Source organism: Eubalaena glacialis, chromosome 10, assembly GCF_028564815.1.
Source record: "Eubalaena glacialis isolate mEubGla1 chromosome 10, mEubGla1.1.hap2.+ XY, whole genome shotgun sequence".
Taxonomy (NCBI): Eukaryota; Metazoa; Chordata; class Mammalia; order Artiodactyla; family Balaenidae; genus Eubalaena; species Eubalaena glacialis.
Genome location: NC_083725.1, coordinates 22707651 through 22776713, shown reverse-complemented (window position 1 = coordinate 22776713; position 69063 = coordinate 22707651). Strand labels below are relative to the sequence as shown.

General features: G+C 42.4%; 2 protein-coding genes across 2 annotated transcripts; both read right to left on the bottom strand.

Moving 5' to 3' along the window:
• Positions 1-12310: 12310 nt before the first annotated feature.
• POU2AF3 (POU class 2 homeobox associating factor 3) lies at positions 12311-21765 on the bottom strand. The gene is made up of 5 exons (XM_061202548.1): positions 21688-21765; positions 19720-19814; positions 15718-15772; positions 14074-14303; positions 12311-12682 (listed from the first exon to the last, which is right to left on the bottom strand). The coding sequence occupies exons 1-5, from the start codon at positions 21692-21694 to the stop codon at positions 12311-12313; spliced, it is 759 nt and encodes a 252-aa protein (XP_061058531.1). The 5' UTR covers positions 21695-21765.
• Positions 21766-30872: 9107 nt separating this feature from the next.
• Positions 30873-66145, bottom strand: POU2AF2 (POU class 2 homeobox associating factor 2). The gene is made up of 5 exons (XM_061203873.1): positions 66136-66145; positions 58287-58396; positions 35260-35302; positions 32449-32747; positions 30873-31274 (listed from the first exon to the last, which is right to left on the bottom strand). The coding sequence occupies exons 1-5, from the start codon at positions 66143-66145 to the stop codon at positions 30873-30875; spliced, it is 864 nt and encodes a 287-aa protein (XP_061059856.1).
• Positions 66146-69063: the final 2918 nt, after the last annotated feature.

Genomic DNA, 69063 nt, shown 5'->3' with positions numbered 1-69063 from the left:
GGGTTTAAACTTCAGGTGATCCGGGGCAAGTTCTTCCACTTCTCTCAGCCCCCTCTCACGTCAGGAGGGCTGCATTCCTCTACACTTTCTTTCACTTGGCATTTACAAGAGCCTGTGAGGTTGGCGTTATGATGATTATTATTGAGCAAACAAGCTCGGATCACTTAAGTGACTTGCCCGAGGTCACTTGTGTAAGAAACCCAGAGTGAGAACAAGGTGTCACACCAGGCTTGAGCCTCATGTGTTGAAAACTTCATCTAGATTCCCCGGGACCCTCTCGAAAAAGTTCTAGGCCAGTGGTCCAGTTTGAGACCTTGAGTTCTTCCTTTGGCTTCTTAATCACTGTGCTTTTCCAAACAAAATTCCTATCCTCTGGTGATACCGACTGCATGTTTGCATAGTGTATCTCTGAGAACAATCTCAGGCTCCAAATCTGCCATTTTATGAGAAGTTGGCTAATTATATGAGGCACCATCAGTCTGCAACATGGAAAAGATAGGGTAGATTGACTGTTTCAGGGGATTGTAAAAATTCTCTGGATGGCTGTTGCTAAAAAAGCTCTAAAATGGACTACAAAGTGGTTCTGCAAAGACATTTTTGTGGAGGGGAGGTCTGGCTTTATGGAGAGTCACTAAAGAATAGTCTAGATTGGCCTGGGGTTTTGATTTTGATCAATTCAGTCTGAAATCAACTTTATTCTCAAAAACCTGGTCGACCAGCCTACAGCTCTGAAGTCTCAGTCAGGTGAACACAATGCAGAGTTGGTGAGAGGGTGAAGGTAGTTCTGGTAAATTCGGTGTTCTTTTCTGAGTTTCAAAAAGTAGAATGACCCCTTAGAGGAAGCAGACCCGTGGATCAAACAAAAATTTTATTTTCCTCCAGCAAACGAACAATTCACAGTGGCTGGAGGAGAAGCTGTGGCTTTTGTGGATGCAACCTTAGCACTGTTTTCTCCACAAGAGCACGTGGCAGCCGAGCGGCGAGCAGGGAGGAAGAGGAGACGAATGATGGATGGCACTCGGCCAGGAGGAGCAGATTTCTGCAAATCAGGCTGCGGGTGATTCTGAGACCTCTGCTTGATCTTAACTTGCCCAGCTCCCAGCTTGGAGAGTGGGAGACAATCCCCACTCCACATGGGGAGCTGAGGTTCGAAAAAGAGGCAGCTAATGGTTGCATGAGTCAGGCCGAGAGCTGGAGATGCAGTGGTGGTGGGTTTTTTTTTAACATCTTTGTTGGAGTATAATTGCTTTACAATGGTGTGTTAGTTTCTGCTGTATAACAAAGTGAATCAGCTATATGTATACATATATCCCCATATCTCCTCCCTCTTGCGTCTCCCCCACACCCTCCCTATCCCACCCCTCTAGGTGGTCACAAATCACCGAGCTGATCTCCCTGTGCTATGCAGCTGCTTCTCACTCACTAGCTATCTATTTTACATTTGGTAGTGTATATTTGAGACGCAGTGGTTTGATTGGCAGGTTTGGAGACTGGGGCTCAGGAGCTGGCTGACTTCTTAGCTTCAGCCCTCCAGCCCCTAGGTGAGTGTAATTCCCCGTCCTCCCCACCCCCTACTTCATAGGCTGTAAGTGAAGGGAATAGAGGACCAAGAGTATGCCTCAAAGTCTTCCTTGGAAAAAAAAAAAAAAAAAGTCTTCCTTGAAGCCAAGGTAACCCAGTTCTGCCCTTCCCAGTACCACAAGCTGGCGAACCCATCAGTCTCTCTTTGAATGTCTACCTCTTCTTCCTGGCTTATGCGGTGGGTCGTTCCCTTTTCTGGGAGGAGTCAGGAGGCATCCCACAGTGGATGTGCTAACGCCCTCATGCTTGTTCTCTTTCTTCTTAATCAGCACTTGAGACATGCTAGGAATAGAGTCCTTGCTTTCTCCTTCTCTCCCTCTCCTCCCCTCACTCTCACTCTCTTGCTCTCTCCCTTCTTCTTTTAACCTTTTCTGTTCCTCTTCTTCTTTTCTCTCTTTCCCCAGCCTTTCCCCTTCCTTGTTTGGATGCATAGATTTGGTCCCTACCCCTGACAATGTTGCCTCCTTAACAGAAGCGTGGGCTCCCTGAGGCCAGGGACCACGGCCTGAACTTGCACCCTGATCTGGCATATGCAAGGACTGTCTCGAAACATTTGTCAGTGTGGTTCTCAGTGAGGCTGTGTCCTTCCTGGCCTGTGACTCCACTGTAGAGACCAAGGCAGGAGTGCCGCCTTCCCTCCCCAAGCCCTCCTGGGCTACTTTCCTGGGCTGTGGCTCTGTTGGGGCAGATTTAGTAGCTGATGGTGGCTTGTCTCTGCCCTGGATGGCGTGTCCTGTCCTCAGCCGAGGGTCAGTCCTCAGCTGCTTGTCTCCATTGCACAGACTCTTTTTTAGCAGCAGAAAAGGTCTTGGACGGCAACTAGGAGAGTCTAAAGTTCCCTGTTCTCTGCATTTCTTTATTCCTCTGCTGGCAACAAGAAGCCTTAGTGGCTGGAAAAACCAAAAAATATCTGAGCTGTAAGTGTCTGACCCAATCTGTCTGAAAAAATAAAAAAATGAATTTGTTCAACTCTACTTATAAGATATTACTGCAGACAAGCATATATCATTATCCAACTTTAAGGGTGAAATCTTGGCTTTTCATGGCTAGAGACTGACCAAAATGCAGAGATGCATGAGAGTTGGGGTCAGGAAGTCTCTGTGGAAGGTTTAATTGGAACCTTAAGGTAAATAGCTAATTGCCAGGCACCCGGTTAGCTGCTTCACGTGCGTTCTCACTGAGTCTGCAAACAATCCTAGGAGGCAAGCAAGTGTTATTTTTACGCCTATTTTACACACGAAAAAACTGAAGCTTAGGAAGGGTTAAGTAGTTTAGACAACCTTATGTGCCTAGAGATTCAAACCTGGGGTGACTCTGGTTGGTGCTTATGTTCTTAGCTCCTATATTGTACTACCTCCAAAAGGAAGCATAGTGTCAAGTTTGGAAAGCCTTCAGGTCCTGAAGTGAGGATATCCAATTGATAATGAACTCTCAGATTAATAAGTCATCACAAGAGGATTATGATGCTTGCCTCTGTTTTATATGTTTGGGTCCATTAGACTAGCCCTAAAATGTATACTCTTTACTTCTGGACACCATTACTACAATTTGTGTAGCTGCCACCAAGTGAATAAGCATCTTGGTCCCTTGCTACTCAGAGTGTGGCTGAGCAAGGCACTGAAGATACCTAGATGAGTTTATTAACTCTATAAACACATAGGTTCGGTCTCAGCCGACCAGCAGTGTCAGCCTCAGCTGGGAGCCTGCTAGAAATGCAGGATCTCAGACCCACCCCAGACCTGCCCAAGCTCAGTCTCCACTCTAACGAGAGCCCCCAGTGACCCATGTGCACATGAAGAGAGCTGGGCTCACAGCCTTGGCCTGTGGCTACATTACCTAAGCAGTTGGATTTTTCTCAAGAGTAGAAGACAGAGCTAATTGATTCATAATTCAGTCCACCCATTTTTCTAAAGGAACACAACTTTTTATTATTTAAAAAATATTTAACCAATCATGATGTAACTGATAACCATGACTAGCTCATAAGAACTAACCATTTAAAAACATTTCTGTCGAACAGAGACATTTACCTGAATCCAAATACCTGGGCACACCTCAAGTACTTCATTCACTGAACATCACCTGTTCTCATTCTAACACCTAGAGACTTTCGGAGTCACTCCACAGGATGAGATCCTTGAAAATCAATCAACAAAAGCATTTAGCCACCTGTGTGCACTTATTAGAGAAAAGAACAAAGATAGCCACCACTTATTAAGTACTTCTACTTGGGGTCAATACACGTTACTCATATTTCTATTATTTTTTTAGTGTGGTACTTCAATTTGCGTCTCTTCTGATTTATTTTACAGAAGAGAATTTCATATAATATTGTGAGTTTTTGTCGACAGGGGCTATCTTAGTCACCTTTCCACCTGCAGAGTGCCTGGTGCAGTGTTTTATATAGGGTAGTTGCACAATAAATGCCTTTTGAATGTGGGACAGCCCGGAAACTCCAAGCTCTTCCCAAGGATGCTTCTTAAAGGAGCCTTTTGATTTTTCTTTAGGACATTAAAAATAATAGTTCCATGGCATCATTTGAAACAGAGTTGTACTGGAGCAGTTTCTTTGCAGAGGCCATGATAATATCTGATCAAATTCTCTTAGTTCCTTTTCTGTTCTGTACCATGTTTTACCCCACAGCTTTCCAATTCAGCATTTTGTTGTTAGTCAGAGATGCCCTCATTCTGCTGATGGATAGCGCTGATTTGTCCATGGATGAAGAGTGGGTCAGTAGTGTGAACCTCAGGACAATTCTGTTCTAGAAGCACCTAGGGCCTTTCCTAGGGAAAGGAGGTCATAGGCTATGGGATTAGACAGATTTAGGTTTGAATTATGCTCCTTTAGCTTATTGGCTTGGCATTTGACTCAACCTTTCTGAATTTTAGTTTTCTCATCTATAAAATGGGATAACAATACCTACCTTATTGGCTGGTTTTGGGGACCAAATGAGATAGTGGCAGGTAGGTGGCCTAGCAGAAACAAAGTAACTGGGGATCTCTACCTGTAGGGGTGACCAGCTGAAATCAGCAAAACCATGATTTTCTCCTAAAGTGCAGAGAGAGCAGAAAAACCAGATAGTTAGGGAAGTCTTTTCCAAAGGAAGGAATGTGACTCTTCTCAGACCCCTGTAACACTGATGATGCTCTCACAATCCCCATTCTCTCCAAGACATGATGATCTCTTGTCTCAATGTCTTAGAGAACTTGGAAAGGTCTTGGATGCTCTGGCCATGCAATGTGACCCAACTTCCTGAGCTCTTTTTCTTTTAAATTGAAGTATAATTGACCTAGAACGCTGTTAGTCCCAGGTGCACAACTAGTGATTCTATGTTTCTATACATTACAAATGATCACCACAATAAGCCTAGTTACCATCTGTCACCATACAAAGTTATTACAATGTTATTGACTATATTTCTTATGTTGTACATTGCATCCCCTTGACTGTATGAGCTCCTTTTGATCAATGCAAAAAAAAAAATAGTATTCCATAAGTTGTTCCCAGGACAAAACCAATTTTGAAGAGTTTTTCTGAATGAGTAGGTTTTACTCCATTGATTTGTGTGCTTTGGTCACTAAATTGTAGCCCAGAGAGGTTAAGGCTCTTGTCCAATATCACAGAGGAAATAAGTGGTAGAACCAGGAATCAAACCCAGGTCTGTCTGGCTCGAAAGATTTTAAGTCTGGGCTGTATTGCTTTGTGCCTGGGGAGCTGGATTCCCACTCCCCTCGTCCTGCTGCAGGAAGGAGACAGACAGAAGCCAATGCTCCTTTCTTCCGTTGCAGGGGTGGGAAGGAACATGGAGGCTCAGGCTCCGCTTGGCTACCCAGATCAGGAGGCTCATTTCGTCCTTCCCAGGTGACCTCCGCCAGGTGATCAGCCAGGTCTGTAGGGGGTGGGGTGGGGGACTTCCTCCAGCCATTCCCACCGCAGGGAGAGGAAGCCTCAGGAAAGGGCAGCCAAGCCCATCGTAGCTTTGATCCTTCCTGCAAAACATTGGGAACACAGAGAAAACTTCAGCCTTTTCATTTTCTTATTCACAAAGCTCGGCGAGTGAGCGCTTAAAACTCTTGAAGAAGAACTTGAAAGAAGCCACAGGGAGACTGTCCTGCAGGCTGAGTCTACCTCTGCTTGCTGAGCCTGTGGCAGAGAACAAGTTGCTTGGACAAGCCTCGCCCCTCAGACCCAGCTCAAACTGGCTTCAGCTGGCATGTGCCAAACAGGAGGGCGGAGAGCTGGGGACAGGAGCCCCAGGGTTCTCATCTGCCACACCCATCTCTGCAAGCCCTCCACCCACTGTGCTGCCCTGGGGCCAGACTCCAGTTAAAGTTCGGATGGATGTCCTGGCTGTGTTTTTCTGTCTCAGGTAAAGGGTGGCACATAGAGAGATTTACTCAGGCAGGGGAGGTGCTCAGGCTGGAGCCATCTCACCCACATGGGGCCACCTTCCGTGCCCTCCACTGGCTGTTCCGTGTTTGGTGGACAGAGTAGTTCCATCAAACTGTGGAACATCTCTGTGTAGGAGCAGGCTACTACAGAAGGAGGAAACATTCCTGTGGCTTCCTCAGGCCAAAATGCACATGAAATGGAACACAGAGCCCCAGAGAGAGTAGGTGATCGCCTCCACCACCTGGCTCAATGCCTCAGTGGGGATGGGAAGACGGGTCCCCAGAGAGAGCATGGCAGGAGGTCATCTGAACAAGGCTGACTATGTGTCCCAGCCACTGAAGGTCTCTTTGCAACATGAAGCAAGCAAAAGGAGCCACACAGAGAAAAGGTCGAAGGATATGAGAATGTCCACGTGATGCCAGGCCTGAGATCCCTCCAGGCCAGAACTCTCTGATAGTAATAATCAAGGTGGGGGAGGTTTTCTGTTGGCCAGGGCCTATGCTTTTTATGAAACTTTAAAAAATGTCTTTCAATAACCTTATGAGGTTTGAAGGGCTACCAGAGGTTGGATTTTCTGTTTGTCCCTTAAGGGGACCTAAGCAATTAGGAACGTGTCCCTTCTACCTCTTGCTCCCCCTCTCCGTCAGCTCTTTCTCAGTAGCTCATTGTTGACCTGTAACAGCTTTATGTGCAGCAAAGAACTTCCCTCCTGAAAGACAGTCGTGTGCTTGGACAAGTCACCTTGCCCCTCTGGACTCAGTTTCCTCACTTGTGGAATGAGGGTTGGTTGGACAAAACCACTGGTTCTCAACCCTGACTCTGCATTAGGATCTTCTGGGGAAGTTCTTAAAACATATGAATGCTTATTTCATAGACACACACACACATCTATGACACATAAATGCATGCATGTGAAAAGGGTGAAAACTGCATAAGATCTGTAGTCTAGTTAACAGCATTGTACCAATGTCACCTTCCTGATTTTGCTATCGTACTGTAGTTATTTAAGATGTCAGTCACCAGTGAGGGCAGCTCTGTGAAGGGTACATAGGACTTTAAGTACTATTTTTGCAACTTCCTGTAATTTTAAAATACGGAGTTAAAAAAATCCTAATCCCCAAATTCTACCCCAGAGATTGTGATTCATTAGTCTGGGGCTTGGATGGCAATATTTTTTTTAAAACCTCCTTGGTGATTGTAATTCGCAGCCAGGGTTGAGGACTCCTGAAGTAGATGATGTCTGGGTCCCTTTCCAGCCCGGAAATATTATCAGCCAAATTAATCTCAACCCCTTCCTGAAACTATTTAAATGTTCAACTTGTAGGGGTAATTTTTTAAAGTTTATTACCCACTGTGTAAAGGCGTTCTTTTATTTGTCCTAAAGTTACCCCTTGTCTGTTAGCCTCTTTCATTTCCAAGCACTGTCATCCTCTAGCTGGATCTTGGAATTGCTGCTACTAATTGATGCCCTTTCCCTGTGATGCCACTGCCACCACTCACTGGCTGCAGGTCATTTCTTTTTTTTTTTTTTAAACTTTGGGTTTATTTATTTATGTATGTATGTATGTATGTATGTATGTATGTATGTCTGTGTTGGGTCTTCGTTTCTGTGCCAGGGCTTTCTCTAGTTGCGGCAAGTGGGGGCCCCTCTTCATCGCGGTGCGCGGGCCTCTCATTATCGCGGCCTCTCTTATTGCAGAACACAGGCTCCAGACGCGCAGGCTCAGCAATTGTGGCTCACGGGCCTAGTCGCTCCGTGGCATGTGGGATCTTCCCAGACCAGGGCTCGAACCCGTGTCCCCTGCATTGGCAGGCAGATTCTCAACTACTGCGCCACCAGGGAAGCCCCCTGCAGGTCATTTCTTATTCACCCTGGGCCACAAGCCCCTGCATTAGATGCTGCCAACTCCGCACGGGTCTCGGCAGATAGGGGTGAATCGGGCAGGCTTCCCTTTAAAGTCTCTTCACTTTATTCTCTGGACTTCCACCCAGAGCCCTATGGGGAACCAGACTTTCCTGAGCCATTGGGGGGTAACCAATAGGAATTATAATGTGGGAAGGGGAGGATTCAAACAATGCTGAATGGAACTGTGCTCACCGTCTGAAAGAAAACCACGTCAAACTTAAACCTCTCCCAGGGAGCCCACTTAAGGATGTGCCCCTGTTCTTATGCTAGATCCTCTGCCCTCTGATGAACTGTCTTTTCAGAGAACACCCCCTTCTTTTCACAACCACAGTGAAATTTTTACCCTACCCACCTTTAGGAAAAGGGTCACCTACCGACAAATTGATCTCTTCTGGTCATCAGAGCAATCCTAGGACTTGAGTAACCCCCAGCAGAGCGCTTCTCAAAATCTGGCTTATTCAACTATGAATTACACGGAGGGAGGGAAGTGGGCCTCGATAGGACAGCCCCGTGTGAGCTTTGACAGGTTTAGTCCTGACAGGTTAAAAGTGAATATCTCTTCTTTCCTGCTGATCACCCAGGTGGCAATGAATGAATGTCTCTCTCTCTCTCTCTCTCTCTCTCACACGCACACACACACACACACACACACATTTTCCAATACCCAACTGCATGTTCTTTATGTATATTAAGCAAGAGAAGCTGTTTTCTAAATGGACGCAGATTCCTGCCCTCAATGAGTTTGAAGCTTCATTACCGTGCAGAGCTGTGTCCACTCAGATTTGTTCATCTTCCAGCTCCTACATTCTGCCCAGAGGCCTATTGGAGCAGAAGAAATGGGTCTACTTTCCCTGCCTTTTAAAGCACAGAGCCACCTAGCCCCGAATCCCCCCTCCGTTGCCACACTAAAATCTAGTCACTCGGGCTTTGTGATACCCTCCACCCCGGACCAAATCTTGTATCTTAGGCAGGGCATCCCCATCCCCTTAGCTGTGAGAGGAAGGGAGGCAGTGTGAGGGTTAATTTTCCTGAGCAGACCTGCCACCATTGTGCAGGCATCACAGAGGGTTTGAGGATTTAGAAACGATTGTAAGTCTGTGTTTATTTTAGTCTATTATAGTCACAGTTTTCATTGGCTTTGATTCAAACTCATTGTAGCCTTCATCTTTCTGGAATGAATAATGATTTTAAAAAACAATTTCTATCAAAAAGTAGCACTGCACCCCCTCCCTCCCCGTTCCTGCCCTGGCCCCATCATCATTCCAGTTATCCTTATCTGTGCCTTGCCTTCTGATGTCCACCTGCAGTCTTAGGCAAGCTGCCAAATGTCACCGCTCTGGCCCATTGCTTGAGGTAATAGTTTCCAAATGTTTACTGCTTTAAACTTTGTCTCGTCTTATCTCTCTCAGGCTTCAAGGCTTGACCCCTAATGTAAATTTCCCAAGAATTTGAAAGTCAGTCCATGCCCATCCTCCCCGTTTCAGATTTTTAAAATCACACCCTCTTTGAAATTTTTGACTGGATTTTGAAGGCATGTAATCCATCTTGCACACAGTAAGCACTTGATATTTTGTTTTATTGATCTCTCTAATGGTTCTGAATAACATTCATTCATTTAAATTTCCATTTGTAATCTTATTAAATGCCTCTGAGGTATGAGGAACTGGCTACAGATATACATGTACAGATACATACATGACTTTTAAGGCAAAAGATCAAGTTCCAAATAGATTATGCCTCCAGGTCTAATGCATGGAAAGTATACTGAGACTATTGGAAGTTCTGACTGTGGCATCAGATAACCTGAATTGGAGAACTCTGATCCCGATTTATAGGTTGTGTGACCTCGGGCAAGTTATTTCATCTCTCAAAGCAGCAGTTTTATCATTGAGAAAAATGAGAACCATAATAGTATCTATCGGGTGTGCTTGTTTGAAGATTAAATGAGATAATGTTCACGTCACTGGCCCATGGAAAGAGCTTAGTCCATGTGAGCTATTATTATTGTGCTTCTAGGTTCTACAAGGGAACAATCCAGACATTGAATACATCAGTGTTTTTCAAGTGTTTTTCAGAATCATTAGGTACATTTAAAAATGCAGATGCCTGGGCCCTACCACCGGCTTACTGATCATGCTTTCTCACACTGAGGTGTAGGCACCTGTATTTTACCCAGCTTCCCAGGCATCTGTTGATGAGAAGCCTTCTAGGTTGCCCCACTGCTGCTGCGGGGCTCCCGAGCTGTTGAGTGAGCTGCAGTGGGTAAGAGACTGGGTGGGCTGTGATAGACTTTGTAATGTGCCAGGTGATCTGTTGCCCCAAATTTCTGCAAAGGTCTTAAAGACCATTTTAAGGTTGGAGATATTCATTGTAGTGCACAGTAGCGATAATAGCTCTTGTCTCACATTTTTTAAGTGAATCTTTTTCCATGCCAGATTTAGGGAAAACCTCAGGGGCATGTGAAGAAAGAACAAGAAACAGGGAGGTAGGAAGTGCTCTCTATTTGTTAGAGCTGCAAGATCACCGATTCAGAAGGCAGAGGATAGAAGTGGGGAATAAAAAAAAAAAAAGAATGGCATCCAGGAAAGAGAGATTTTGGTGTCAACACTGGACATCTATGGGTTCTCTGTTCTTTGTCCCTTTGGGACAGCTGCTGGGGGTGGGGTGCAGGGTGTGCAGGGGCTTTGGGCTGTGTGAACAGACGTTTGTTGACAATAGGCCCGTTTCAGTTTAGTTCGAAACTATTAAAAATTTAGTTTTATTGGTGTCTCAGAAAGGCAGTAATTGTTCTGTTCCCCTGGCATATCTATTCCATGAGGCAGGTTGTAACTTGTCTTGTTTGCCCAAGCCTTAGCAGAGTCCCCAGTGAGGGGACAATCAGACGGTGTCAATTTGAAAGCAAATCTGTCTCCTGATCAAAAGAAACCCACTGAGGTAGCAGTTTGTCACCTTCTTCCCCTCAGTCCCCAGAGTGGGGGACTCTAGCAGCTCTTGTGCTTGGCATCTTTGTATCCTGTGGACAGCTTGACCCGTCTGGGGAGCTCTGACTATTGGTAGTCAGCTGGGAACACAGCTTTGTGTGTACAGGGGTTTAATGGAGGGTGATTCCACAGGTTCCTGAACAGTCTTTCACAAACGGCGACAAACTTTTCACCAGTGGAGAGTAGGAAGCACCACTTGGTGTTTTTGAGACCCAAGTTCAGGCACTTATTGGCTGGGTGACATTGGGCAGGTGACAACTTCTCTGAGGCTCAGACTCCCATTTTGCTATCAATGTTGTTGCAAAGATTAAATGAGAGAATTAAATGAGAAAACCCTTAGACAATTCTGGCACACAGGAAGGGCTCAGAAAATTGTAGCTGTGGCCAGTACCAACGGTACCAGTATTGCTGCCATTGTGCTGAACCTCAAGACGAGGAAAATGTCCCCCAGACCTCACAGCAGGGATGAAGTCCTGTGCCTTAACGCCCTCTGCAAACAGATTTAACAGTATAGTCTAGCACAGATGGCTTAAGTAACTCCTCTTCAGCTTGAAAGACAGTTGGCCTTGTTCAAATAGATCAATCAGAGGAAGTTCAGTTGTAAACAACATGGTCAATCCTACAAATCAATCTGTAAACATGTTGATGCATATTTAAAGACCTAAAGCAAAAATTCAGAAATAGAAGGTAACAAAGAATTCTAACCTTTTTGGTACATCAACTGCATGGTAGCTCTCAAGAGAAAGATCAAGTATTTGTCCCGGAAGTTTACAAAAAAGGATTTTGGAAATGAAAAAGAATTATCTACAGGTTAACAGTGCTGTAGGTAAGATGTGCTTTTTGGTCATATTAACCTTCCACTGACTACTGATAGATATGAGAAACTAATGATTCATAAATGTCTTTCTCCGATGCTGCCCCAAGACGTATACCCTCATCTAGCGGTGAGGCTGACTGTCCCTCTTCAGCCATCACAGCCATGTCTACCCTCCATCTCCATGGGAGCCAAGGCACCTCACGATATGAAAATAATTTTCAATCCATGAACAAGTGAGATTAAATACTGAAGAGTAATTAGTGATTTCCAGAATTAGTTGATATTACTCAAATCAACTGGGGAATGAGTATTGGAAAATAAAAAAAAATAAGCCAACTTTTCATAATACAAAATTATTTATTAGTTAAAAAATTATAATTTGTTCGTTACACAGAAAGTAAAACGAGTATTCCCTACAACAATTTTAACTGTAAGCATACAAAGTAGGCGTGGCACTATGACTGGGTCTGAATTTCATATTCATGCCTAAATTAGTGTCAGAAAATCGAAAATGGTGACATGTAAACTGCGCCTGTGATATTTTGTCAGCAGGTTGCATATTTTGAGTTGTCATCTAGAGGTGGTAAAAAAATAGATGTATGCACACCATGTTCCAAACTAATGTAATTTCTATTAACTATAGCAGATGTCCCAGTTTGTTTCCCTCCTACAGAAATCACTGCTTGATGCTGCTGAGGGCGTGACGTTCACATAGTCTGTTCCGGGGTAAGAAAAACACTCTGAAGCTCTGAAGGTGTCCAAGTCCTCCGCCTCGCAGGATGCACAGCAGCAGACAGAGGCGGTGGCAGAGGAGAAGCAGTTGTACTGGGTGTGTGAGGGCAGGTGAGGGTAGGAGTAGTCTTCCGAGGGGTAGCCACAGTTTCTGGTGTCCAGAGAAGGGGGAGAGTTGTAATTCTCTGGAGTATATGAAGGTAGCTGAACAGGAGAGTAACTGTAGTCTAAGGAACCAGAGAGAGTGGAGGAATCCGAAGGCCATGCTGGGGTCTAGAGAGATGAAAAACAAGGAACAAAAAGCTTGATAAATTAGACAGGATTAAAAGAACGGAATAGAGTAGATTTAGTAACTCAGAGTAAGAACATTAGGGGGGAAAAAAAAAGAAAAGCACAACAAAACACCCAACCCAACCCAAGTCTGCAGAAGTAATTTTATTTGCTGGTTGGCGTGATTTCATGACACCGCATTCTATACTTACCTATTTCTTTCCCAACAATAAATTGCCTTGCTTCACTGGCTTTCTTTGTTATAAGCATACTTTAGAGCATGCTTTGTTCTTAAACCACAAAATCCCACTGTGCTTCATCACCTGCACATCAAATCCTGCTGTGTGCCACGATATAAGCTGCAGGTGGCACCCTGGATGCTTCTCCACACCCTTGACTGTGGAGAACAAGGTGAACATACACAGGTAGAACCGAGATCTTCAATGAGCCAGTGTCTGGGAGACTCCAAGATTCGAAACTACTGTCACAGGCGCTAAAGTCTTGACCCCTGCGGAGAAAGGTACTTTCTGCTTCCTCTTAAGCAGGTCCACAATTGTTACTGAGAAAGCCTAACTTGGAAGCTGGAAGAGACGTGAATGACTGGGGCCCTGTGTGCATATCCTGTGGAGTTAATTTCTTATTCCTTTAAAATTTAGTCAGATACCTACACGGACTTTTGACAAACCAAAAGAAAAAAGTATTTACATTAAAAAACTACTTTCTAAGGTTTAAAAATAACTATATGAGTAACTAAAAGACATCTTCAGCAACTGGTATCTACCAATGGACACCTTATTTCCATTTTAAGTGGTAACACATTTTCAAACATTTGAGGTCCATGAAGAACAGACAATCCAAACGTTTTCAACTATTAGGGCTTCATTTTTTTACCAACCATCTCAGACCCAAATGAGTTCTTGTGCCTGTACCAGACCAAAACAACCAGTTAGTAGAGTCAATTCAGTGCCAGAGTAAAACAAAAAATCCCTTATCAGATGACAGTTTGTACTGTGTTGAAACAGCCTTAATTCCAATTTCTAGAACTCAAAAATCCAAGGGCCATTGTTTAAATCAGTGATTTCCAATGAGTAGATTTCTGAACTTTACAGTTTAAAAACATTAAATGAGTATTGCCGGGAAACCTCTTTTTATGGCCACACACCAATGTACTTGGGCGTAGCCGACCTGGGAAATCATAATTACGTGTGTATCCAAAGGTTTTTGCCCTTCAGTGTGTGGCTATTTCTACCTCCACTGAGTTTTAAATGGTTCTTTGCTTGTTTCCTGGATGATTTTCTTGTTGATAGTGTTTTTATGATTTCTCACGAGATGATACAAACTCTCTGCCCCATAGTAAACAATAATAGGTTTTGTAAAGAACAGAGATAAATTACCAGGCTCTGGTTAAAGCAGAAAGGGGCAGCCTGGAAGCTGTCTGGGAAATAGTGTGGAGTACTTTGCATGGAATTGGGCGAAGGGTCCGGGTGTGTCTCTGTCTGAAGGTAGGAATCAAATATCTGGTCGAGGAAGCCTGGATTTTCTTCACAAGAAACACAACTGGATAATTCTCGGGGTTGGATATAATTGGGTGTGGAAGGAATTGGTTCAGGCTCAAAATACTGTCCTAGAAGAAAAAGGAAAAGGAGAGATTTTTGTTTAAAAATTGCACTTACAGATTTGAATGGAGTTCTGTTCTATATTCTGAATATTTACTACCTCTAGGGGGAAAGGGGGCTTAAGAAGTTCGAGAAAAGTAAGCAGGCAGGCAATCTGGATTTTTTAGTTGCCTTAGATAATTCAAGCCCACTGAAATGAATCTGGTTAATAATGTGGAAACTGGCTGTAAATGTGGCCTGGGCAAAAGAAAACAATGGTGATCCCATTTCTGTCCAACTATCACAGTCAAGCTCAAACTTCCACTGTCCACTTTCTTAGACTATAAAGCACCAACACCCAGCCCCTATCTGCAGTCCAAGTGAACCTTATCTCTCAGAAGTAACTTGTAGTGTTGTTTGAGACTTTAAGAAAACTTCTGATGCCATGGGAAATAATTCTCTTGATCTAGGGTTAATTGCTTTCCAAAAGTTTTCACACTTACTCAGTAACTTAAATTTTGAGGAGTATTACAAATGGCAATGCATATTATAAGTAGAGAAACCAGGAATGTTGAGTACAAATTAGTATTGCTCATTTTATATTACAAAAAGCAAAATGTTTCCTTAGTGAACATGTTACACATGATCATGGAATTAATATGTTAAATACCAGACAAGAATAGTTCTGAAACCCCTCCCTTTTCCATTTCAGTATTAATAGGCCCCATTTCTGATTATTACCCTTAAATGCTCAAAGAAGATAGGTTTAGAGTGTGTCCATCAGAGGAACGACAGAACACTGGAGTTTTTGAAGTCTTGAGGCTCCTTTAAGGTTAAGTTAAAGTGGCACATTCAGTGGGGAGCTCCCATAGCACTGGTTTCCTTATATACGACCTCCTTAAACTCTGAGCCGTTGAGTGGCATAAGTAGGAGTGTTTATGTAATAGAGTTATTCGTAATGGGCTGAGAAAACTTACACTTGTTTGAACTGCTTTCCGGGAAGAGAGAAAAGAAGGGGAGGGAAGCCCCTGTTGGCTAGAAACTAAGCGAAACAAGAGCAAAGGCATTATTCTAGGACCTCGGGATGTTCTGTATTCCATCTAATAGTACACTAAAAAAGATAACAGGTTTCTGAAAACAATTCTGATCTTTCAATCGAGTTTAGTTACTTGGAGATGAGGACCTGGAACTAATGTGAAGAACAAGCTCTTGGTGCAGAGTAGGTAGCAGGGAATAGACAGTTCAGAAACGAGGACAAAATGTTGCACTTGTTTCCTTGCTGGGCTTGTATTTGGAGTCACCATGCCTTTTTTCACCTTCTGATTGGTTGGATTCCAATTAAATGGTGGTGCCTATCTTAACCCCTGAATCAAGTACTGAAAGCCTTTCGAGATGGACTTTTGGAAGAGTTTTTGAGGGAATTGTAAGGCTGGCTTTACTGACCTGCAGAAGATGGTGGGACTGGGTCTGAAAGGTGGACATTGTTGCCTCCGGACAGCTGCCAAAGCAAGAAGATGACCACAAAGCAAAGTGAAATAAAAGTTCTTTAAAGGGAAAGCTAAGACATTTTGACGTGAACTGTGTTGTCTTCTGCTTTAAGGTAAGCCAGATTCTTTCTTCTGAAAAAAACTCACTGTTGCGAAATACAACCAATGTTGTATCTTCTTCAGATTCAACTTTTATTTTTGCTTGGGGAGTTTTTTCTAATATCTCCCACTTAAATTATACGGGTTGTTAATTTTGATAAACATTAATTTAAATGATTTTTATATGACATAAATGAACAGTGCAAGAAAACACAGTAAATAGCCTTTCTATTAAACTATTTAATTTAAAATAAATAAGGATTAACATTTATTTAATCCCAACTATCTGTAACTTAGTCAATCATTTTCCTCAAAATTTTCATATACTATCTGGCAGCTTAATCCTGGATAGCTAAAAATAGTCACATGTTCTTCCTAGCTATGAAATATTAAAATAGAAAATATTTTCTTAAAGTTGTAGTCAGTGAACTGGAGCCTATCTACATTCTAGTTAATGGCTGGGAAATATGTCACCTCTCGGTATGTTTTTTACTATTTTCTATAAAAGTTGCTTTTTTTCACTACGATAGTTAAATAGCTGAAGTTTATGAGACTGTTCCTTTTAACTATTCAAAGTAAAGCAGCCTGTGTGTTCCAGTTAAATTGATAATTGTACTAACTGAGTAATTTAGGACTTCTTTTTTTTTTTTTTTAGATTTCAGGTGGTGGCTTTAAAGTTTAAAGGGACCAGCCTTGCTCTGAGAGTCTGTGCTGGGAAGCAGAGCTCAGCATGCCTCTCTCCTGGTTTACAGGGTATACTCACTCCTGTACCCTGAGCCGCTGGGAGCCTCCACAGTTAGCCGCTGCTGCAACAGGAGGTGGTGTTAATTTTGAAAACGATCCATGCTGTAATGTCATGAACCAGGAAGTTGGAATCCCTCACAAGTTCTTTATGCAAATATTTGGCTGCAGCTTAAGCTCAAGCACTTGCAAGGAGTGGGTTTTAAAAACTGGGCTTCAATGTAGAGCTCTGGTTAACCCCATTCCTCCCCCGGAATGGTCCGTTTGTAGGCCTCCCCAGGTTATCTCCCTCAGGTATGTTTACAATACCCTACTTGATATTATCTTTCTAGTCATCGGTTCACTTTATACTTTGCTGCAAGAATACAAAGTCTCCTCTCTCTTAGATTTCAAACAGCACAAAAATCCACAATCTACAATTTAAAAAAATACATCAAGGCTGTTTAAAAAAAATTAATGGTAAAAAAAGGGTAAATTATGTCTTTTGATAAGTACTAACTCCAGTTTCTCTTTATCCTAAAGGTAAAAGAGTTGTGTGTGCATGCATGTATGTGTGTAGGGCTGTTTGTAAATTGATCTGGCCGAAGTAAGTTTTTTAATCAAACTGACAAATCTGGCATACACATGTTTCTCCTGGCACTGAGACCCTAATATTTGTCTCAATCTATAACTTCCATTCAGGATTGCCTTCTTAAAATTTCAAATTGTGGATTCTACTCTGACTTTATAGCAAATTACGATAAATTTCTTCCTGCTTTATATATTTGATAAAGTTAACTCTTTCCTTGGCTTAACGCTTCCCAGAGGTATCCTTAAACCACTGAACAAATTGGAGATGATCTCTGTTAAACCAGAAGCAGGCATACACCATGCCCTGTTACCTGCCATCCCTGCCTACTGAGTATACCTCACAGCTTTCCTAGAATCCTAGATCTTCTGACGGTTCCCAGTGAGAGATTTTACATTTGGCTATCATAATTAAATCATCTCTGTGTTACTCCTCCATGTCTGTGAGGACCTGGGTGGATATAATCTTCCAGAAAGCAAAGTAGGGCTGGCTTTTCTCTGCATGTTCCTGAAAGGCACTGGCTCAGAAGTACTGCTTGATTATTTCTCAGGGAGGAATTCAGAAAATTCAGATAAGTCAGACTGCTCCAGAGAACAGATACTGGTCAGATACACAGGTGAAATGTTTCAGCCTTGCCTTCCTTCCAGCAGCTAGCTAACAGGGGAACAGTGGCCAAACCAACCTGTAAGAGGCCAAGAGTAATAAAACTGCCATGTGCAAGTGGGCAATTGCAGTGCAGGTTGCAGCTGGAGCAGAATTCTACCAGGTACCAAAGCTCCTTAACAAAAGATTACATTTTGTTAGGAACGTCTTGATGATTTTTTTTTTTTTTTTTTTGGCACCAGCAGTATTTCGCAGTTCCCTTGTTCCTGGTTTTATTAATTTTATAATAATCTCTGAACTGAAGGGGTTGATGGTTGAGGCTATCAGACTCCTGCTCAGCACAGCTGGATCTGCAGAAAGATGAATTTTAAGAGCCAGTGGGTGGGAAGTTTCTTTAAATATTAAGAATAAGAAGATCTTGGTCCCACTTTTTGCTCTACCATTAGTGACTGTAAGGCTTTGACCTTTAGACGTAATAGAGGCATACAGATCCCCGATCTACTTACCTCCCCTGGTTGTCATAAGAATTAAAAGAAATAGTGAGTGTGCAAAAGTGCTTTAAAAGAACCACTGGAAAACCCTGTACAAATGGAAGGAAGTTTTATGGTGTTAGCTGAAATTCTACACATGGAGGTACTGACTTTACATCCAGCAAATGTAAAATTTGTGCTGTACATGCCATATCACAGCAAGCTCACACCAGAACTCTAAACTCTGAGCAAAGGGTATGAATGAACATTACTGAATAGCTGGCTTTCAATCCCTGGTTGTACTTTTATTTTAGCTGCGTTTTGCAAATAATAATAATGATAGTTAACATGTACTGAGCACTTTCTAAGTGGAAAGCACTCTTCTAAGTGCTTATGTGCAGTAACTCATTTAATCCTCACAAAATCCCATTATCTCCAGTTTAAAGATGAGGAAACTGAGACTGAGTAACTTGCTGGAGGCTTCACGCCATGGAGGAGCTGAGGTCTGACCCAGTCCATTGGTTCTAAAACCTGTGTTGATCACCCCTACGGCATCTGCCTCTTCCCGAAAAGGCCCAGTTTCATGAAGTCGGGCATTGCACACAAACAGCACTGGACACAAAAACTGTTGTGCGACAGATGCCAATAAGCTGGAGACAGGACCAGTCTTACCGCTGGCAATATGGGCTCTATCCTTCATATCTGACATTCACACCCAAACCAACCCAAAGGCAACTGTGTGATCAAGGGCTCTCAGCAATGAATTGCCCTCTCTTGGAAGATAACCCCACCTAGTTTATTTGGTTCTGCTACTGCCCTGAGCACTCTTGGTAGTACTTTCTACTTTACGATGTACATAAAATGGCAGGGTACCCTTATGACTGCCCAGGTCAATCGCATGATAACTTGGAACTGCTCAAGGCTTCATTACATCTTAAGGAGGTTCTATATTTCAAGCTGTCTCCTCTGAGGCTACACGGCCCCTTTCAGCTGGGAAATTTCAGTGCCTGGTGATTTACAGATCAATGACCTCAGAGGCTGGGTTCCAGAAGAATGAGGTGGCGGGGCACATGTTCCACGGAGATCCTCTCCTTGAAGGGCTCCCTAAAAGGAAGTTTCTGGGAGAGATTTTCTTTGCGTATGTGAGGGCACATACACTGTCTTCCTACAAAATAACAACCTACTTACCTGCTGGCTGCTTCTCTCCCTGTGTTGGACCAACATGCTCTTATACTCAACTATGATCAGTGAGGCATGGGCTCCCCCAAATCTTGAGCTCCACAACATGCCCCAGCTGTTCTCTGTGGTTTTCTGTGGTGAACTGGGATGAAGGTGGGCACAGACATTATAAGAACAGCTATGGAGGCCAGGCCTGGGGATGGTGACTGGGGCCTAGGGTGGCCTCCTACACCTTCCCAGACACGGGGCTGAATGAAGCTGAACACGAGTTGGGAAGAAGTGAAGGGTTTATGCTTACGGTTCCCCCCGAGGCTGCCTGGTGTGCCCTTCTCTGCTGCAGCAGCTCCTTCACTGTGATCTTCACCCGGACACCTTGATACACCTTAGGTTTTTCTGGGGAAAGGCAACCGAGTCAGTGGTCAAGTGTGAGGTTTGGGTGTCAGGCTGGGGTGCGGGGGGGGCGCTCTTCTTTATAAACTATGGCACCTGAGGTCAGATCTCTAGGTCTGGAGAATGCAAAGAGAACGCTAAAAGACAGATGGGAAAGAAACTCAAATTTCTCAGATTCGAAAGGATGAAGAGATACCGTGGGCAGGTTTCAGGGCCCCAGTGGAAACAAAACCTATGGAAATCTGTGGGGCTACCTGCCCCAGGCTGAGCCCTATCCCTAGGCCAATAGCACAGGTTTTTCTGCTCAGGAATGTGGAGACCAGTCTAGGGGAGCTCACCCCTTGGCTAAGTTAGGGGATCCTAGGGTTCTGGTCTGGGAGAGGATGGAGACCTCTCCCAGACCAGAACCTGGGGAGGGGCTGGGCGCCGCCGCAGCTGACCTAGCCCACCCCACTCCCACGCCAGCCCGTGGAAGTTCTGAGTCCCTTCCTTCTCCGCCAGGGCAGACATGGCTTCTGGGGAGCCTCTGATCTCTACGTGCCCTTGGTCTGGAAGCCAGCCCTGGGGCAAGCAGCGGGCAGGTGGGTTTGGCCAGCCTTGTCCTTGGGTCGGTGAGGGACTCGCCAGACTGACCCCAGTAAAGGGACCAGGCCCGAGAACTCCCTCCCTCCCTCCTGTCTTTTTCTTCTGCCTTCTCTCCCTCACCCCCTTTCTCGCCTTTCCTGCTCTCCATCTTTTCCTCCTCCCTCCTTAGTCTCCGCTCCAGCTCGCTCCTCTTCCCGTCTCTCCCCACCCCCTCCCTTTCTGGGGCAGGCATTTCTCCGCGGCGCCCGAAGACTCCGAGTCGAGTCCGCGCAGCGCGAGCTGGGGAAGGCGTGCGGGGTGGCCGAGGACCGCGCACTCGGCCGGGAGGCCGCCCTCCGGAAGGGGCCGCCCCTGGGGCTGGCGGGGCCGGGCCTGGGTGCCCGGCTCGCGGGAGAGGCCGAGCGCGCCCTAGGGGTCGGCGGGGAGGGCGTCCTGCGCGCCGGGAGCGGGGGCAGCCGCGGCCCCGGGCGGGCCCCGCGGAGCCGCGGTGAGTAGGTCGGGCCGGGCGGGCGTTTGCGGGCGGGGGTGGCCGCGGGATCCCAGAAGCGACTCCGGCCCTGACGTCGACCCTGGAGTGAGCGCGGGAGAGCCGCGCGGGGAGGGGCGGGCCGCGCCATCAGCCGGGGCGCCCGGCGACAGGGCCGGGTCGCCAGCGCCTCGCCTGGTCACTGCGGAGACCGCAGCAGGACAGCTGGGAGCCCCCCGGGCCGGGTCCTGGGAGCTAGGCTTCTCCCCGGGAATGGAGGTCGCGGTGTTCGTCGCCCAGACCCAAGGAATCCCGCGCCTGGCCCGCAGGGCCTGGGCGCCGCGCCCTCTCCGCGGTCCAGCGTCTCCCTGCGACTTCCTCGCCGCGTCCGCGGCCTCGCGGACAGCGGGTGCGGCCCGGGGTCAGCACAGGGACCGCCAGGGCTCAGCTCTGTGCGGCCGGCTCAGCCGGCTTGAGTCCCGGGCTCACCGTGAGCCTCTAGCTCCCGCCGCCGCTGCTGGGCGCACGGAGTCCGCGCCGGGAAGTCCCAGGGTCACAACTATGGCCAAGTGAAAGGACCGGTGGTGGACCGGAGTACGCGGACGCCACAGCGGCCAGCTGGGCCTGTGGGCCTCTGCCCTCGGGACCAGGCGCGGAGTGGGAGCGGCCACAGCGTGGCCCGTGCCCTCTCCGGATCCCCGGCTCCTACTTGCATGCCCTGACTTTGTGCCTCTCTGTTCCATGCAGGAAAAGCCGTGGAAATACACCCGGATCAAAACGCCCCTTGCCCTCGTGACCCTACCCCAGGACAAGCAGCCGAGTTACCCGACATCGTGGTCAGCAGAAGCTGGGTTGGTGGCTGGATGCTGCAGCTGCAGGGACTCAGCGCCTAGGAGGGCTCCTGTGCAGGGGGAGAGGCAGAGATGCAACATTTTTAAAGTTTCACAAAGCATCCAGCTGCACCCAGGTTCCTGGAGCAGGAGACAAACAGAATTAATGTTTTATACCTTCGGGTATAGGTTTGAGTTTTTTCCCCCTCATGCCAAGTATTTAAAACCTCTAGAAACCCATGATTTGACAATCAATGATTGCGCGATACTTTCAATTTGAATATTCAAAGGCTTAACAAAATGGACTATCTTCTGCAGAAATCCTGCACACAGGCACCCCACAGAGAGTCCACAGAAACAGGGAGTGAGACCTCTTTGGGACTTGGCCCTTGCTTTTATTGTATTTTGAGCATTTTGCCCACCTTCCCACAGACAGAGCAGGAGTCCTCAAAGATGCTTTGTATTTCTGCCTCAAAGGCAGCTCTGGGAGCCTTGAGTGACTTAGGCTGCCCTTCATGACCACCTGAGCCAGGCTGGCCGGGCTGACTGATTTCCATCTCTTCAGTCTCTGTTTTAATAGAAAATCTCAGGTTTTGGGGAGTGAACATGGCAGCCAGTAGGTCTGGCCTGGCAAGGAGTCACTCTGGGCCTAGGTTGCAGGCTGGAGGCCTGCAGAGGCCTCAGCTCTGTGCCTCATCTCCTTCTGGCCCCGCCTGGCCACGTGCTGGCTTCCCTCCCCTTTCTTCCGCACTTTGTCTGTGCCCCAGACATTGGGGTTTCAATACAGAATGCCTGCCTGTTAAGACCCTTTGCTCCTCCCCACAGAGCTGGGGATGCCTGTGGGGCTTCACCCTCTGGAGAGTTTCTGAGGCTGGTGTTTTTTTCACTGTGAAGTTCCCTTTTTTCTCCTCTTTATCCGTCTAGAGCCATCCCTGCCTTTTTGCTGCAGGAGCCTGTGTTGAGAGAAATGATAAGCTTGGCCTCTGCTCATTCTAGCTGAAAGGATATGGATTTGTGTCAGGCCTTCACACTTTGGGTGAGAGGTGGGAGGGATTATGAAGTCAACTGCGTCATTGGTCCAGGACTAAGCCCCTCACAAATGACCAGGGATTGTGCTGGGTTACGTTCTCCAACCACTTGCTGTACCTCTTCTGTGTGATTTGGAAGCTGAGAAGACAGGAGTGGTCCAGAGAGGGAGTGGGTGCCGGGCCAAATCCTCCCCTGGCCCCCAAGGGAGGGCAGGGTGGGGCTCCCTTTCCAGATAAGCCAAGACATTTCCATGTTGCCAGGACAGGCAATGGTTATAGGGCTCTGTTCTTTGTTCTCTGAATTCTCTGAAATGCAAGAAGTGGATTTGAGCCCCTCAGGCCACCAGAAAAATACGCGAATGCCCTGGAATGTGTTGGATGCAGGAAGGAGCACACAGAAATGGAAGAAAGGGGCTCTAAGAGTGACAAGACACCAGGGTCTGTGATGGATCAGAGTTGCTTGGCAACTGAAGCTGTGTCTCTGGGGGAGGGAATCAGGGCTGGGAACACTTGAGATGGCACCTGGCAGTAGGTGTGGGGTGTGTTTGTCCCCAGCCCAGCTGGAATCTGTCAGCTTCTGGAGCCTCTTTCTCCAAAGGCACTGAGCCTGTGTCCTGAGTTTCCCTGATGTACCTCAGGACCAGACTCATGAGGAGGCGAAGGACACTGGGAGTTCAGAGAGCGCCTATTTCTTTCTCCCTGTCCTGCTATGTGTGGGCACAGCTCCTTCTGAAGGAACAGTGAGCAAAGTGGCGTAGAATTAGAGACAGTCTCTTGTCCTCATAGCTTCTTTCATAACTTCTTTTCTCTTTTGTCCTCCTTTTTGTTTTATACTTATTTTTTGGTTTGCTTTAAAAAAATCTTCCTCTATGGCCTTTGTGTTTATTTTTTTCTGAGTTTCTTTCTTTTTGTCTCTCTTCTCGTCATTGCTTTCTATTTCTTACCTACATTGCTGTTTTTCTCCCTGGCTTTCTGTGTGTGTCTGTTTTCCCATGTTCTGGGGTGCTGTCTCATTTTTTCAGGCTTAGTCTCCTTCCTAACCTCTCCTTTCATGTGGAAGTGGACAGGGATGGCAGGAGGCCATTGAGCGCCCTTGGCAACATCATTGAAATTGATGCTGATGATTGGCTGCCCTTTGGAGAAGGCAGGCAGGGCTGAGTGAGAGGTGAGCTCCTTGGAAGTCACAGGCTCTGTAGAGACAGCAAAGACCTCTTTGTCCCTTCCTCCAGAAGCCTCTGCCCAAAGAAGGACAGCAGTTCTGGGGGCTTCTGCGTTGGCCCCTGCTGCTGGGATGGATGTTCCAGTGCTGTTGCTAGCCAGCAACTTCAGAAAACTGGGTTTCCTTAGGCCTGAGCCCTGATTTGAGAAAGAAGCCCCCCAGTTTTTAGCTCAACAATAAGGAGTTTCGTTCCCCCTGTTTCTATAATTGCAGAACCCCAGCACAGGTATTTAAGAGCCACATGCCACACCTGTGGGGGTGAAGGAGGGTTCTTCTTAAATTGGGTCCTGTGAACCCTCCTTGTGGGGCTGTGTGTGTCATGAGGCCTGGAATAACCGGGTCACCTCTGAGACCCCATGGAGTTGGATGTTCCTCATGGACTTTTTAGAGTTTGTCCTTTATTGAGTGTTTATTGCATGTCAGGCCCTGTATGGTATAGCCTCCCCATGTCACAGGTGAGGAAACAGGCTCAGAGGCAGGAGCAGCATGACCAAGATTACTGAGCACACACATGGCAGGATTGGGAATCAAACTTTGATAAATCAGATGCTAAACCCTTACTCTTAATTAACATTGTTGTCTTCCTCATCTTTTATAGCAGAGGCTTTCAAACTTTTCGGACTTCAACCCACACTAGGAAATTCATTTTACATGTTCACATACTATATCTATAACAATATTTATATGTTTACAAAACAAACTTTTCATGGAACAATGTACACCTAGGCATAAGAGATATCCTGAAAATTTCTATTCCATCTTTTCCATCTCATTCTATTCATGAAAAAAATCTATGTTGATTCGGAGTCGCTAATATAATGACCCACCAGTGTGTTGTGACTGACATTGGAAAAATTGCCTGTGAGACATGCAAACCCACTTGTCAGAGTTGCGCGCGTGGACGGCGTGTCCTGTCTGCTCTACTGTCGGGGTGTGTGGGGAGGCTGTGGCAGTGCAGATACTGACTGGAGAGTGGTCTGTGAACACTGGGGTCACCGGAACCCCGAGAAGAGGCTGACTGGACGGGAGGGGAAGCTGCTAATTAAGCTAATGACAGTTTGTGCGTCTCAGACCGGAAACTCTTCTTTCTTGCTGGGGTCATGGTCACCTTCAAGGTGTCTGCCCTGAGGTCCTGATCTTCTCTTTGGGGTTTTTAATAAAAGAGTGAAAAAAATGTTGTGGGCTTTAACAGGCTCACTTGCTTCAAAATATAACATAGCATCCAGATGTCTGGATGTTGGAAGGGATCTTTGAGGGACTGAGACAGACTTGGAGTGTTTTTCCAACATCCCTGCCGGTCGTTGTCCGGCCCAGGCTCCCTCCGCCACTTGGCTGAGCTGCCGGCCCATAGAGGAAGTGGGAGCTCACCGTGTGTCAGGCTGCCTGTTCCACTGTTGGACTGCTTTAAATATAATGATCATTGGCTGAGACAAAATCCAATGCGGTATATTAGCTGAGCACCATCTATGTACCAGGCCTGGTACCAAGCACCAGAAATACAGCCTGATAGTCCTGCGTTCTGTCATCAACTGCTTGGTGAGTAACATGGAATACCTGTTCTCCCATGTCCACACCACTGCTCCTTCATTACAGGTCTGTTTGGCTCATTCATTTGTTCATTCATTCATTCATTCAACAAGCGTTTACTGATGATCTGCTCTGACCAGGCCGAGGGCTAAGCCTGAAGAAGGTATAATGTCGCCTTCCACCCCCACTGCAAACCTTCTCTTTTTAAGGTTCACCATCTGTAATTTCTCTAGTTCTTCATATGTTGTAGTATTTCAAATCTCTGAGCCACAGATCTCAGAAACCCTTTAGTTGGTCCTTGGCCTTCTTAAAGTCCTGTAGCACCAGAATAATGGGAATAGAATACATTTTTTTAAAAGTTTTAAACCGAATATTTTAACTGAAATTTTTTGGCAGGCTTTTGTATGCAAATGACACTACAGAACATTATATTTAGAAGATATTATTAAATTAGACACATGTGACACATGAATATGAAAAGACTTTCAGTAGAAGAAAAAGAGGGAGTTTATTCCCTCCAAATTTGACTATGGCTCTAAATTCTCTTTATTAATGCAAAGTTCTTTTATCATTCTGACTGTGGGACACTGTTACCAAACCTTGTGGGAAATATCAAGTTCCAAAAACATGGAGGAAACAAGTACTTACTGGGTCCAATGTGAATGTTTGGTCCATATGAAAATGACCAGGAAGACTGTTAGATGAAGGTTATTTAATGGTTTGTGGTAAGTCAGTCTCTTCCCATAAAATATATCCAAAGTTTTTACTTTAAGAGACTTCCATGGGGAATGAGCATTTGATAGTTTATCATTTAAATTAGGAAGATACCATCAGATTCTGCTTGAGAAGTTCATCTTTTACTTAAGATATATTTTTTTTAACATCTTTATTGGAGTATAATTGCTTTACAATGGTGTGTTAGTTTCTGCTTTATAACAAAGTGAATCAGTTATACATATACATATGTCCCCATATCTCTTCCCTCTTGCATCTCCCTCCCTCCCACCCTCCCAAGACATTTTTATTATGCAACATTTGAGACATACAAAAACATAAAGATTGCTGTGATAAAAGCCTGTGACTATATTATCAAGGTTAAGAAATAAGTGATATTTCATTTATGATTAAATTAATTTATTAAGCCTTAAACTTTTAGATTATCCACTCAAGATATTTGGTTAAGAGAGAAGGTTAGCAGGGATGGCTATCAATTTTCCCAATTTGAAAAGCTAATTCCTAGGTATTATTTGTTTTGTCCACATTTTTTTCCTTTTGGAACTTGTAAATTTTTTTTTTTCTCTTTTCCTTTTGGCTTGTAATATACTGACAATGACATTGCATATTGCAAACCCACACATTTATCAGAGATTATGATTAGAGGACACTTTTATAGCAAAGATCAAATATAACATGGTGTCATCATTTACAAATAATTATAGAAGATTTTCTTATTATTTATTTAACCTGATCTTTAGGGATTCTAATTCCTGATCTATTTATCATATGTGTTTTAATCACACCAGAGATAATACCAAACACTGAATAACTTTTATTTATAAGAATTCTTAGCAATATTTATAGTCTACATAGATACTAAATGAATATATAAACATTTTTCTATGCTACTTCAAAGGTTCAGTAATTTTCCTTCTTAAAGACATTTAAAAATATGAAATCAGTCCTCTTAAATATATTACCACTATAACTCAATAGCCAGTACTGTCATGATTTGCAGAGAGTATGACTAAGTTAAATACTAAGCATGGTGAGGACTTTCTTATACATCAGAATTGTCACCCACAGTGTTGGGGTCTAAGTTGTTACTCATCTTTGTGGTATAATTTTCCCTCAATTTAACAGAGATTTACTGAGCACCTACAACCTGCTGGACACTAAGCCAGGTGCTGAGGACACAGAACTGTCCTTCCCTTGATGAGTCTAGTTAGAGAATCCTCTTTAGCCAGAGTGTACGATTTTGCACTTAACCTCTCGAGAGTCAGTAGTTATCAAATATGGTGTGTAAGATGAACAGTGTAATATTGTTTTGAACAGAGAGGATACCTTAGACAGAACCTAATGATAGAACATAAAGAAAGAGTATAATTTTGATGTGTGGTTGGTAGAATGACTGTAACGTAATGTGACTTAAACCTTGGACATCAATTGTTATTTCAGTTCTTTAAATATACCTGATGTTTTATTTCTTGTGAATGTATTATTTAGATTTACATATTAAAAATGGATCACAGAGGTACTAGTAATTCCTTTATATACGTTTACATTTACGTGTATATACATATATATGTATATATGTATGTATGCAAATATATATTTTACTATTGGGATTAGTAATTCTTTTCCCTTTGTGGAATTTTCTGTACAGTACTCTAGTACTGAAGCCTTCCCCTTGCCATCATATTGTATTATTAACTGAGCTGTAGCAAGTCATAACGCTGATTTAAAAGCAGTTATTAAATGAGGTAAAGCTGTGGTTTTCTTCTCTCTTTCTTTGGGGTTTGTATAACATTGTAAGAGAAGTACAAACACTTTCAACTACATACTATAATATCTGTTTTCAGCGATGTATGGAGTGATTGTCTATATTTTAGCTTTTGCATGGGAAAATTTTGCTTTCCACTTTTTTTGGACACTATCCTCTAGGGAGATTTCTTAGCTTGAATTTGACATCACCATCTCTGCTTACTTTAAATCTTAAGCAACCTAAAAGAGATGGTGTTTTGAACCTGAACACTTAAATTTTCTCTGGCCTCCTCAGGAAAGCTGTGAGTCTGAGAAGAGCAGGTTTAAGAAGGAGAGGGAGAGGAGAACATGTATAATCTTTATGTTGGCATTCTGCATTATTACATAAAGGTGCAGTTAGTCCCTGGCATGCGGTAGGAAATAGAGAGTACTTGAATGGAAAATGGGATAGGGAAATATAATTTATTTTCCTAGCATAAGTTTATATCTTGGTTTCACTTTTTAACAAAGTATTGTAAATTCCCAGAACAATAAAACAGAACCAAATTAAAATATATGCAATATAGCAACACTGTCAAGCTAAATAGAATTCTTAAAAATCATTTACCATTTGGAATTATTAGCACCATTCCCCACTCCACTTGATCCACAGAGTATGGGCCTGTGTGTGTCTCCTTTTTTATAAATTAAATTTGCCAAACACTATGAAAGGGCTTGGATGCTCTAAGAAGAATGTAGACACCACTGGTCACTGACCTCTACTTATCTGAGAGCCAGTACATCCTCAGGTCGTGAGAAGATGAACATAATAGGTGAATAGACAATAGCAAACTAAGAGAAATAAGCATGCCTAACATTTAGTGTTATAATTAAACCAAAATTCAAGTTATAGGAACACATATTTATGACTTACACATAAACTTATTATTATTGTGTTGTGTGCTACTTAGTAACAAATGGTAAGCTGTAGGTGACTGTAATTATTATAAAATTTATGCAACCAATCTAGAAAAGTGACTTTGAGTCCCTTCCTTGTGAAGACCCTGCATCTATAGGGAGGGCCAGATCTCTTCCTTCTGATGTGGGGCCTGCCATCCAGGTATGAGTGAGGCTGGATGACAGATGGTTCTACCGAAGATGCTGGCAACCAGGACTAAGGTCTCCAGTCTCAGCAGACTTGAGATGGGCAGCTCTCTCCCATGGTAGAAGCTGCCCCCTTCCATTGAAGAGCAAATATTGGGCAAAGTAAAGATCAGGTTGTGAAAAGGAGTGGTGGGAAGGAAGGATTAGGCAGGGGACCCGGGAGAGTGCAGCCCAGCAGCTATGGACCACGAATGCTCCTTGGTTTGTTCCTCCAGGGATGCTTTCCCAGGAGGGGGATGAAGGGTGTGAGGTAAAAGAAGGCTCCTATTCAAGTATTTCTGTGAGAACTCCACAAATTATGTGTGTGTTTGCTCAACCAGAATATACCCTTGAAGGCCTAGAGAAGGAGGAATATCAATTATTCACTTCTAAGTGTGAATTAATATCCGTATTTGACTCTCTAGACTCCTACCTAGAGCATGGAACCCTGTCACAGAGGATGCGATGGAGACTGTATTGAGGGGCTTTGGGCCCCCAGGAGATGGAGGGAAAAAGCACTGCGTCAGGAGAGACCCAATGGGTCAGAAACATGTGGTGAAGGGAATAAAGAAAAGAAGGTGGTAGGAAGACAAGAGGAAGATTGTGGGTGTGACCTGTGAGCCTTGACTCACACTTTGCAAAGTTAAAGTGTGTGCAAGGTGTTTATGATGGGCTTGGCCTGCAGACAGGCACACTGCTTGGTGGGAATTACTATGGGAATTTAATTGCCAAAGGAGTCCACACCAGTCAGACTTACATGAGACAGATTGATGCTTCAAATGTCAGTTTCTTCATTTATACATAGTAAGAGCTATATATTTCTGACCAGTGAGCCATCAACAAGGTCTTTCTTCAAAGGTCATGTTGTCAAAGGACCTGACAACATGTCCTTTTCCAAAGACCCTTTGCTTCTTGGTGTTCTGTAGTCTGTTGTTTCTTGCCGTCAGCCCAGGACTGCTCTCTGTGTTTTCCTTACAATGCATGCATTCTTATTTGATCATAGAATGTCCATTTTGCTAATGCATTCTGATAACTGTCGGTTTATTCCATCAGAGAGACAATGTCTAGCTTAATTAAGGCTACCATTGATCAAAGAAAGTCTTTGGTCTTTGTTGTTTTTTGGATTAGCCTGATTTTTGGACATCCTGGGCTTTAGTGCAGAGTCAAAACCATGTTATTTATGAAGCCGTAGTGTCCTGACCTCATTTTAATGACAATAAAGCATTTATATGTGGTGTCACATTTGTTACTTGCAAGTTATTGCAAGTTATTTGCAAGTCACCGTAAAGGGATAAATGCATATAATGCTTCACACTTCATAAAGTCACATGATATAAAATGAGTTTTGTTTTATGCACCCTAATCTATATTATATCCTATGCATTCTCTTTTATTGAAGAACACACATAGTTCATAGCTAAGAAAAACTGGACAGGGAAATCAGTATGTTTTATGATCTGCATGAAGTTTTTAATGTAATTTAAGAAAAAACTATCAGTGCTAAAAATGATACTTCAAAGATAACAAAAGATTCAGAACATAATGGGTTACTAAATTCCCCCAGAGACCCCACCGTCAGGCTGTCTAACTAGAATATGGTCCCTGACACACTGCATTCACATTGTGGTGTGTTTCAGTGGGGTTATAGTGGGAGGATCACAAATAAATGCCATCATCGTCCATTAACAAAGGGTGGCACGATGGCTTATCCTGAAAATCCAGTTCTGAAAGAGCTGCCACACCACAAGAGTCTGTGAATACAGACAATGACTCAAAGAAAAGCACAGAAGTCCTCTGGCACGCTCAGTAAGCTCGGCGGCACTCATATGCCCCCCATGCCAGGCTCCCATCTTCTTTGGTCCACGGAGAAGGGTCCTGGAGGACAGAGGTGTCTGCCCCCTCGTCCGGGGAGAAGGGCCCCACCTTGGGTGGTGGGTCATTGGACATTGTCATGAAAGAGGTGAAGGGGTAGGGGGATGGGGTTGGGTACCCCTGCATGTGGTACAGATCCTCCAGTGTGTGCAGAGGGTAGGACTGAACCCCCGCTAGGGGGGCCCCCCAACTCGAGCTCCTGTGCTGGGCAGTGCTCCCCGACTCTAGCTGGGAGAGGCAGCCTGTGCTGGGCGCCAAGCTCTGCAGGGCATCGGCCGGCACGGGGTCTGGCTGGCTGAGGCCTTCGGGCACCGTTCGCTCCCACGAGTCCCTCTGAGGAGGATGGAAAGGTCACTGGGGTTAGTCATTAGGTGATCGTCGGACATGGGCAGATTTCCTTCCCAACACAGGGTGCTGCTGGCCCATGTCTTCCAAAGCAGACTAGGTGTCCTCCCTCTGCTGTCCAAAGCCTCCTTACCTGGCAGCTCTCCCCTCTGGTGTTTCACATTGGCAGTGAAAGTTTTAGTTCCTTTCTTACTCTAGAATTAGATTGTGTGTGTGTGTGTGTGGAGTGAGAGAGAGAGCCCTTTCCCCAGAAAACATTAAATGTGAAGATAATAAAATGAACATTTTGACAGCGTTTCATCATTTACTCCTGGAAGAAGCAGACCCTAAGCTACACAGTGGGCTTCTGAGTGGGCTAGGAAGGCTACCTGCCCTCAGTGAGCAAGGAGGTAGAGCCTCATAGGCTTGGAGCTGGAAAGATTTGGGTTCGATTCATGGCTGGGCCACTTACTACCTTCCTGACTCTGAGTACTTCACTTTGTGCATCTGTGAGATGGGACTTTAATAACCATACCCTGAGTTGTTGCAAGTATCAAATGAGCAAACGCACGTAAAAGTTCCTGGCTGCAGTAGATACTCAATAATGTTAATTCCTACTCTCCCACAGCCTGTTTTGTCTAAAATCCCATCTCCAGAGTTTCATGCCTTTGTGGTTGAGGGCTTTACAGTATAAGAAAGTTACTAGTATTCTTCTTTATGAACTCATCTCTGGAAGGACTGCGAGAGAACAAGGTTCTAGAGGGTAGAAATATGGTGGGAGAGGGGAGGCAGGGAGGGGGAGGGCGAGAGGAGTCCTGATGCACCTGCCCTGGCTGACAGCCTCGCTGTCTGCGAGGTAACTTCAGAGCTCTTTCCTTACGCACGGGAGGAATAATGGGGAAACATCTGGCACAATCGGTAGAATATTAACAAAATGGATATATATCCTGTTTTATCAGTCGTCCCCGCCCAAATCCCTGGATAGAGCTTCCTGCCGCGTGGCTGGCACGGATCTTTGGGGAGGGCTCCCTGGGCGTGGATCCTGGCATCTCCCGGGGCGGTGCAGAGCAGCCTCCCGGGGGTCTCCGGGGCGAGCAGACCTGGTTGCTGAGCACATGGGCTGGCCAGGGCTGCGGGGTCCCCGACGTTAGTGACCCCCTAAACTAAGCCTCTGCATACTCACCAGCACGAAGTGTGCGGGCTCGCTGGGGAAGGGCGGCGGCAGGAGCTGTGGCAGGGGTGAGGCGCTGAACAGGGAGCCGCTGTTGGGGGTCAGGGCCGTGGGGCGGTGGTCCCCGTAGAACTCCGGGAAGTAGGAGTCCAGGTGGGCCGGGTGGCCCTGCCCTGCCGAGGACTCGCAGGCAAAGTCCTGCGCCACAGTTCGGGTGCAGGCATCGTTTGCGAAGTGTTTACTGTTGTGGAAGTCCGAGTCGGATAGGAGGGATCTCCTGTCACCATAGTAACCTGACATCACCCGTGAGCCTGTTGCCAAGGGGAAAACAAACGGGCAAAAGTTTCCTCGGAGGAAGTCAAGGCATCTCTGTTGCAGCCAGGTCTCTCCACGTGTGAAATGGTATTTCCAACGCAGGCCTGACGCCAAGGCCAACATTTAAATAGATAAATAAATGTCTTGAAAGGCCTTAAATATAGCGGCATTACCTCTTTTAACTGGTGCAGCCCAAATAATTCATACATTTAAAGTTCGCTCTGCCTTTGGGGATAAGTTCACTTTAGATGGAGCAATAACTGTTCAGTGTCTCTCACTTCTTGTCACCTTCAATGTGCCAGGTGCTGTGCTAGGCGCTGTTCTTATTCTATCTCTTTGGGCTTAAGGAGATAGAATAAGAAGCCCTTGGCATTTACATTTCATCTAATGAAGTATCTTTTTCACAGCTTCTGAGCTCTGTCCCCATAGATACAGGACTGTTTACAAGAGGCTGCTTCTGGGGCATGTTATGTGAGACTCAGCATCTCTAGATAAGGTGAGACAATAACCCCGCCCCAAATCAGAGGCAGGCTGTACTCTTCTTCTAATTTTTTTTGTACACTGGCCGTGACTTGTACCTATTAGGCACCAGAAACGGCTGCTTGCTTTGCTTCTGTGAAGCAAAGTTAGAGGACCACAAAAAATGTTTTCTGGCCTTGATGAGTCTGGTGTTATTTGCTGCCCTCTTGTGGCCACGTTGAGTCTCTCACTCAGCTCACCTGGGCACTGCAAGCGTGAGAAGGGAATGCGTGGCACAGAAAGCTCCCCTTGGTAGAAACCTGGAGAGGCTGAAACTGAGAAGAATCTCATTTAAGGTAAGGCCAGTGAAATAGTCCCAGAGGAGAAGAGATGTGTTTGCTAAAGACTTTCTGATCTCGTAGCTCAGTTGTAGCAGGAAACCCATCATCACTTAGAACATGTTCAGGAGCACAGACTCAAGGGCTGTAAAACTGATTTTTTTTTCCCAGCTGGTGGTGGGTGTGATCCAATTAGCTAAGACCTACTCCCTCAGGTCACAGAGAGGCTGAGCTGGGAGGACGATGCGGGTGCTTGTCTTTCTCACCTTCCCCAACCACAGTGGACCGCTTCTGAGCTTTGTCCCTGCCCACCCTGCCCACTCTTTCACAGGGAGAGAAGAGAGACTCATCAAGACCCTCCTTCTTATTACCCTGACTCAGTCGTACATGACTCTCCAGACACAGCACTTTGGCCCCTGACACCTGATGTGGCACTTTGTATTAGGCTCGATACTCTCTCACCTGAGTTACAGCCCTCTTTCCAATCAACCTGCAAGCTCCATGGGGGCAGAGCTTATGTCCTACACATTTTCTGTAAACCCAGTCATATAATACTGTGTTCAACAATTACATGTGAATTTATTCATTCATTCAGAGGAAATCAAAATTCCCTGTAGAAACTTAAAGCACAATTCCACTCACTCCACTTTCATCTTAAATTCTATAGCCCCAAACTTCTAATCTGCTCATGAATTTGAAAGCTGCAGTTATAGGTTTCATCGTAAGCATAATTCTCCAGAAAAAAACATCTGTGCAAGTGAAAATTAATATCAATAAATAAGGTTTTGTTTCATGCCATGAATTTATATCCACAGTAGTGGTTAAGGCTGAGAACAGAATGAAGAATAAGTAAACAAGGCTTCCAGGATCTCATGTCTGTATTTCCAATTTCCAAATAAAAAAACACAGAGAAGAAAACCCTTTGCTTTTTAAGCATGTATTTTTCTCCCTAAAAAGAGGAAGAATAATTCTAGATGATAACAGAGGCTGCAGAAATTTTCTTCTGTAGAATGGAGCAGATACAACCAGATTCCAGAGACAATAAATATGATTGGGAAACACAGCATAGAGACATTCAGATATGTGGGATCGTCTCCTGCTCTTATTCCTTTCCCTTTTCCAGCTCTGAAGATTACCAAAATTATTGAGAAACCATATGCCCTTCTGAGTTTGGGATCTGGAAGGAACATATGTGTGTGTGTGTGCGCGTGTGTGTGTGTCTACGTGTGTATACACACACATATGAGAGTGCCCCAAATTATTATTAAGAATGCCCCTATTCCATCCCACCAGGAGTACTTAATGAGACATATGTATTAAAATGAATGTTAGATGCTTAACTAAGTGCCTGGCATACAGAAAGCACCAGTAAATAATTGTTATTCCACCTGCCCTCAAGTCTCTCTCTTTCTGTTCTGAAGCAAGTTCATAATCTATCAGACCACAGTGCCAGAATCTTAGACATTTAAAAACTGTATCAAGGGCTTAATTGCTATTGCTTTTGCCCAATAAGCTTATGCTGGACAGAATGCATTCCAAATTCAGGAATGACTGAATGAGGTCTGCCTTCCCTGATTTTACATTTTAAAAATAAATGTTTTAAAGCTGCAAAATTTTGCAAGTGCTGTAAAGCAGCTATGAAAGAATGCAAGCCTAAATGCCTGATTTAGCTCAAAAGGGAAGGAATTGCCCCTTGAACTGCAATACTCACCTGGCATCGGACCAAACGGAGACTGAGCAGAACTGACACTGCCCTGGAAGACAGACGGGGCACAAGTGTTTTCTTCTTTAGTTGCAAGTTTGAACTTAAAAAAAGCTTAGGAATACATTTTACAAGCTTTATTTTCTGCTACTAAGAAACATTTTAGGAGAGGTTAGCTTAGAGGGGTGTCAAACGAGAGTTAAGAACACAATACCAGAAAACAAACAAGGGACAGAGAACCACCAAAGTTTTAGATTCTGATAAACTTGCCAAAAAGCACAGTCTAGATGAAATAATTTATCCTTTGGTTTTTTTTTTAATGTTTGTGTTAATATCCTTCATCAAATATATATCAATGATTTATATAAATACATACATACATGCACACACAAATATGTTTGTATTTGGTTTTAACATTGAATGGCCACTTTTTAAGCTGTCTGCCTCCATGTAGAATGGAAGCTTCACTAAGGGTAGAGACCTTGACTGTGACTTGTTCTCAGTGTCCAGAACAGAGAGTGATTCATCACAGACACAATAAAAATATTTGGAATAAAAATAGCCTTCAAAGATCCCGCAGTTTAGTGAGCATAGGAGGTTGAGGGATGTTGTCGGTTGAATTATGTCCCCTGAAAAGATATATTGAAGTCCTAATTACCAGAACCTGTGAATGTGAACTTATTTGGAAATAGAAGGTTTGAAGATGAAACTAGTTAAATTAAAATGAGTTCATCCTGGAGGATTATGGGCCCTAAATCCAATATGATTGTTGCCCTTATAAGAAGAGGAGAGAGACACGCAGAGACACACACACAGAGGGGAGAAGGCAGTCTGAAGAAAGAGGCAGAAATCTGAGAGCTACAACTTCAAGCTAAGGAACACTAAGGTTTGCCAGCAACCACCAGAAGCTAGGAAGAGGCAAAGAAGGATGCTCTCCTAAAGCCTTCAGAGGGAGCCTGGCCCGCCGACAACTTGATTTTGGACTTCTAGTCTCCAGATTTGTGAGACGGTAAATTTTTGTTTTAACGTATCCCATTTGTGGTAATTTGTTACTGTAGCCCTAGGACACTAATACAGGGAGTGATTGATGATGAAACAGATAATTCAGTGTGGTGTGAGAAGTGGCATTGTAGAGGTAAGATGGGCTGAGGTGGACACCTAAGCCAGTATTAGGGATGGGATGGGGGACATATCCTGGAGGAGGTGATGCTTAAGCTGAGCGCTGAAGGAAGAGTATCCAGGTGTGTAGAGTCTTAAGATATACAAATGCAAGCTCTGGCTCCAAGATGCCCAGGAACAATGTTGCTGTTGTAAAAGGTGAGTCCTCAACATCTAGCTCTTCGGATTTGAACACTTAGTCTTGACCCTAATAATCCTACAGACTCTCAAGAGTTGGAAGAGATTTTACAGAGAGTCTCATTCAACAACCACTCAAGGCTGAAATCCTCTCCATGTTATCAGCCCTGCGTGCATTTAGCCTCTAGTGGTGGAGAACTCAGCACCCTCTGAGAAAGCCTGTTTCTTTTCTGGGGACCTCCAGCTGTGATAAAGTAGGCTGAAAAGAGTCATGTTCTTAATTCTAATCTCCTTGGTCCATACAGAATAATTTAAACCGTTCTTCCATACATAGCTCTTCAAATATCTGAAGATAACCCATCATTTCTCAACTGTCTTAATCAGTCTGGGCTGCTATAACAAATACCATAGATGTGGTGGCTTAAACAACAAACATTTCTCCCAGTTCTGGAGGCTGGAAGTTTGAGATCAGGGTGCAAGTATGGTCAGGTTCTCTGGGGGCCCTCATCCTGGCTTGCAGATGGTTGTCTTCTCACTGTGTCTTCATGTGGCACAAAGAGAGATCATCTTTTCCATGTGTCTCTTCTTATAAGGGCACCAATCCCATTTATGAGGGCTTTGCCCTCATGACCTAACTACCTCCCCAAAGGCCCCATCTCCAAATACCATCGCGCTGGGGATCAGGGCTTTTTTTTTTTTTTTTAGATTCCATATATATGTCTTAGCATATGGTATTTGTTTTTCTCTTTCTGACTTACTTCACTCTGTATGACAGCCTCTAGGTCCATCCACCTCACTACAAATAACTCAATTTTGTTCCTTTTTATGGCTGAGTAATATTCCATTGTATATATGTGCCACATCTTCTTTATCCATTCATCTGTCAATGGATACTTAGGTTGCTTCCAGGGATGAGGGCTTTAACATATGAATTATGGGGGTGGGGTAAAAACATTCCACGCATAGCCCCAAACTGGAATTGTATCTTCTTCAGGCAAAATGTCCTCCAACCGTTCAGAAGTAGCACAGTATTTGAGAGTGAAGACTCTGGAACCAGAGTGTGTGTTTGAATCCCAGCTCTGCCTCTTGTTAGCTGTGTGATCTTGGGCACATGAAGATTAAATGTGATTTTATGTGTCAAGCACTTAGAATAGTTCCTGGCTTAGAGTAAGGAGGATGTAAGTATTAGCTATTATCACTCAGATGCATTTTTATGTCTCTTCAAATCTGTGGTATATTCCTCTAAACATGTTTTCCTATTTAATAAGTTAACACTTTCTTTTTTTGTTAAATTTAATTTATTGACATATAGTTGATTTACAATGTTGTGTAAGTTTGTACTGTACAGCAAAGTGATTCATTTATGCATATATGTTTTTTTATATTCTTTTCCATTATGGTTTATCACAGGATATTGAATATAGTTCCCTGTGCTATACAGTAGGACCTTGTTGTTTATCCATTCTATATATAATAGTTTGCCTCTGCTAATCTCAAACTCCCTAATAAATTAACAATGGCAAATGGCAGAAGGGAACTCGTGGGCATGCAGGGTCAGAGGTGGGTGTAGGTCAGGGTACTGTGATTCTTATATGGGAAGGAAAGGAGTTAGTGATTAACTATAGAAGCACTTGTGTTTGGGCACATTTTCCCATGTTGCCAGGGCCCATGTTATCCAGTGTTTCCCTCTGATTTCCAGCTCTGTCCGTCTGGGTCTTTCCTCCGAGGTCTGTGCCAGGGCCCATTCCCTCTGGCTTCTGCCTCAGCCTCCTTCACTGGGTAAGCAGGGTGTGGCAGGGCGTAGCTGTCCTGGGTGCTGCCTGGGGAAATGTCCTTTTGCTCTCCTGCCTCTTTTCCTCCCTGCCTGCTCCCTTAAACTGCTCTGGCCAAGGCTGGGGCCAGGAGGAAGGCTTCTGTGAGATGCAGTGCACAAGCCCAACCTGATGGACAGAAGTATCGGCACCTGTCAGCCATGCACTGGTTCATCAGCTGCTGTGGCTCTGCCCTGGCCTCTGCCTGAGGCATGAACAGAACTCAGTCTGTGCCAACACAGCCCCTGCAGCTTCTACCACCACCAATGCCACCAACAGTCTTCTTATATCCCTTCTTCTTCTTCTGCCCAGTTTTAATTATTACTGTGAAATTGCCAGCACTGTACCCCCCACCCCAACCCAATTTTAATACCTGAAGACTCTACAAAGCTTTCATAATTACTAGCCTAGTTGATTTTATTTATTATTTGATGAAAAGAAACCTCTTGTGTTTGTTTCTCCTACATACTTTTGCCCTTTACCTGCTGTGGAAAGTAAACACTCTATTTCCATTCTTTACGATTAGTCATAAAATTTTACCTGTGTATTTAACAAAGCCAACACACAGTATCTTTTTAAAAAATTGTATTTATTTTATTTTATTTATTTTTGGTTGCATTGGGTCTTCCTTGCTGTGCGCAGGCTTCCTCTAGTTGCGGAGAGCAGGGGCTACTCTTCATTGCAGTGCACAAGCTTCTCATTGCGGTGGCTTCTTTTGTTGCGGAGCATGGGCTCTAGGCACGCAGGCTTCAGTAGTTGCAGCACACGGGCTCAGTAGTTGTGGCTCGCGGGCTCTGGAGTGCAGGCTCAGTAGTTGTGGCGCACGGGCTTAGTTGCTCGCGGTATGTGGGATCTTCCCAGATAAAACCCGTGTCCCACTCATTGGCAGGTGGATTCTTAACCACTGCGCCACCAGGGAAGTCCCTACAAACAGTATCTTAAACCTCCCACTGACAGAAGATCCTTAGGACATTAACTCTTACTGCTCCTCTCCTAATTTACACGAGTATGTATTTTCTTGTATTTTAGCTTGCTTCTTTTTATTAAACCTCCACAAATTAGACTTCATAATTATTTTCATCATCATTTTATCAAGTAAATCTGTATTAGATTTACTTACATGTTCATCATTTTCTTTGCTTATCTGTCCTCCAAACTTTTTTACTAGATTTCATTTTCCTTCTTCTGAAATAACCCTTTAGAAAATTCCTTCCCTGTAGGTGGTGTTGGTGGTAAACTGTTTCAGTTTTTTATTTATCTGAAAATATAATTTCTTTTGCCCTTGTACTTAAAAGATACTATTTTGGAGTTCATAATTGTAACTTTACAGTTATTCTTTTGTCAGCACTTTAAAGATAGCCCTCCACTGTCTTGTGGCTTCCATGATTGCTGTTGAGAAGTTTGCTATTAACCTTAAACTTATTCTTTGTAACAATCTTTCTTTCTTTTCTGACTACTTTTTAAATATACTCCCTTTGTCTTTATGGTTTTTCAAGTCCATCTCATTTTACCTTGAGGTAGATTTTTAAAATGTATTCTGCTTGTATAGGGTATGCTTCATGTGGCTGGGGATACATGTCTTTCAGAAAAGTTTCAACCATCCTCTCCTTAAATATTGCCTTGCCTGTATTATCTGTATTCTCTCCTTCTGGGTCTTCGATGTATGTTAAATCTTTTACTTTTATCCCCTATATACTCTTAACTTTTTGTTACTTCCTTTATATCCATGATTCTATGTTCTATATTTTGGGATAGATGGGTATAGATTTCTTCAACTCTACATCCAGTTCACTAATTCCTTCTTCAACTGTAGCTAAATTACTGTTTAAGACAAACATTGAATTTTTTTAGTATCAATGATTAGATAGTTTTTCATTTATAGAAGTTCCATTGATTTTTTAAATATTTTGCTTGGTCTTTTGTTGAGTGTTCATTATGTATCATGTTATTGTTTATTTTGTATTTGGTAGTTCTAATATCTGAAAGTCCTGGGAATTTAACTTTATTGTTTATGCTGACTGTCATTCTTAGTGACTTGTTTCCTTGTGCATTTGGTGATCTTTGATTGAAACTCATATCTGGTTGACCTTAATCTGTGAAAATCTGGGTTCCTAACTTGAGGTTGTGTTTCTCCAGAAGAGTTATGTTTATATTTCTTGGGAGGCAGCTCCCTTCCAGGTTCCCTGTCCCAGGTTCAGCTCCCCAATCTTGGCAAAAATAGCTCAAGAACCAGTCTTCATGTATCAGGCTAATTTGAACACCCTTCCTTAGGGGAATCTGCCTTTTTGGTGTGATCATCTTCTCATCATTCTGTGCCCTTACTTCTGCTCAAACATTTTCCCCACCTTCCATGCTAACCTTCAACCCAACCCCCCCTGCCCCAAACCCCCTAGCTTTGGTGATTTCCCTTACTTCCAGCCCAACAAATTAGCAAAATTTGTTTTATGCAGAATTCTATTTTGTTTTGGGTACCATCTCCCCACCTCCAGACTGTTGACTGCCTGAAACAGTGTCAAATCCCTAAGTATTAAAACTAGAAGTAGATACTGTCCTGTTTTACCCATAGCAGCTTTTATTTTTAACTTTTTATTTTTCTATGACTGCCAACATTTTCCAGCAGAGATTTAGATTATAAATAAAATTCAGAAGCACGCACTTGTAGCAATTTCATAAGCACACCATTAGGCACGTGACCAAATGTGTTATATCTAGTAACTCATTTAATTATCACAACCACCCCAGAAGATAAGTAATGCTATTTTCATCTTGATGAGGAAATTGAAACAGAGAGAATAACTCAGGTTCCCCTGCAGGTAGGGTTGTTGTTAGTGGTGGTGGGTGGGATCAGACAAGGACCTTTCTGATTTCAGAGCCTGTTTCTTAACTACCACAGCATACTGCCTTCCAAGAGCTTTCATAACTTGAAAATAAAAGTCGGAAAACATCATAGTTTAAAAAATTAGTATAAAGGAGACTTAGGGACATTCAGAGAGATCATATAATTATATAAAAGCTCACAAAGATCTAGTGGGATTTGTATTTCCCTGTGTGTAAATACTACCCTGGGGGGCTTCCCTGGTGGCGCAGTGGTTAAGAATCCGCTTGCCAATGCAGGGGATATGGGTTCGGTCCCTGGTCCGGGAAGATCCCACATGCCGCGGAGCAACTAAGCCCGTGCACCACAACTACTGAGTCTGTGCTCTAGAGCCCGCAAGGCACAACTACTGAAGCCCGCGTGCCTGGAGCCTGTGCTCTGCAACAAGAGAAGCCACTGCAATGAGAAGCCCACGCACCGCAACGAAGAGTAGCCCCCGCTCACCGCAACTAGAGAGAGCTCACGCACAGCAGCAAAGAACCAACACAGCCGAAAATAAGTAAATTAAAAAAAAAACTACTCTGCATATATGTGTGTGTGTATATATATATACACACACACACACACACACTCTTTAGTCCTTCAGTGGAGATTCTATTTTTTGGGGGGACGTCAGCTTTATTAAGGTATAATTTACATATAATAAAATTCACAAATTTTAAGCATACAGTTTGATGAATTTTGACCACTTTAACAAACTCTTATGACCCACCACCATGATATAAAACATTTCCATTTAATTATTTATAGCTGTAATTAGTGCTGTGCTCTCTATGGTGGCCTGGGAAATATTTAGATGGATAAGTAATATAAAAAGCAATGATAACACACAACTTCAGTTTGTCTCACAGAACATAGACGAGATCTAAAGGGCTTATGTTGGGACTGGGAAGGATTTCACTGGATAGATTTTAGAGCTGGCATCCCAGATTTATAGGTTGAGACAGAACAGCTTAAAACATGAGCCTTCGGCATGTGCACTAGTTATCATTGCTCTTGTGAAGGGAAAACACATTCCTTTTCACCTTGTTCAAGATATTATATTTGGGACTTCCCTGGTGGTGCAGTGGTTGGGAGTCCGCCTGCCAATGCAGGGAACAAGGGTTCGAGCCCTGGTCTGGGAGGATCCCACATTCCGCGGAGCGACTGAGCTCATGCGCCACAACTACTGATGCCCGCGCGCCTGGAGCCCGTGCTCCACAACAAAGAGAAGCCACCGCAATGAGAATCCTGTGCACCGCAACAAAGAGTAGCCCCGGCTCACCACAAATAGAGGAAGCCCATGCACAGCAACGAAGACCCAACGCAGCCAAAAATAAATAAATAAATTTATTTAAAAAAAAGATATTATATTCACGCAGTTGCATCTCACCATACTAATTCTCCAGAAGTAATATTGAAATTAATATCGAAAAGCCCATACATTTTGACCAAGCGAGATGGTATATAATTTTTATTTTGCATACTGCAAACAACAGGATCCTGCAATGCCAGGTAGCCAAATTTAGAGGTTTACATTTGAATGAAATTTGCCAGTCTGCAACTTCCTGTAGCTAACACAGCAGCCTCACAGCTGCCCCAAAAGCCCCTCCATGAAAATGAGTTAATTTGAACCAACAGGTCACCACGGTAGTAAAGTGATAAGATTAGGAGTTCAGTACATTTATTGTCATTTTTATGACCCTATAATATTTTTAGATGCCAACCTAGTTGAAGGACTATTTTGAAATGTACTAAGGAAGAGAGCTCCAAGTAGCATAAGCTTTTTCACACTGCTGTATATTTTAAAAATTCTGATTACATAGTTTGAAAGTGTCTCTTTAAACTTAAATATATTGTTATTAATGCTTAAATAAAAATCATAGCCACTTGTGAATAGCTGTGATCCTTTTTCAAGGAATTCACAGTATATTTAATTTTTCATTGTCGTTATATCTATGGTTGGGAGAGAGGTGGAACTGATGAAATACTGAACATTTTAAAACCATCTTTTAATATCTGTTTTGAGACCCACCGTAAGTCATATGATTTTCCTCCAACTTTGAAATGAATGTAAAGTTAATGCCAGATATAATGCTGTTAGCTTTTAAATGGACACCTGTGTTAGGATGGAATAGCTTCTTCCTCCAGAAGAAAATGGGCATGGAGAATTAGATGCCTTAGTTAATGTGACAAGTATGTAGTAGAACTGGGGCATTCTGATTGGTGTGAAATCTTATACAGTGACTAAACTATACCATACCTGTTCTAATAAATCTTACTAGTTTTGCAAAGTTTGAAAGAGGTTTTGATTTATGAACCAGTTATCTGAGTTACTGATACATAGAATTTAATCATAAATAAGAAAAACACTCCATAATGAGTAGGAACTACAGTTTTAAGCATCTACCATGTGCCAGATGCTTTATATGATGTTATCTTATTATAAAGTAGATACTACCATCTCAAGTTGACAAAAGAGGAAACCAAGCATCAGAGAAGTTAAGTAATGTGTCCCAAATTATCTATTTAGTAAATTACAGAACTAGGATTTAAACCCAAACTCTCTGACTCTCAAATTTATTCTCCTTTAACCTCTCAATGACATAACCAGTAGGTTCTGTGCACTAGCCCTTCCATCAAACCAAAGATATTTACTGGGCACCTCTGATAAGCTAGGCACAATGCTGAATGTTTCAGGTGCTAGAAAAAATGCAACAAGGGCTTAGATTAGTATCTACTTAGGGACACAAGCCATTTGTGGTGGATTAAATATGGCCAGAATTACTTTACAGCTCTTCCCATCGATAAGTTAGTCTATCTCTCTACCCCTTGAATCTGGGATGGTTTTGTGACTTGCTTTGACTAACAGAATGTGGCAGAAGTGATGTTGTGTGAGTTTCAGAATCTAGACTTCAAGAGGATTTGCTGCTTTCACCTTTGCTTGCTTGAAATGCTGCCTTACAATTTCCTCTTAAAAAGTCATTCTAGGACTTCCCTTGTGGCGCAGTGGTTAAGAATCCGCCTGCCAATGCAGGGGACCCAGGTTCGATCCCTGGTCAGGGAAGATCCCACATGCCGCGGAGCAACTAAGCCCATGTGCCACAACTACTGAGCCTGCACTCTAGAGCCCGCAAGCCACAACTACTGAAGCCCGCGCACTCTAGGGTCCGTGTGCCGCAACTACTGAGCCCGTGTGCTGCAACTACTGAAGCCCGTGTACCTAGAGCCCGTGCTCCACAACAAGAGAAGCCACCGCAATAAGCCCGCACACTGCAAGGAAGAGTAAAGCCCACTCGCCGCAACCAAAGAAAGCCTGAGCGCAGCAACGAAGACCCAACACAGCCAAAAAATAAATTTAAAAAAAATTAAAAAAATCCCCCAATGTATTAAAAAAAAAAAAAAAGTCAGTCTAGCTTCCTGGAGGATGAGTGAGTGTGTGGAAGCGAATCCAGGCACTCTGCTGACAGTAGCACCAACTGCCAGACATGGAAGGAGCCATCCTGGACTTTCCGACAAGGCTGGACCTCCAGTTGAATGCAACTTCATGAGTGCACAGAAGTACACAGCCAACCCACAGTATTGTGAGAAATAATAAATCATTATTATAAATGACTAAGGTTCAGTGGGCTCTTATGCAGCAATAAGTAACTGATAGAGACATACCCAGGAAAAAGTAGCTCATGGTACAGAACAGTATGTACCTAGTTTCCAGGTGCATGGTCCATGCTCTATATACTCTGGAAGTGAGGAAAGGGGCAAATCAATGTGCTAAGGATTTGAATTTGGCACTGAAAGATGAGAGGATGTAGAGGAGAAAGGAAACTCCCAGGTGCAAGGAATTTTGTGAACCAAGCACAGACATGGAAAAACATGGTTCTTCTTCAAGGAATAACAAGCAAGTTGGTTTGCCCAGAGCAGAAGTTTCACTTAATTGATTAAATAAAAATATGTTGTGGGGACTTCCCTGGCGGCCCAGTGGTTAAGACTTCGCCTTCCAATGCAGGGGGTGCAGGTTCGATCCCTGGTCGGGGAGCTAAGATCCCACATGCCTCGGGGCCAAAAAACCAAAACATAAAACAGAAGCAATATTGTAACAAATTCAATTCAAATTAAAAATGGTCCACGTCAAAAAATCTTAAAAAAATATATTGTGTGCCTAATTTCCAGAAATACAAAGAGGAAAAAGGCATGGATTCTAAGGGAGCTCACAGTTTCAAAAAGAAGAGAGTTGCAGAAATATATATGTAATTGGTGCAGTAATAAAAATAAGGGTTGAGAGGACTAGCATTTTATGAATACCTACTTCATGCCAGACTCTGTATTAGGCACTTTACATATGTGTTTCATCATTTTTAGCAACAACTAACATTTGTGTGCTGTACATACTCTGCAGTATGCTAAAGATTCACATGCATTATCTCATTAAAGCCTTGTCATTAACCAATGAAATAGATTGTAGTAAGTTATTATCTCTAGATTACAGATTGGAAATTAATAGACGGTATAAGGACTTTTCAAGGTCACGAAGCTAGTGAGTGGCATAGGCTGGATTCTACTAGATCTACTCTAACCATGATTTAGTGCAGGTAGGGGGAGGAGGTTGGGGTTAGGATGAGGGTAGGGGTGGAGGCGAGTTGCTATCTTGAGGGATGACTGAACGTATCGTACTGTAGGTGATATATGAATCCCCTTTTGAAGGATGAAAAGAAATCAGTAAGCAGATAGGATAAGGGGCTTTGTCGTTGGGGAGCAAAGCAAAGGCTCAAATGTGTGGACAGCATGTCAGAGACATGGAAATGTGTGCAGGAAGTGTGCAGACAGGGAAACTGGGGAGAAGCTGGAGGAGGGAGCAGGAGCCAGGTTATAAAAAGCTTTTTTGTGCCAGGCTGAGGACCTTGGACTTTGTCCACTAGCAGGCAGTGGTCCTTTAGATGGTTCTTAGCAGTGTAGACGTGCTGAAAGTGGCATTCTAGGAAATTTAATCTGGGGCTGAAAATGATGGGTCAGAAATGGTTGGTGGGGTAAGCGTATGGGCTATTGCAGCTGAACAGATCCAGTGATACAGGTCTGAGGGGCTCTCAGTAGGGCGGGGTTTCGGGAGGCCAGCAGGGGACATTTATATCCACCTCTGTTTGGCTTTGTGTTAGAGCTTGGCGGGAGCTGATACTCTCCCTGTGGGTGCTAAGGGCTGCTGGCCAGCTGTCCCAGTTGTACCAATTGCCAGGGTTCTTTCTCTCTTTTCTTCTTTATCCCCATCCTCCCCACTGATAACCGTGTGTAAAGAGGGGCCTGGCATGTCTCCCTCATACTGCCCTGTTTACAGAGGAAAAAAACTCTACATCCTTAAGTGATTTAATAGGGCATTGTGTAGGTCCAATCCTAAAGCCTATAAGAGTTTGTGAGGAAGGAATATTGAAACATATATCCTTAAAAACATTTACGTTGCATCTATAAAGCCTAGATTATAGGGGATTTATCTCACAAAGAAAGAGTTGTATTTGTGCACCTTGTTTGCAATATCATCACTTCAGGTGACAGTAGGGACTATGTAATTGACATAAGATGGAGACATGAAAGGATGAAGTGCTTTGCTTAGTGCCTTCAAACGTATAGAAGTAAAATGAAGACTAAAAAAGGCCTGTTTAAATTCTCTCTTGTGGGACAGGAATTCACCATGAGAACATTATTTTATGCATTTTTGTAATAGTACAAGTAAATATCTAAGATTTTGATGTTCATTAACTTGGTGCAACAGCTTAATTTCTTTCTAATATAATGTCATAGAGAAATTCTGGAAGATTGCACATAAAACTCAGTACGGTGACCCTGGGAAGTAGAACGAGGGGATTGGTAGGCAGGGAAGGTCAGTAGACTTCTATTTTTTATCTTATATTGTTTTATTATGTTTGAAATTTTACCATGTGTTACTTTTGTAATCGAAACAACCAGTTAATAAAAACTTAAAAATAGAATTTAAGTCTTATATCTTTATTGTAAATCTCAAATTAAAAAAAAAACTGTGATTCCAAGTGTCTTGCATTTCTAGTATATGAACTATTTTATGGCCTTTGGAAAGTAACACTGTTTACAGAATTCCAGATTTCTGACAGTTTCTTGAAATTTTACCGTTAAAACTCTCCTGCTTGGCGCAAAATTATGTCCAGGCTGCCTCTTGTGGGAAAGTGATTTCTGTGGCTTGAGTTACAAAATGAAACGCTTTTTTTTTTTTAACCCCTGGGTCTCGGTGTGCCTTTGGAATGCTATTTGTATTTATGTAGCTAAGTTAGAACAACAGGAGCTGCTGGGATGCACATTAATAAATGGTCCTGTACACTTTGGCCAGAGCAGAATCTGCAGAACTTCAGCTCTGCCAGATGGACTCGCCATGGCTATTTCACTGCAAAATCTGATTATTTTTGCAAGCTGTGTGAAAGGATTCACCACCAGGAAATGTTTTAAATTTTGTGATATTAAAAAAAAAACCCTACAGAATCAATAAGACAGCTGAAAAAATAAGGTGCTTGCAGAAGGTTTGCCTTTATTATTATTATTTTTTTTAAGATTTCTGCAATTGTGAAGGAGCAGGTGGCTGGGTGGGGGCCATGGACAGCCCTGGAAATGTGGTTCAGTTCTCCAAACAGGCGGGACCATGGGCTAATTAAAGTCAGACAACGGGCCATTTTGAAAGCTTTAGATAAAACATTCATTGAAATGAATGCCGGGGATATAATATGTACTTATGCATTAAAACACTGGCATTTGGAGTTTACAAGGCATTGCCTGCTCAGAAAATGCTTTTTTTTTCTTTTTAAATTCTTTCTGGGCTCAGGAAGGGGGTTAGTTGGCAACGTTAACAAGCAATATGCAAAGCACTGCGTTATGAGAGTGAGTGAAAGGTTTGGGGGGACACTCCCAGGGTAGACACTGATTCCATTTATCAATAACTGGGCAAACATTACAAATGAATGGATCCTTCTGCTGGCAATTCAGAAAAAAGTAGCAAGGGCAAGCGAGATGTACTCATTAAGGAAAAATCATAGTTTTCCTAAGAATTTGATAAACACAAAGAGCATACATACTTCTAAAATATAAAGAAATATATATAAGAAAAATAAAACATTAGCAAAGCAGAAAGATACACATTGGGCCATCTGATGACCATTTGCTGTGCCCAGGCAAGCGCGAAATTCTTACTAAAGCCAGAACACATGGTAGGAAGGGTTCTTTTATGAAAGTGGAAGAGATGAAAAATAACTTTTATGGTAAATTTTTAGAAATAGTAGAAGAGCATGAGAATTTCTTGTAATAGCAGCAGTACAGATAATTTGCACTCCTGTGTCTTCAGAGCTTGCGGATGCCTCTGACGATGGAGTCAACAGAATATACATGTGCTCTGCTTTTACACTTGGCAAGTACAGTGAGGACTGCAACGGCTGTGATTTCTTCTTTGAATTTATATATGGCCAACTGCCTAAATGTAAAGCATGGATAATCAGTGTGTGGGCTTATTTACGTTCTGCCTCTTTCTTTCTTTGAGGCTTTTCTTTGTTATTTAGCACCACCATTAGAATATCAAAGAGAAGTAGCACAGTATATAAATCGTCCAAGTTTGAGGAGGCTTTGGGGGTTATATCTTGATTAAAATTAGATTTTGATGTTAGTAAAGGCTTCCATCTGTCTTTAGCATGGAATTCTAAAAACTGCCCAGGAAATGAGACTATTGGTGGTCCTTCTCTCTCCATCTTTTTCCGTTTGTTCATAAGAAGGTAAGAGAAGAAGGAAACTGCCCTCCCCTTTCCTTAGTGGTTATTATATTTATTCAGAGTATGCATATGATTCTTTAGTGTGTGCAACTGTGAGAGAGTGCTGGACACCACGTAGGTTGTGAGAGTGCCTAAGAGGTGGACCAGCAGAGTCAACTGAGCTGGTAAGCTCTGCATTTCCCTGGGCTCGGGGATCTTTTCCAGCCTTCAGAAGGGAGCTGAGATGGTCTCCTCCTCCTCGAGCGGGAGAAGTGACATAGTACATCCTGTCCCAGGAGGAAGCCATGTGATACCAGCCTCTCAGGTCAACTCGGCAACTTTCAGAAAAGAAATCACACCTCAGCAACAGGCAGAGCAGGGCTATAAGATTCAGGCAAGAAGAAGAGGTCAGAGTATAATGGGTTGGCGGAGGCAGACCCTAGAGAGCTCAAGCAGAGCAGCAGAGAGGTTTCTGCGAGTTCGGTGTGGTGTGCTTGGACTCTTGCTCCGGAAATGGTTTCCTCTTTTACAGGGAGGGCTAGGTGCCATGCAAAGCTCAGGAGAACAGGGGTCCAGGAATGGTGGGGAATGGCAGAGAGAAACTACACTCTGGAAGCAGGTTCTGGGACAGAGCTATGGATAGGTTCTAGAAGGAAATTGAGAACTTCTTTGTCCAGTTTCTTCTAAGATGTCCGGGTATCAGAGGAGAGGAAGGTCCTGGCTCTGGTTTGGGCTGGGTGTGGCAACATCTGAGCAGTCTACGGAATTGCTGCAGAGACAGACAGGGATGAGGACATATGGTTGAGAGGGAGCGAAAGCATGACGGGGCCAACAGAATGTATGGAGTGTGAAGGGTGAGCTCAGCACTGAGCAGAGAACCCGAAGCAAAGTGGTTATTCCTAAGATAGCCCTTCCTTGGACCAGAAATGTAAACTTAAGAAGGCAATACTACTTTGGGTAAAATAAAGACCTGGGTCCAAATCTAAGCTCCATTGATTCCTACATAATTCTTAGTTTTGTCATCTGAAAAATAGGTATGAGTGTCACCCTCTTAAGGCTATTGTGCTCCTTGTTGATAAGTGAAATTTACTTTAAAATGGATAAATGAAAATATTTGTCAAGTTTCTATTTCAGAGCCTAGCAGTAAATGATAGCTATTATCATTAAGAATTCTTATTTACCCCAGAGAAAATTGAGGTGATGGAAGGGAACTCAGGCCCAGAAGTCACCGCAACTGTCCTACCCATGCCAATCTTTGACCAGATATTAGTGTAGAATATTTGCACTGCATGTAATTGTTCTTGTGCTTTATGTGATTTTTCTGTTGCCTATTTCTCTTGCAAACTCAATTTGCAAACTCTTGTCAAACTAGAGGAAAGATGATTTATCTTTTTCAGAATAAATAAGGGACACAGCTTAGCTTTGGGTAGACCCCTCAGGTCGGGGGTAGGGTAGAACAAGTTTTGGGGTCGGGAAAATCTAGCAAAGCAGAAAGATAAGCAGCTGTACCCAGTGGGGATAAGGGAGACACATCAAAAACACAGTGAGTACTGGTCCCCTCCCACCCATACCATTCATAGGATTATATGATCCTTTGTAATTGAGGAAATGTAGGCTTAAAAAAGTAACTTGTTAGGTTAGTAAATTGAAAGCAAATCCTGATCAAAATATTAAGACTTTTATTTCCTTCTTCCTGCCGTTTGAAGTTGGTGTTTTCATAAAACAGTCGTCCATGATGGGTAAGTATAATATTTGGTTTGTTATCCAAGACTGGTTACATATTTGGAGATTTAGAACTGCAGGATAGGAGCAGTTGAATCTATCTTAATGAAATGCACCAAGTTGGAGCTTCAACTCTAGCCATCTCAACCCGCAGAATGGAGGAGGGTGGTATTGCTGAGTCAGAATAAAAACAAGGTTGATAACTGTCGCTTCCACTATTTTGTTGTTTCATTGGCTCATAGTGAATCAATTTTTCGAACCTACAAAAGTTACCCAGTGGCCTTTCTCTGGGTCGATTTATTTATATGCTATTAGAATTTGTAGTAATGAAGACAAAGTATCTAATTCCCAAGGCTGCTGTTCGGAGCTCACCACCAACTCTGGGTGCCTGCCTTTGCACAGCACACTTGCACAATAAGTAACATTTATCAAATGCTACCACACTCCAGGTACTAGGAAAACCATACAAGCTGCCATTTGCTGAGCACTTACAATGTGCCATGTACCAGCCGTACCAGGGGCTTTTTATACCTTATCTAATTTAATTTTCATGACACGTCTGTGGTGGGTGTCACTCTCTCCATTTACATAGAATGAAACAGAAGTCCAGAGAACTTCGATCACCTTCACACTATAGAGTCAGGTCCTCAGTCTGTCAGACTCCAAAACACAAGCTCTTAACAGTTCTACCCCACTGCTGTTTCTCCTGGGCTGGAGGCTCCAAAAGGAAAAAAACGGGATAGCAAGACATTAGCCAGTTGGGGGAGAGATTTAATAAAACCAGCAATTATCGTGCATGTAATAAGTATTTTAGCAGATAAATACGCCGGAGGCTCTGGGCATGGAGGGGAGTGTCTGGGAGACCTCAGCAGGCAAGACTAGAACTAACTTTTGAAAGGTCATGTACCAGCCCAGGCCTCCTGACTTTCTCTTCACTTCTCCACCCTATAGACCAAGTGGGTCTACCCACTGCACATCACAGACAGAGTCTCTCCTCTCCCTCTGGACCGTCACCCCCTCCTCGTGTTCTGTTTGGTCTCTACCCCTTCTCACTGCTCATCTGAGTTATGTCTTCCTTCCAAACTTAGCTCAAGGCTCACCCTCCTCCAAGAAGTCTTCTTCCATCTACCCTGTCCACGCCTTGCTCTCCCCCTTTTCAATCCCCATCTTGTTCACTGATGGTCACTATTGTGTGTTTGGCACTTGGAAACCAAAGCCATCTTTTAATTTTTAATCACTTATTTCATGTATAATTCTTTCTTCCACAGCTGGACTGTACATTTCTTCAGCTCAGTGAATTTCTTACATCACTTGAATTCTAATGTTCCTTCACTGCAGTATTTAATAGCACTAGCATTGATTGAACACATACCATGTGCAAAGCTCTTGACATATTAAATCTAACCTTGCAAGGCACGTACTATTATCTTCCTCTGACACCAAGATTAAAGTACCTTTACAGTTATCATACAGTTGACAAATGGCAGAGCGGGGTAGTGCATTCAGGTCATCTTGATCCAGGGCCCATACTCTTCATCATGCTATGCTGTCTGTGCCTTAGATGAGAAAATTCTGTGAACCTAAGCGCTGAAGATTCCCAGATGACAGAGTGATCTGAAACTTCAGCTCAAGGATGCTGCAGCTTGAATATGAGCTAGTTCTCAGAGATTCAGATCTACTTCAAATCATAAACAGTGAGATGTGAACATTTGAAATATGAATAATAAAGAAGATAAGGGGATGGGATAAACTTTTTAAAGTTTGAGTATTAAAATTGAATACTGAAATGAGAGGAATCAAACTCTACTTTTATTGGCAAGGACACTGAGGCCCAGAGAGGAGAAAGGAATTGCCAGAGACCACTGATAACCAGAAGGAGGGGATTCAAACAGACTGAGGAGGCAGCAATGTCCCTTTTGGTGCAGAAGAGAAGTCTCAGATGTGTTTTCCAAAGTTTCAGGGAAATCAAAGAAACTTTGAGATGCTGTAATATACAGTTTCCAATTGCCTATTTTCATTTTTTAATACTTCACGAGAACTCCAAATGCAAATCACAGATATGGACATCATGTTTACACTTGGTGGTAACTGAAATGCGCATGTGATTGGTGCTACAAAACAGCAGCTGGATATAGAACAAAACAAATCTCTAACTAGCAGTCCTGATGGAAAGACAGACAGTTGTTACAGATGGAGCTGGACAATGCACATCTGTTCTACAGTAAGAGTTCACCGACCTCTCAAGGAAGATCAAACACTTTCATATAATTTATGCCATAAACGCATTAGATGGCTTCCATTCACCTTCTGTTCTTCCAGTTTTTTCCATCAGTATGTACTATTGTCATGCTTTTTTCTGTGCTTACAATGTTTTACTTCCAAAAATAATTAAGAAAGATTAACCAAGACACCTAGCTGACAGTATGGCTTTAAGGTTAGTATAAAAAGAATCATGCCAAGTGGAAATAGTTAGATTTTGGTCTGTGTATGTATATTATGTATAATTCAAGGCTGATATGATCCAAATATATTTCCCACTTGGGATATAGCTCCTCAACATTTCCCTCAGCTCAGATCTTCTAAGAACAACCAGAAATCGTCACTTGTTTTTCCTCATATTTATGTAGGATATTAACTTAAATATCACTTTCATATCTATTTCCTTATTGTTCCACACTATGGCATTTTGATGAATAAGCAGAGCAGAATACCTATGAGGGTGTCCATAAACCAGTAAAATAGATTAAATATCAGACCCTGATTGCTAAGCCCATTCTTAATTCCCCCCATATTGCACTGAACTCCCCCATGCCACTACTCAATTTTAACTCCAAAATTGGGTTACTGAGCTCCATTTCCTACTTAGCAAGTTTAGAATATTTTCCCTCATGCAGCTGTTTTATATTCAATGATTTTAAATGAATCTTTATGATAGCTTGGGAAAAATTTGATTAGAAAGTTCAATAGCCTGCAAATTGTTCATTGAATTCAAAACAAAATGAAAAATTGTGGCTATTAGGCTTACTGCCTCTTCTTCTTTTTAATTTTACTATAGATAACTGAGAGCTCACCGAATTTTGTGATATTATTTAAAATTTTCAATGATTGGTTTTTATGGAATGTCATTGAAATAGTGTAATTGAAAACAGTGCAACATAAACTTACATCAGAAGTCTAAGCACATATCTTTTGGTACCAGATGTTGGTGAGTGGCTCATAATTTTAATGATCTGGTCGATAGTATAGTAAAGAATAACCCAGAAAAATTTGAAAAAGAAAGAGGAAACGATTATTTAAAAGATATCCATGATAATAGTTGTGAAACCACAGGATTATGGCTAAAATGCACACAGTGGTTTTAAGTCCAGTATTTGGTGAAAGTTTCTTTTGATGCAAGGGATTTTTTTCCCTTTCGATTCCTACTGCAAAAATGTGAAAAACACTTCATGGTATCAAAAACAAATGTTCATGAGAGAAATTGTGGTAAAGATGAGTCAACATAACCCATGTAAACTTATTCAAGTGCTGTCACAAAGAACAGAGCAGCAATTTGGGCATCAGATAGACACTTCCTAGACAGTACTTATCTGGGGGATGTAGTTTTCATAATATCTGTGTATTAGTTTCCTAGGGCTGCTGGAAAAAACTACCACCACCTGGGTGGCTTAAAAAGACCAAAATTTATTCTTTCTCTCTCCAGGGGTCTTGAGGGGAGAGTCCACTCTGCCTCTTCCAGCTTTGGTGGCTGCCTGCCTGCCTGCCTTCCTTGATATGTGATATCTGCCTCCCTGGTCACGTGGCCTCTTCTTCTTTTGTGTGTCTCTCAAAACTCCCTCTTATAAATGTGGCACATATATACAATGGAATATTATTCAGCCATAAAAAGAAACAAAACTGAGTTATTTGTAGTGAGGTGGATGGACCTAGAGTCTGTCATACAGAGTGAAGTGAGTCAGAAAGAGAAAAACAAATACTGTATGCTAACACATATATACACTACCAAATGTAAAATAGATTGCTAGTGGGAAGCAGCTGCATAGCACAGGGAGATCAGCTTGATGCTTTGTGACCATCTAGAGGGGTGGGATAGGGAGGGTGGGAGGGAGACGCAAGAGGGAGGAGATATGGGGATATATGTATATGTATAGCTGATTCACTCTGTTATAAAGCAGAAACTAACACACCATTGTAAAGCAATTATACTCCAATAAGGATGTTAAAAAAACCCCACAAAATCAAAACCAAAAAACCCACAATTTTTCCACATTAAAAAAAAAAAAAAAGAGTACATGGGATTGCATTTAGGGATCACCTCTTCCAGGGTAAGTGGAAGATCCACCCAAGATTGTTAACTTAATCACATATTTTGCCATTTAAGTCGACATTCACATGTTTCAGGGATTTGCTGTAGGATCTTTGGGGGTCCATTTTTTGGCTTAGGGCAATATCTATGGTAAAACAGTGTGGTAGGGCCTCCAATCTCCTCAAGTTATCTTTTGACTGGTTATTACCCATGTTATCAGTAGCAAATTTTGAACACGTCTAAGGATGGCTTTCCTATCTAAACTTACCCAAGATATCAGACTCATTGTCACCTAGTGAACTGGGATGAAAAAGAGTAGGGAGTGTCTGCATTCCTCATGCCATTAGAGCCCTGTAAGTGCTGCCAGTAATGTGATTCTCCGTGATTCCTGCTCATTGAGTTGTGTTTGCCACAGGGACGGAAAAAGTCCTTGAGAGTCAGTGATTAACTAATATGATGTCTTTCTTGGGATTTTCTAGAATAGTGGTTGAGATGAAAGAAGTAGACAGTAAAATCAATTCATGGAGATGCCTAAAGTCCAAATAGCCATGTAATGGGACTATATGCATTTAATTACCCAAGTTTAAAAGGTCTTTGAAATGAGGACGAGAGTAAGATACTAGCAGTGAGACACTGAGTAATATGTGAGAACAGGAAGTTAGGGTTGAGTTCATACTGCCTGTGTACCTGATGCCTGAGAAGAACGACCATAGTTAGAGCTGGTTTGCACCTTTCCAGTCCTTTCTATATGATGATATTTTCTTATGCTTTAATTTCCTTTGTTTGCATGTGCTGTGGTATGAATGTTTGTGTCCTCCCTAAATTGACGTTGAAATCCTAAGGCCCCATGAGATTGTATTAGCAGGTGGGGCCTTTGGGAGGCAATTGGGTCATGAGGGTGGAACCCTCATGAATGGGATTAGTGCCCTTATAAAAGGGCTCTAGAGAGCTCCCTACGCCCTCCCATCATGTGAGGATACAATGAGAATTCTGCAACCCAGAAAAGGGCCTTCACGAGAACCTGACCATGTTGGCAACCTGAACTTGGACATCAAGCCCCCAGAACTGTGAGAAATAAATGTATGCTGTTTGTAAACTACCCTGTCTGTGGTATTTTGTGATGACAGCCCAAACAGATGAAGACAGCATGAATCAGAAATGATTCTACTCCAGTTCACATTGATCTTTCCCTTTAGAAGGGATATGGAATTGGCAGTCAGAAGACCTGCCACTTGCTAACTGCAACTGGTAAACAATCCCTTCCCTTCTTTTGTTCTCAACTTTTTCATCTGTAAAATGGAGAACGATGTCAACATCAATCTCATAGGAGTAGTGTGTCTATCAAATGAGATAACACACAGGAAGTGCACTTTAAACTGTGCTTATGTAAATAGTTTTCCAATCTTCATAACACATGGCTATGCTGCCTGGTTTTTTGTCTTCAGCATTCAGTGTAGTGCTTGGTTATATGGTCTTGTATTTTTTAAATGTATGTGTTTTCCTTTCCAACAGGTTATTTGTTGTTTAATGGCACAGACCATGTATCACATGTTTCCTGTACCCACTTTTGTATAACATTTGCAGTGTCACTGGGCCAGTAGCAATAGCTCAGCAACTTCTAATCTGGGTAGAGATAAGAACCTTGGTCATGTGTGGGGTTTTGACAGTTGCTCTTTGCTGTGTGGTAAAGTTCTCATATTATGATGTGCAAAGAAATCACCGAAGGAGCTTGTTAAGAATGACCGTTCCCTGGCCCCAGACCAATAACTCTATGTTAGTAGACATGGAACAGGGACCAGGAATTTGCATTTTAAAATTAAATCAAATAATATGACTTATTATTAATTATGTTTATATTGTTATATCTTTTAAAAAGTAAAAGCATCAAAAAATAGAGAAAACACACCTTCGATAGTCGCAGAGCTTAAGTGAGAAATCATGTTAGGTAATTTTTTAATAAAAAATATATTTCCATCCACCATTTGGATAGGTGCCTCTTTGTCTTGTTATGTAATTCCATCTGGCACAGTGCCCTATCACTGTATGTGTGTATGGATGACGTTGCCGAGGAGGGAATTATAGCCTCACCTGGGGCAGATAGACTATCTGTTCCTTGACTATGAAGTTATCCTCATTGCGTCTCTTGTCTTCCCAACTGACAGTATGCCTGGAACTTTTGCAAGTTTCACATTTCTAGCCATAGTAGTGGCCAAGCAATCCATGTTACATCCATGCTGCTATGGTTCACTTAGAGTAGACTGAGTTCTCTGTCTCTTTCTTTTTTCCCCTCTCTCTTTCTCTCAAGAGACTAGATTTGTATGGATATTTTAAACTCACATTCCAGCTGATTCTGAAGAAGCATGAGGAGAAACACGGCACTAGGAGCAGACAAGGAGCCAATTATTCAGATTTCTCTTTATCAACTAAGCTCCATTTGTTGAACTAGAAGAGAGGAGGTGGTTTAAAAGAAAAGAAAGCCAAAAAATGTGCAAATAAAGGATGTTCTTGGATGGGAGGAAATTGAATCTGGAGTTGGTTCATTTGAAACAAGTCCCAGAAGTTTGAGTTTGGAGCAGTGTTGAATATGGTGCTGACGTTCTGGGCAGAACACACTGGAAGAAGCAGTTCCCACTGTGTACCAGCCCCTGTGCTGAGTGCTGTATGTGGTCACCTCCTTTATTCCTGGTCATCTGCTCTCGTGTCCTGCCCCCAGCAAAGCAGGTGAGTAATTATATACATAACTTGATAGCCAACTGCTATTTCCATTCAAGAACCATTATTGGAGATTTGGGTGTAACTACTTAAACATTTTAGGTACAGAGCGGAGCTATTTATAAAGACAAGGATGTCAGATAAAGATTTTAGACTTAAGACAACTCCTACTAAGATTGTTTAAATCTGATTTTGCATGTTACAGAGAAGATGTTTAGAAGTTGTCTCTATCAGATTTAGAATAACATGTGGATGAAGGTCAGCATTATTCCCACCAACTGAGCCTTTGGTAGTTCATGACTGGCAGAAATGAAAAAGTCAGGACTCATCATCATTTCATATCCAGTAGCTGAAGTAGCCAGCCAATAAGTTCACAGAGCTCTTGGAATCCTTGCTTATAGATTGACAGATGTGCCATAATGTTAATACTAGTAATTATATAGTGTGTGCCAGTTAAAGGGCGGCTTTGCTGTGGAGAATATCAGACTCAAGACGTGAGAGATTGGTGTGAAGATAAAGGGAGAGGGGAGATAACTAATCTTAATAGGACTTAAACCCCCAAAGACTTCAGAATGTATTCAACTGAGACTTACATTAAATCTTGAGTTACTTGTCTGCTTGGATCGTTTTTCTGCCAGTAGATCTTTGACTGTGTGCTTCACTCTCACGCCTTGATACACTCGTTTGCTGTAGTCTCCTGGGACTTAAGCAAATGGAATAATAACAATCAAATGTGGATACTATAAGTAGGTTAACCTGTCCAGGGCTAATATTGTGATGCTATTTTCTCATTAGAATGATAAACTTGAATTTGAAGTGGCTTCAACACGGGTCATTTAGTCCTATCTCTTGGTCCTTGACAGAAACTGATCCAAGCTAAGTGAAAGAAACACTATTTCATCTTTTACGTATTAGCCACTGACTTGGGAAAATCACAATTTCTCAACCCTGTTTTCTTCATCTGTAAAATGGGTATAATAATCTCTCTGAAACTGACTGCAGAGTTATATAAGATATGCATATGAAAATGTTGTGAAAAGTACCAAGTTAAATACAAAGTTCCTGTACAAAATGAAGGAGAGAAAAAAAACTAGGTTCCAAGACAATTTATTATTCAATTCAAATAAAGCCACATGCAACCTGATTTCAGCAAAACAAAGTTATTTGACTGATCCTTTGGGTCTTATTTTGACAGGATTTGGCCTATATATCTTTTAATTAAAGAGGCTTAAGTATCTCTTTCAAATCAGCCTCAAATTTAAAGCTAAATGATCTTAATGTTTGTTCCAAAGGAATCTAAGTGTTGCTCTTAGAATTGTGTGTGATGCCTTATTTTTTGGGAAAAGCCTAAGGCTACATTTATTCATCGATAATTTATTGAGTATTTTTTATGTGTCAGGCATTGTGTCAGAGCTGGGAATACAAAAGAACATGCCATCTAGTGGGAGGAGAGAAATACTTAAAAATAATTATAATGCAAATGTGCAAAGTACAACAAAAAGTATGCCTGAATAGAATACTCAGAAAAACACAGAATGTGTCAATTTCTCTTGAGGGTGGGGAAGGAGTTAGGGAAGGCAAGGTGATAGCGGAGGTAAGCGGTGTGTACGATGGTAAATGGGTAAGAACATTCCAGGTATAGAGGACAGCATGGGCAAAGTCCTGGAGGTAAGAACAGAAGGAGGGAGAAACTGAGCCTGGGGAAAGGAAATGATCAGGGCGCAGTCATGAAGTTTCTTGTAGGCGAAGGAGTCTGGACTTCATCCTGTGTGCAGTGAGCCATTGGAGGCTTCCAAGCATGGGAGTAGTGTGGTTAGATTTGCATTTTAGACAGACTTTTCTAGCAGCTGTATGAGGGTGGATTTAGATTTAAGAATCACAAAGCCACAGGGAGAACTGTCAGGAGGATTCTAGGATAATTCAGGCAAGAGATAGTGGGGTCTGAGTCGTGGTTGATAGGAGGGCAAGGAGAGGACAGATTTGGAAATTATTTAGATGTAGGAGGGAAAGGAGAGGGAAGATTCAAGGCTGATTCTCAGGCTTTCACCATGGGATTGGTCTGGGTATATAAGTTTCAGAGCCATCATAATGTTGATAGTAAGGAAACCAGGAAAGAGAATGAACTCTCTTGGAATGTTTGAAAGGTAGAGTCAAAACAATGGCACTCACGGAAAACTTATGCATCTGGCATATTGGGATAAATAGGCCAGGCTACTCTCAATGGCTGAGATCAATATCCTGGGACCTCCTACAATGCTGATTCCTGACACACTGGTTGGGAAGCTCTGGACCAGATGGTTAAAGATGGAAGCCTGGGGAACATCCACATTTGAAGGGTTGTCTGAGGAGAAGGAGAGAACCCTAATGAAGAAGAAATGGTTGGAGAAGAACCAGAAAAAAACAGGGGAATGAGGCATCACAGAATTCAAGGGAAGGGATTTCAAGAAAGAAGGAAAAAGAATGAGACACAGCAGAATTGTTCAGGAAAATAAGGACAGCAAAGCATCCATTGCTTTCAATTCAGTGGTTGGTGTTGTCTTAGCAAGAGCAATTTTGGAAGCATTAGCTAGAAGCCAGGTGATAACGTCAAGGGCAGAGGTGGAGACAGGGAGGGAGACTATTTCTTCTTGAAGTTTGAATGAGGAAGGGAAGCAAGAGATTGGATGATCATTGGAGACAATTACAGGGACAAGGAGAGGTTTGCTTATGTTTTTATATCGATTTAATGAATTCGTGGATAGGAGATATTTGAGGATATTTGAACAGGAAGAGGGAGGGACTGAAGATTTAGGGAAGAGGGAGAAAATGATGAAAGGAGATCTTGAAGAGGGAGAGAGAAATTGGGGTCAAGGACACAAGTTGGCTCTCAACCTTTGAGCCCGGAATAAAGAAGGGCAGGGGAGGGGTGGTGGCCCGGTGGTATGGTCAGTGACTAAGATATCTCTAGTGCCCGTTCCAGCAGCCTGGAGTAGGAGAGTGACTCAGGCACTAAAGGTCAGAACAAGGCTGGAGTCAAAGCCAGACAGAAAAGTCCAAGTGAGAATACACACCAGTGATCCTCAGAGTGTGAATCTTGGGCCAGGAACAATAGCATCGGCTAGGAATGTGTTAAAAATGCAGATTTTCAGGTCCTGCTCCAGAAGTACTGAGTCAGAAACTTTAGGGGTGGACCCAGCAATTGTGTTTTAACAAGCCCTTTAGGTGATTCTGATGTTCTCTGAAGTTTGAGAACCAAAGATATACATAAGAGTAGGGACTTTGTAAGTTTCCTGTGGAAGTGGGGGCCAACTCTAACCTAGGCATTCCTAGCTGGCTGATTGATCGTGGGTGTGGACTTAGGTCTGAGAAGGAGATTGGGGTGGACGTTGAAGAGGTCCAGGTTGATCCTTTGTGTGTTTGCAGACAGTCTTGGTTTCACTTTTTCCAAAGGGCTTTTTAATTGGTGGTTTCAATCTGAATTATCCATTTATGCTTTATGTGTATGCCAAAAAGCCTAGCAGAAATATACTTATTCTAAATAAGTTTAACAAATAACCACATGGTGACTAATGGATAAAGTTCATGAGATGGCAAATAAGCAGATCACAACTTCTGAAGTTTTGCCATAAAACAATCAGTCTTATGTACCAGTTGGCAAGACTCTAGTGCAAAATGTGGGGCTATATGCCACAGGGGATGCAAAATAAATTTAGAACATATAACAGATGTCCTTAAAGACATCTTCTTTTAGTTAGAGAAATAAGATATTCACATGTGAAGGATTAAGGGAGGGGGAAGAGTATACTCTGGTTTATTGATGAAAATTTTGTGGGAAGGGATGGGATTTAGTCTGGATTCAGACAGATGTGGATAGGTTAGGAGGAGGGAGAAAGGCCTTGTAGACATTAGGCATGGCATGAGCAAAAGCAGAGGTTGAAAAGAGCAAGGCATGTGTAGGAAGGGAAAGGAATGAGGGTAATTGGAGTTAATGGATTTAAATGCCATCTATAGATGAAGTACAGATGGCTATCCCTAGACCAGACCTGTCCTGGACTTTAGACTTGGATGTCCATCTTCACTTCGATGTCTAGTAGACATTTCAAACTCCACATGTCCAAATCTGAACTCTGTCCTTCCCTCTATATTTGCTTATCTGAAACCTTCCTTTTAGTCGATGGCAACTCCATCCTTCTGGTTGCCCAGTCCCAAAGCTATAAAGTCATTCTTAGTTCCTCTCTTTTCTCTCATACTTCACAACCCATCCTTTAGGAGTTCCTGATGGTGCCACCATAAAATAGAGCCAGAATCTGCTGACTTTTCTCCAGCTCCACTGCTGACGTCCAGGTAAAATCAACTGTCATCTCTCATGTAGATACTGCAGTAGCCTTCCAACTGATCTCTTTGCTTCCACTCTTCCCCTATCCCCAGTGTATCTCAACACAGGAACCAAAGTGATTCTTTCGAAAAGAAAGTCCAGTTGCCTCACTCCTCTTCTCAAAACCATACAATGGCTTCCCATTTAACTCAGGGTAAAAGCCAAGGTCCTTACTATGGTCCTACATAACCTTGTTCCATGACACCTCTGATCTCATCTCATAACACTCTATTGTACTCCAGCCAGTTTCTGAAATGCATCAACCACACCACTTCTGCCTTAGGACTTTGCATTGGCTGTCCACTCTATCTGGAATATTCTTCCTCCAGTTATCCACATGACTAAATGCCCTTGTCTCCTTCAAAATTTGGCTCAAAAGTCATTTTCTCAATGAGAACATATTTAAAGTTACACGTTCCCATAAAACATCTCTATTCCCCTTTACCCTATTCTACTTTTTCTTTCTATGTAGTACTTGTCATGTTATAATGTCCTATATAATTTCCTTATTTATTAAGTTTATTGTTTATTGTCTGTTTTTTCCTTGCTAGAATGTAAGTTCCATGAGGGTAGGGAACTTTTGCTTGTTTTTACTCACTGAAACATCTTAAGTGCCAATGCCTAGAACAGTGTCTGGCACTTAGTAGGCCTTCAGTAAATATTTGCTGAAAGTATCCTTTTTTTTTGGTTGAGAATAATGGAAATGTTGAAGGTCTTGAAAACCAGGCTGTAAAAATTTATACTTTATGTTGTAGGTGATGGAAACCACTAATCTTTTTGACCAGGGCTATATTATGACTTATCATATTTAGGAAGATTTGGAATTTTTTTTGGAAGATTAATCTGAGGGCACATCTTAGGATGGGTTGAGGATGAGGAAGCAGAGAGGATGGAAAATGATAAAACAGTGAGAAGCTAACCAGAAACATTGGAAATGACAAGGGAAGGGCAGATTTAAGGAATCTTAAAGGTCTCTTTCAAAAGAACACAAACACACACACATGCACACACACAATAAAAAAGACTACCATGATTAAGAAGAGAAATCAAGAAGACAGGGAAGAGGGTTGGTTTTGATGTGGAAAGAAGAGTTCAGTTTTGAATATGCTGACTTTGAGGTTGTGGTGACATAATCAAGTGAAATCATCCTATAGATAGGCAAGAACTTTGACCAGCGTTAGAACTGTACATCTAAGAAACATCTATAAAACTATGATAACTAGAGTTATGGAAATAAAGTTCTCCAAGGAAGACTTTGTAGCAGAAAGGAGTAGAAGACCTGGGAAAAGGCTATAGTTCTGATGCCCAGGGAAAGTAAGGGGCCAGGGAAGGTCAGGGCAGAAGTGGGGAGGAGGGGGCAGAGATGTAGGTATGTGACACAGCAGAGTGGTAGCAACAGGGAAATGAAGGAAAGAGGGAGTGTAGAGAAAGAGGAATAATGGTGGAGGGAGAAAGGCCTTGTAGACATTAGGCATGGAGAAAGAGGTGGTGTCAAGTATCTGGCACCTAGTAGGTGCTCAGTAAGTACTTGTAGGGTAAAGAAAGTGCCTTAGAGAATTTGAGGTAAATGAAGACATAGAAATACCATAGGGTTTGGAAAACTGGAGATCTTTATAATGTGGGAGAGAGCAGTTTCATAAGAGGTGGGGAAGAAACCCTTTCTCTGGGGCTTCAGCATGGGTGGTAAGAAAACAGGGACAATGGAGATAAACCAGGCTCTGAAGTAGATACAAAGAAGCAAATGCATTTTACACAGCATTTAAGGTGGATTAAAATACATTTTAACTAAGAGATGGAACCTAGTAAAAATTCTTTAAACTATTACCTGGATTATTCTTCCTATTTTTGGGAATCCTGAAAGTTCCTTAACCTACCCTATCCTCCTTTTTTAAAGAGGAGTGATATTTAGAGTTTAAAAATGTTGCTAGTATTCCTACTTCCAAATGTATTTCCCCTTGTGCACTGTGTCTATTTAAAGAATCCACACCTGCATAAACGAGGAGATGCTTAAGAGTTTTTATTCAAATACCCTAGATACAAACTTGCATTCAGATCAGTTGTTGAGAAAACAGACATGTGTTTCCAGAGAGAAAGCACAAGCAAATATATTAATAAGAATCCATTTATCCTTTCGAATTTGGGAAAAAAATTCATGCTGTCGTATCGTGACTGTGTACACGCAGCAAACTGTCTCAGTCATGCCCTTTCCACATTCCTGTTCACTTTGAAGAAGAATTTGGCCCACAGTAGATTTAATGATGCTGTTGCTTTAATGTTGTTTCTGAAAATTACATCTTTTCTCCATCAAATCAAACTCATACATTCTGAAATTGGCTATTTAAAATGTAGGAGATTCCTCAACTGTTTTTAGTTATGAAATATCAAATATATTTATGACATTTGAAGCACCGTATTTTACTACTTTGATGACAGTCTCTGTAATACATTTTCTTGCTTTTAAATTCTTTAGAGTCTCTGAGCAGGTGCTTGTTACGTAAGGTAAGGGAATAAAGAGACAGTTCGAAACCAAAAAAAAAGAATAAAACAAAAAAAATCCCATAACTTTAGAAAACAATTCATATTTTGAGTTACATCATTAGACAATGGTACAATTAAGATAATAGACGATGTCTCTCTGAATTGTGGTCCCTCATGGTATGAAATACAGGCACACTCTCACTTAAGAAAGAGCAGAATAAACATCCTGGATTACTGGTGAACAGCATCCACGTTTCTTCCATTTCTCTGCCTGTCAGGGAAGTGCCAAGAATGAGGTCCTGGACAGGCCAGTGGCAATACAGTGTTTTGGCCCACCGTCTGGCTCAGGTGACAGCCTTGAGGCTGTAGGTACCCCTCTCCTTACCCCACCAACCCAGCTCAGCCTGTCTTGCTGAGGCTGAGAACCCTCTCCCCAAGAGGAGGCAGATCCCTACGTAGGAATATAGTGCTTGATCTATGCCCACTAGATGCTCAGCATTTGTGGTTCCACTTTTGATCTGGGGAGATGATATTATGCTAGTTTTATTATGGGAAGCCTCTAGGAGAATACAGGGAAAGACAAGTTCAGCAATTAATCTTGAAATGTTCAATATATTAATTAATATATACTACTTAGGAAATTTTACACTGGAAAAAAAGACTGAATCTTTTAAAGAAGTGGGGCTAAATTAGTTAACATGTGAGGATTTTGTAGCAGTTTGGTTTGCCCATACCATAGGCATCCACAAGCCCCTTCCAGTAGCCACGCCCCTCTTCCACTTTTTAAGCCTCAGAGCTGGATCCAAAAACTTAGCACTTCTGTCAATAACCAGTTCCATACTGCAGAAGATAGATGCTCTTATGGCTCTTTTTATCTTTGAGGATCTGTGGTGTTTTAAAAAATATTAATTTTTCTTTCAAGCTACTTTACAAAGTGTTTAAAGAATATTTCTTCTATCATCACTTATTAACATTTAAAATGCTAACTTTTTAATCTCAAATTTGTTCCTGAAAGGGGTTTACTCTATGTTGACACTAACATTTGTATCCTCAGAGTGAACACACTGAGAAAGATCTATATATAGTTTGAATTCATGAAATAACAGCCCTTCCTTACCGTGTGTATGTGGAAAGCCCTTCATCCTTAATCTTAAAAGCAAGATGCATGAACAAAAGATATTTTAAGTTCTATATAAATGTGGATTCTTCTCCTGCACTTTCTTTATAATTGAGGGCTTACTGGAAGTTGTTACCTTTAACATAAAATTTGGCTACACTGGAAGAGAATGCTTTAATATCCAAGTTCTCATTTTATAAAAATAATGTTCAATAGAATTGATCTTTCAGAAAACATACCTCCATGAACTTGAAACAGCAAAATAAATCCAACAATTAATAATTAAATGCAACAGAATTATGAAAATGTTACCAAGAGTTCAAAGTTGTTGGTCTCTGGTCTGTGTTTTTATACTTTTACTGTATATGTTCTAGCTGGAGTTAGGGATATTTCTTCTTGTCCTTTGCTTTATGTTATGCACTTGTGATGTTAAAAATAAACATTAGGATTATTAAAGTTTTAAAAAAGTTTTAAATAATTGATATTGACTCACCACTTTCCATTCTGGATGGTTCTGGTGAATTTCCTTCTTAATGGCAATGTAGGATTTCTGGTGAATGGTGTATTTTGCTTGATAAGGGAGCCTGGTCTCCTGGAAAGGTCAGCCTGATCCTGATGGGAAAGGCCTCTGTACACGGCAGTGATGCTTCTGAAATGACTTGCTTTAGATTTGATTAAATGCAAATCCTTTTGTGTCTGTTTCTCTACAATTTGCATCCTCAATGTAGATTATATATGAAGGTACTTTTTTCCTCCTCAAGAGGATTTTTAGTCAGTAACAATGAGTTTCCATTGGGAACAAACTCTCTTGAACATTTATTATGGAAACAAGGAATCCATTATTTGCTTTATGAATAGCAGTGGCATTTTTTATCCTTTTAATATAGAGTTAGGTTTTAAAAAATAGTACGTATGAAAAAGCCATATTTCCCAGTAGGAAATATACATACTATGCTGTTAATACGGTAATTATGAGTACACGATTTTTAAAAGCTAGGCTATCTTTCAGATGAAGATAGAATTCAGAAAGGTTTTTTATTTAGGGATAAAAATCAAAATGAATGTCACTTTAATACAATAGGATATCCTTTTTATTATATGTAAAACATCAATATATGATCTATAGCAGAGGTTCCTAAACCTGGCAGTACATCAAAATCACCAGTGGAGCTTGTTAAAAATAACTTTGCCCAGCCCCAGCCAATTCTAATTCAAAATCTTTTGAAGTAGAGGCCCAGATAGTTATATTTTAAAACAAACTTTCTGATTTTTTAAAAAAAGGGTCTTTTTTGATTCACAATCAGTGTGAACTCCTTTAGATCATAATTTAAAGAAACCAAATTTGAGGTACTTTCTGATATTTCCATAATTTATCTTAACCCACAATTGCTGCTTAACCTAATTTTGGTTTTGTCTCCCAGTCTTTTTTTTTTTTTAACATGTTTATTGGCGTATAATTGCTTTACAATGGTGTGCTCCCAGTCTTTTTTATTATTTATTTATTTATTTATTTATTTTTGGTTGTGTTGGGTCTTCGATGCTGTGCGTGAGCTTTCTCTAGTTGCTTCAAGTGGGGGCTACGCTTCGTCGCGGTGCACGGGCTTCTCATTGCGGTGGCTTCTCTTGCTGCGGAGCACGGGCTCTAGGCGCGCGGGCTTCAGTAGTTGTGGCGCATGGGCTTAGTTGCTCCGCGGCATGTGGGATCTTCCTGGACCAGGGATCGAACCCGAGTTCTCCACATTGGCAGGCAGATTCCTTTTTTTTTTTTATATACAATTTTTAAACGTTACACTCCATTTACGTATATTACAAAATATTGACTTTAGTCCCCATTTTTTTTTTTTTTTTGTGCTGTTACTAGGATTTTTTTTTTAACATCTTTATTGGAGTATAATTGCTTCACAATGGTGTGTTAGTTTCTGCTTCATAACAAAGTGAATCAGCTATACGTATACATATATCCCCATATCCCTTCCCTCTTGCGTCTCCCTCCCTCCCACCCTCCGTATCCCACCCCTCTAGGTGGTCACAAAGCACAGAGCTGATCTCCCTGTGCTATGCGGCTGCTTCCCACTAGCTATCGGTTTTACATTTGGTAGTGTATATATGTATATGCCACTCTCTCACTTTGCCCCAGCTTACCCTTCCCCCTCCCCGTGTCCTCAAGTTCATTCTCTAGTAGGTCTGAGTCTTTATTCCTGTCCTGCCCCTAGGTTCTTCATGACCATTTTTTCCCCTTTAGATTCCATGTATATGTGTTAACATACGGTATTTGTTTTTCTCTTTCTGACTTACTTCACTCTGTGTGACAGACTCTAGGTCCATCCACCGCACTACGAATAACTCAATTTCATTCTTTTTATGGCCGAGTAATATTCCATTGTATATATGTGCCACATCTTCTTTATCCATTCATCTGTAGGTGGACGCTTAGGTTGCTTCCATGTTCTGGCTATTGTAAATAGAGCTGCAATGAACTTTGTGGTACATGACTCTTTTTGAATTATGGTTTTCTCAGGGTATATGCCCAGTAGTTGGATTGCTGGGTCGCATGGTAGTTCTATTTTTAGTTTTTTAAGGAACTTTCAAACTGATCTCCATAGTGGCTGTATCAATTGACATTCCTACCAACAGTGCAAGAGGGTTCCCTTTTCTCCACACCCTATCCAGCATTTACTGTTTGTAGATTTTTTGATGGTGGCCATTCTGACTGGTGTGAAGTGATATCACTGTAGTTTTGATTTGCATTTCTCTAATGATTAATGAGGTCAAGCATTATTTGACGTGTTTGTTGGCAATCTGTATACCTTCTTTGGAGAAATGTCTATTTAGGTCTTCTGCCCATTTTTGGATTGGGTTGTTTGTTTTTTTTGATATTGAGCTGCATGAGATGCTTGTAAATTTTGAAAATTAATCCTTTGTCAGTTGCTTCATTAGCAAATATTTTCTCCCATTCTGAGGGCTGTCTTTTCATCTTTATGGTTTCCTTTGCTGTGCCAAAGCTCTTAAGTTTCATTAGGTCCCATTTTTTAATTTTCGTTTTTATTTCCATTTCTCTAGGAGCTGGGTAAAAAGGATCTTGCTGTGATGTATGTCATAGAGTGTTATGCCTATGTTTTCCTCTAAGAGTTTTATAGTGTCTGGCTTACATTTAGGTCTTTAATCCATTTTGAATTTATTTTTGTGTATGGTGTCAGGGAGTGTTCTAATTTCATTCTTTTACATGTAGCTGTCCAGTTTTCCCAGAACCACTTATTGAAGAGGCTGTCTTTTCTCCACTGTATATTCTTGCCTCCTTTATCAAAGATAAGGTTACCATATGTGCGTGGGTTTATCTCTGGGCTTTCTATCCTGTTCCATTGATCTATATATCTGTTTTTGTGCCAGTACCATACTGTCTTGATTTCTGTAGCTTTGTAGT

What these genes read in the sequence shown, in the direction of transcription:
- POU2AF3 (XM_061202548.1), bottom strand. An exon ending in AGTCCCACCATCTTCTGCAG is followed by an intron (nt 14,304 to 15,717) that starts GTCAGTAAAGCC and finishes TTTTTCTTCTAG; the next exon opens with GACAGTATTTTGAGCCTGAA. An exon ending in TCTGCTTTAACCAGAGCCTG is followed by an intron (nt 12,683 to 14,073) that starts GTAATTTATCTC and finishes TCATCTCTCTAG; the next exon opens with ACCCCAGCATGGCCTTCGGA.
- POU2AF2 (XM_061203873.1), bottom strand. An exon ending in CAAGTAACTCAAGATTTAAT is followed by an intron (nt 35,303 to 58,286) that starts GTAAGTCTCAGT and finishes TCTGTCTTCCAG; the next exon opens with GGCAGTGTCAGTTCTGCTCA. An exon ending in TCCGTTTGGTCCGATGCCAG is followed by an intron (nt 32,748 to 35,259) that starts GTGAGTATTGCA and finishes CCTTGGCAACAG; the next exon opens with GCTCACGGGTGATGTCAGGT.